This window comes from Miscanthus floridulus, chromosome 9 (genome assembly GCF_019320115.1).
Source record: "Miscanthus floridulus cultivar M001 chromosome 9, ASM1932011v1, whole genome shotgun sequence".
NCBI lineage: Eukaryota > Viridiplantae > Streptophyta > Magnoliopsida > Poales > Poaceae > Miscanthus > Miscanthus floridulus.
This window is the reverse complement of record NC_089588.1, coordinates 29,384,583-29,456,314: the sequence shown is the minus strand read 5'-3', so window position 1 is coordinate 29,456,314 and position 71,732 is coordinate 29,384,583. Positions and strand designations below refer to the sequence as shown.

General features: G+C 47.0%; 2 protein-coding genes and 1 pseudogene across 2 annotated transcripts; 2 read left to right on the top strand and 1 right to left on the bottom strand.

Moving 5' to 3' along the window:
* Positions 1-15,278: 15,278 nt before the first annotated feature.
* Positions 15,279-20,202, bottom strand: LOC136481633 (aldehyde dehydrogenase family 3 member H1-like). The gene is made up of 10 exons (XM_066478966.1): positions 19,717-20,202; positions 18,661-18,729; positions 18,445-18,541; positions 17,750-17,956; positions 17,039-17,154; positions 16,853-16,957; positions 16,578-16,750; positions 16,397-16,487; positions 15,904-16,053; positions 15,279-15,789 (listed from the first exon to the last, which is right to left on the bottom strand). Exons 1-10 carry the CDS (start codon positions 19,897-19,899, stop codon positions 15,544-15,546), a joined length of 1,437 nt encoding a protein of 478 aa, XP_066335063.1. The 5' UTR covers positions 19,900-20,202; the 3' UTR covers positions 15,279-15,543.
* A 3,878-nt stretch (positions 20,203-24,080) lies between these two features.
* On the top strand, positions 24,081-42,009 carry LOC136479559 (patatin-like protein 1). Its single transcript, XM_066477387.1, has 3 exons — positions 24,081-24,423; positions 41,145-41,683; positions 41,773-42,009. The coding sequence occupies exons 1-3, from the start codon at positions 24,081-24,083 to the stop codon at positions 42,007-42,009; spliced, it is 1,119 nt and encodes a 372-aa protein (XP_066333484.1).
* Positions 42,010-43,436: 1,427 nt separating this feature from the next.
* On the top strand, positions 43,437-47,315 carry LOC136479558 (probable clathrin assembly protein At4g32285; annotated as a pseudogene).
* Positions 47,316-71,732: the final 24,417 nt, after the last annotated feature.

The following is a 71,732-nucleotide window of genomic DNA, read 5'->3' as shown; positions in this document are numbered from 1 at the left end:
GTCCTCGCAGTGTCCCGAAGAGGGGGCGAATGGACGGGTCTTCCTCTGGCTTGCCTGTCTCCAAGAAGCCTCGCAAACCAAGTACTCCCTCAGGTACTCCAGTTGTTGCTAGCATGCTCTTAGGTGAGCACATTTAATACTCTTTGTTCTTTTATTTTCATGTTTCTCTCTTGAACCGAGTACTTTTCATCTCCTTTTCAGCGGGTGCTCTGGTTTCGTTGGCTGAAGAAGAAGAGGATGATGAAGTCCCCCTCGTCATGCGGCGGTGAGTTGTTTTTCATATTCTTGTTGCATTGAATTTCTCCTCTTTGTTTTGAATTTTAGTCTTGGACTTTTTGAAGTAATCGGAGGTCGGGTGTGAGTTCTTTCGAGGTTCCCGCGTCGACTTCTTCTGAAGCTCCGGTGTCGAGTTCTTTGGTTGCCTCTGTCCCGAGCTGTACCGCTCCTCTGGTGCGGAGTTCTTCTTCGGCCCCAGCCCCAGCTTCTTCTTCAGCCCCGGCTTCTTCCTTGGCTCCAGCCCCGGTTTCTTCCGCGGCTCCGTTGTCTGCTGTCCCGCTCCCGTCGCCGGGTTGCGGGGACGTCTTTGCCATCGTGGTTCCCCCTGCGAGGCCTTCTCTTGGTTTCGCGAAGAAAAAAGTAGTCGGGTGAGTAAATTCTAGCTTTATCTCTTTGGCTTTTATCTTCCTTCTTCTGGTTCTTATTGGTGCTTCCTTTTATCACTTTTCAGTGTTTCGTCTTCTCTAATTTCTTCATCGACTTCTTCTCTGCCTCCTGCCGCGCCAATGAGTTCTGAGCCTCGGGACTCACAACATTGTGTTGATGAAGTCGCCGCGGGGGCTTCAGAACTACCTGGCGGGGTTGCGGACTTGGTCGCTCCGGAGGTAACTGTGGCCGTCGCGCCGGGTTCTTCTGAGGGTTTGGCTCCGGCTTCCCTGGAGGTCGCTTTGGTCGTTCCTCCTTCGCCCCAGCCGGCCTCTCCTTCCCCTTCTCTTGTCTCTGGCGGCCCCTCCTTTTCCGGTGACGTGGTGCAACAGTTCGATGCCACTCATCGGTTATCGGAGCTGACCGCAGCCTGGGGGAGCTTGTTGACCCTCGCGACTTCTTTTGGTGAAAAGCTCCAGGTAGGTTTTACTGTCGTTCCTCTTTTGTATGCTTGTTTTTTCTTCTATTCTTACGCTTTGTTTCTCTTTGCTTCTTTTTGCCCAGTCTTTTTCTCGTGATCATTCTGGCTTCTTTTTCTCATCTAAAAATGAGAGGAAGTTGTCTTTGGAGGTGGACGCTCTGAAAGCCGATCTTGACCTTCTCCGGGTTGAGTTGGAGACGGAGCGTCAATTGCACCAAAAGGAGGAGAAAACCCTTCGCGCCCGGGTAGTGGAGACGGAGAAACAGAGAGATGCTGCGGTGGAGTCTGCGAAGAATGAATGCAAAGGTGCCGCGGGTTCTGCCTGTTTCTTCTTGTATTTTGACTTCTTTTTCCGCTGACTTGTTCTTTGGTGTTCTGTCTAGCTCTCCGAGTTGAGAAGCAGAAGCTCTCGGAGAGTATTGATGAAATGAAGGCCCTTGTCCGTTCTAGTCATAATAGAGCTGAGGAGGTAAATACTCATGCTGAGGAAGAACTCGCCCTTGCTAGGCTGATTAGGCGTGGAGCTGACAGAGATCTTGTGCAGGCCCAAAAAACCATTGAAGGCTTGTCCGGGAAGCTGGCGACGGCTACCAAGAATTGGAATGCCTTGTGGAAATCTTTTCGTTCGGTGGCCGATGTCCTTCGGACTCCAGCGGATGACGGGCAACCTTGGGCGCAATTCATTCCCCGGATTCCGACTCGTTTCCAAGAGTTCGCGAAGAGGTGTGCCCAAGTATGTACCAAGAATGTGCTGGCCCAGGTCCGGGTCCTTGCTCCAGAAGCGCCTCTCTCCAAGATAGCAGAAGAAGCTGAAAGCCAAGAATATCTTGACGCCATTGAAAGGATGGAGCCCGAGGTTGAAGATCTAGCCAGTAGGGTTGTAGATAGTCTAAATATTGATATTTCCCTTTCTGATGACAATGCCTGACTCGGCTGAGCGTCCTCTTGTAATATTACACTTCTTTTAAATGAAGATTCTTTATCTTTGTCGATGTATTCTTTGCCTGGGTGCGGTTGAAGTTACTTGACTTGCTGAGTACCTTGTCTTGTTCCCGTCTTTGCTCCGTAAGACAACTCTGTGCGTTATTCTGACGAGGCCCCTCGATTTGTCGAGTACTTTTCTTTTCTTCTTTCCTTTGTGACCCGTCGAGTGCTTTGTCCGTGCTATGACTCGGCATCCGAGTGCTTTCTTGAGTGGCGCTTGTGCTTTCCTGAAGAAAAAATGCATCCGAGTGCTTTCTTGAGTGGCGCTTGTGCTTTCCTGAAGAAAAAGTGCATCCATCTGGTTGTAGCCCCCGAGCCTCTTGCTTTTCGGAACGAAGTGCTGGAGGGTCTTTTGAAGTTGAAATTTCGGTCGACTCAGCCAATTTGCTTTTTGTTAGCTTTTAGCTACCCTCATTGGCAAGTTCAAGCGTTTTTTCAGCTATTTTGCTCTTGGCCGGGATGCTCAGGCATGTTTTCAGCCATTTTGCTTTTTGTTTCGGGTGTTAGCTTTTAGCTACCCTCATCGGCGGGCTCAAGCATTTTTTCAGCTATTTTGCTCTCGGCCGAAATGCTCAGGCATGTTTTCAGCCATTTTGCTATTTGTTTCGGGTGTTAGCTTTTAGCTACCCTCATCGGCGGGCTCAAGCGCTTTTTCAGCTATTTTGCTCTCGGCCGGAATGCTCAGGCATGTTTTCAGCCATTTTGCTTTTTGTTTCGGGTGTTAGCTTTTAGCTACCCTCATCGGCGGGCTCAAGCATTTTTTTCAGCTATTTTGCTCTCGGTCGGAATGCTCAGGCATGTTTTCAGCCATTTTGCTTTTTGTTTCGGGTGTTAGCTTTTAGCTACCCTCATCGGTGGGCTCAAGCGTTTTTTCAGCTATTTTGCTCTCGGCCGGAATGCTCAGGCATGTTTTCAGCCATTTTGCTTTTTGTTTCGGGTGTTAGCTTTTAGCTACCCTCATCGGCGAGTTCAAGCGTTTTTTCAGCTATTTTGCTCTCGGCCGGAATGCTCAGGCATGTTTTCAGCCATTTTGCTTTTTTGTTTCGTAAAAACAACTCGTTGGAAGTCATGACAAGACATGCTGTAGATGAATATCATCTTTTATTGATCATGAGTATAAACTAATACATATGTTGTTGAAGAGTATTGTCTTTCGTTGATTGTGAAAGTAGGTCCCTTGTGGCTTGCATATCTGTTTCTTCTTGAGTTGTTTTTACGCGTAGAATCTTCTTAGCTGGCTGATGTGCCATGTATTGCTGACTTCTTTTCCATCTTCGGTCATTAACTTGTATGTGCCTGGTCTAGTGACTTTTGTGACAATGAACGGGCCTTCCCATGGACTGAGTAGCTTATGTCGTCCATCAGTCTTTTGTATCCTTCTTAGTACTAAGTCTCCGACTTGTAGTGATCGAGGTTGGGTGCTCTTGTTGTAATGCCGTCTTAAACCTTGTAGGTATCTGGCTGATTGGAGGGTAGCGTTTATTCTGATTTCTTCTGAGCTGTCGAGTTCTAATCTTCTTGTGTGTTCCGCTTCTCCTTCATCGTATTGCTCTATTTTTGGGGATGTCCAGATCAAGTCGGCAGGTATTACGGCCTCTGACCCACAAACTAGGAAGAAAGGTGAGTAGCCTGTTGCTCTGCTTATTTGAGTTCGTAGTCCCCATACTACTTTCGGTAATTCTTCAATCCATTTGGACCCATAGTCCACTAGTTCTTCGTATAATCTTGGCTTTAATCCAGCTAGTATGAGTCCATTAGCCCTTTCTACTTGTCCGTTGGCCTCTGGATGTGCAATAGACGCATAGTCTATACTGAAACTACAGTCTTGTGCCCAGCTCTTGAATTCTGTAGCTGTGAAGGGGGAGCCTAGATCTGTGATGATTCGATTGGGCATGCCAAAGCGGTGCGTAATGTCTTGGATGAACTCGACTGCTTTGGTTGCGCTGTATTTCGCGAGTGGTTTGTATTCGATCCACTTGGTGAACTTGTCGATCGCTACAAAGATGTACTCGAAGCCGCCTTTTGCTTTTTTCAGGGGTCCTACTTGATCTAGCCCCCAGCAGGAAAAAGGCCAAGCGGGTGGGATGCAGATAAGATTGTGAGCTGGTACATGGGCTTGTCTTGCAAACATTTGGCAACTTTTGCATTTTCTGACAAGCTCTTCTGCGTCTTTCAAAGCGGTTGGCCTGTAGAATCCGGTGCGAAATGCTTTGCCAACTAGTGTCCTTGAAGCGGCATGATTTCCACAGCAACCTGAGTGTATTTCGTCTAGGATCTCTTTACCTTCTTCAAATGAGACACATTTTAGGAGTACTCCTGATGATGCTGCTCTTCTGTAAAGTTTATCTCCTACTAGAACGTAGTTTTTGCTTCTGCGAGCAACTTGGGTGGATTGTACCTTATCTGCTGGTAATTTGTTTTCTTTGATATAGTCAATGAAAACTTGGGTCCATGAAGTGTTGATTATCAAGATCTGAACGCCTTTAGCCTGAATTTCATGTGTTGTTTCACCGGGTTGTTTGATAGAGGGAACTGATAGCTCTTCTATGAATACGCCGGGTGGAACCTTTGCTCTGTCTGATCCGAGCTTGGCAAGGACATCTGCTGCAATGTTGGAATCGCATAGGACGTGTAAAATTTCTAATCCTTGGAAGTGTTTTTCAAGTTTCCGTATTTCAGCACAATAAGCACCCATGTTTTCTTTGGTGCAGTCTCAATCTTTGTTGACTTGGTTGATGACCACTGCTGAATCGCCGTATACGAGTAGTCTTTTTATTCCGAGGGTAATTACGACTCGTAGCCCGTGGATGAGGGCTTCATATTCTGCTTCGTTATTTGTAGCTTGCCATAATATCTGAAGGACGTACTTGAGTTGTTTTCCTTCTGGAGAAATGAGGAGAACGCCTGCACTGGCCCCGCCTAGTTTGAGTGATCCGTCAAAGTACATCTTCCAGTGGTCGAGGATTGTATCTGATAAGGGCTGTTGAATCTCTGTCCATTCGGCCACGAAATCGGCGAGGGCTTGAGATTTGATTGCTTTCCGTGGGGTGAAATTGATGTCAAGAGCTCCAATTTCAACTGCCCATTTGGATATGCGCCCTGTGGCGTCTTTATTGTGTAGGATGTCTCCGAGTGGGAAATCTGTCACTACGGTAATCTTGTGGCTTTCGAAATAGTGGCGAAGTTTCCGTGAGGTAATGAGTAGGGCGTAGAGTAGTTTTTGTACATGCGGGTACCAGGTTTTGGATTCTGACAGTACTTCGCTGATGTAGTATACTGGACGCTGCACTTTATACACGTGCCCTTGTTCTTCTCTTTCTATGACTATTGCTGTGCTGATTACGGTAGGAGTTGCCGCGATATATAGCATCATATCTTCATCTTTCTTTGGAGGTGTCAGGATAGGTGATGAAGTGAGGTATTCTTTAAGTTTTTTGAAAGCTTCGTTGGCCTCCATTGTCCACTCGAACTTGTCTGTTTTCTTTAGTAGTTTAAAGAAAGGTAACCCTTTTTCGCTGAGTCTTGATATGAAATGGTTGAGGGCCGCCAAGCATCCTGTTAGTTTTTGAACATCTTTGACACTCTTAGGTGGGCCCATTTCTGTTATAGCTCGAATTTGCTTGGTGCTGGCTTCGATTCCGCGTTGACTGACCAAAAATCCGAGTAGTTGTCCTGAGGGAACTCCAAATACACATTTATTTGGGTTCAATTTCCATCTCCATTTCTTCAAGTTTTCGAAGGTTTGCTTTAAATCTTCAATTAGAGTGTCCAGGTTCTTTGTTTTTACCACCACATCGTCCACGTATGCCTCCACATTTTCACCGATTTGATTCCCGAGGCAAGTCTGGATAGCTCTTTGGTACGTGGCACCAGCGTTCTTTAGTCCAAACGACATGGTCTTGTAGCAGTAGGCACCAAACGGGGTGATAAAAGATGTCTTGCTCTGGTCTTCTTCTTTTAGTGCGATCTGGTGATATCCTGAATAGCAATCGAGAAAAGATAATAACGCAGATCCTGCTGTCGAGTCAACTATCTGGTCAATGCGTGGTAGCCCGAACGGATCTTTTGGGCAATGTTTGTTGAGATCTGTGTAATCGACGCACATACGCCACTCGTCCGTGTTTTTCTTCTGTACAAGAACCAGGTTTGCTAGCCAATCTGGATGTAGGATCTCCTTGATGAATCCGGCTGCCATTAGTTTTGTTATTTCCTTTTTAATTGCTGCCTTCTTGTCGGGTGAGAATCGTCGTAGCCGTTGTTTTATAGGTTTGGAGCTTTTGTTAACATCGATTCTGTGCTCAGCCAACTCCCTTGGGACTCCTGGCATGTCGGCTGGCTTCCAAGCGAAGATATCTTTGTTGTCCCGAAGAAAGTTGGTGAGCGCGAGTTCCTATTTTGCCGAGAGGTGAGCACTGATAGTTGCTGTCTTGGAGGTATCGCCTGCGCCTAAGTCGATTTGCTTGACGTCGGCTTCTTTTGGCGGTGCGATGATGCTGGGCTTTTTAACCGGTATTTCTAATTCTTCTTGGCTTGTTTCTGCAGCGATTGCGGCTATTTCTTTTCTTCCATTGTCGGCTTGCGCTTTAGCTGCGATCTGGATCGCCTGAACGTCGCAATCAAAAACGCGCTTTGAATTGCTTCGAAGGGAAAGGATACCATTGGGTCCTGGCATCTTAAGTAGTAAGTACGGGTAATGTGGTATTGCCATGAATTTGGCTAGTGCTGGACGTCCGAGGATTGCATGATATGATGAATCGAAATCGGCGACTTCAAATTTGATAAACTCTGTTCGGTAGTTTGAAGGAGTTCCAAAGGTAACAGGTAAAGTAATTTGTCCGAGTGGCATGGCTGCTTTGCCGGGTACTATTCCGTAAAAAGGTGTGCTTGTTGGCGTAATCATCCCGGTGAGTTGTAGCCCCATTTTCCTTAGAGTTTCTGAAAAGATGATGCTAAGCCCAGCTCCTCCATCGATTAGTACTTTGGTGACGGTCATACCAGCAATAGTCGGATCCAGAACCAATGGATAATGGCCTGTGTTTCCCACGCTAGTCCATTGGTCTTCTCTGGTGAATTGGATAGGATACTGTGACCAATTGAGGTATCTTGGTGTAGCCGGTTCTGCTGTCATAATGGTCCGCAGTGCTAATTTTTCTTGATGTTTGCTTCTGCAATCCGGAGCCCCTGAGAAAATCACTGCTACCGTTCCCCTAGGTTTTTGGAATCCTTTGTCCTCGTGGTTGTCTTCTTCTCTCTTCTGATTGTCCTCTTTAGTGTCTTCCTTACTATCTTTTCTTGCGTATCGATCATTGAAAGTGTAGCAATTTCCGATAGTGTGCCTCCCACCAGGGTGCAATGGGCAACGTATGTTTTCAATGTCATCATATCTTCTTGGTTTGGGAAATTTCTTTGATTTGTCGGCCATTGCCACAGTATTGTCTGGTCTACATTTTCTTTCTTGATGTCTGCTATTTCGTTGATTTTGCCTTTCCGGGTTGTCTTGGTTGCTTCTGTCCGGGAACCTCTCTCGTGTTTTTTCTTCTGCAGTAATCATCTTTTCTACTATGCGTCTGAATTCTTCATTGTTTCTCGGATTTTCTTTGCAGAAGTCTTGAAATTGCCATCTGGCCATGATTCCGTGAGAAAAAGCTTCAATTACTTCTCGTTCGGTTATGTCATGCACTTGAGCTCGTAGTTCGCTGAATCGCCGATAATAGTTTCTGAGACTTTCACCTCCCTTTTGCTTGAGTCCTTTTAGTTCTGCATGAGTGATTGGGTGTGTAATGATTCCTGCGAAATTCTCACAAAAAGCTCTCTGCAAATCCTCCCAATTTCTGATAGATCCTGGATTTAGTTTATTGAACCATTGGAGGGGCATGGCCTCTAGTGCCATGGGGAAGAAAAGGGCTTTGATATCGTCGTCTCCTCCGGCTAGTTCAATCGATTGTGAATATATTCTGAGCCATTGCTTTGGTTCGGTCTTGCCATCATATTTGGAGTGATTAGATGGTTTGAATTTGTGAGGTAATCGCACCAATGCGAGCCTGTTCGCGAAACAGGGGAACCTGTCGTGAGCCTTGGTCTCTTTGAATTCAGATTCGGCGCCTTCCTCTGGCCAACTGTCGTTCTGATGGGAACAATTTTGTGAGGTTGTCTGGGTAGGAACCCTGCTCCTAGTCTTCCTTAGTTGTTCAAATCGGTGGCCTTGATTATGTTCCTTCCTACTTCCTCCGTCATGGCTTCCACCCGGCCCAAGTCTTTCGAAGGCGGATTTCCTTTGATTTTGATCTTCTTGCCGGTGGGTTGTTGATCTGGCGGGTAGTCTTGATCGAGCTTTCTCTTCATGTGTTCTTGGGATTGTCAATCGGAGCAAGTCCTGGAGCTGTTCATACTTCTCACCAGGATGCGAAGTTGCTCCGAGTTCTTCTAATGCTTCTCGAATCTTATCGTAAGGCGTATTCACTGTGCGTCTCCCTTCGACTTCTCGTTGTGATTTTCTTCTGTTGTACTCATCCAATTCTGACTCGTATCTGGTCCAAGCTTCCCTGCGCTGCCTAGCACGGTGTTGGCGCCCTTGCTTCAACTTGTTTTTTCTTTCTCTAGCTTGTTTCTGACTATCTGTTTCTCCGTCGTAGCCCTGGGCAAAGGGTGATATGTTGGATTCTGATTCATCTGATGATCTAACATCGGGTGCTTCCGGGGGATTTAATGGTGATCGCGGTCGTCGAACCATGAGCACTTCTCGCGCATGAGTCGTTCTGTTATTGGCGTTAGTTTTCATACTGTCGGAGTCGCTGATAACTTTAGTGGATGCCTCAGTGTCGTAGATCGAGTCTCCTTCTTGGTAAGGTAAAATAGCTGTTGTTGTCGTGCCGACTAGTTGGGTTCCGCTACCCTCAGGAACGGAATCCGGCCAGTGGATGATACAGTCCCGCGATGTTATCGTTAGCACGAGGCCCTCCTGAGCTCCTGTCAGTGGTATCCCGAATCTTGGATTGAAAAATCTTTCGACCTGTCCTTGATAGGATCTTGCCATGTTGTCGAGCCCGAATGGAGAAGAACTCGACTTCTTGAAAGAATTCTGGGGGTAATCCGAGTTGTTTTGGGTTGTGTTCCGGAATCTTGCCAAAAAAGAACTCGGTTTCTGGAAAACACTCTGATAAAACTTCGCTTTGGGGCTTGAATTCGAATCGGATACGAGTGGTCGTGAAATCTGATTTGATTCGGATACTATGAGCTGCGTGAATCTTCTGGTGAGCTGATCCGTTGTAGTCGTTGGAATAGGAACTTCTTTTAGATGATCTAAATCTTCGAGGAGATGGCTTTGAAGCTTGCCGTTATTGTCTGCCTCGCAGATCCATGAGCTGAAGATGAAGGTTGATCCCGTTGGGAAAATCATGTTGTCGAGGTCCATCGAGCTCTCGGAAGCAAAGTCGCCGAACTCCCCTACCTGGTGCGCCAGCTGTCGATGTTTCACCACCGATAGCCTGCCTCAGGGGTACCCGGGGCAGTATGTTCGGGCTTCGGCGTATGCTGAACTCGATGGTTAACGCAAGAGACAGTCGATTTATCCTGGTTTAGGTCCTCGATCGTAGATCGAGTAATAACCTTACGTCCAGTCGGCGTTAGCCTTTGCGTTGGATTGATTGTAATGTGTTGCGTTGTGTTGTACAATTGTTCTCTCCCTCTCAGGAGCCCTGCCCTCCTTTATATAGTCAGGAGGCCAGAGTCCTAATCGGTTTATAATGAGATTTCCTAGTAGGATTACCTAATAGTTCTACTACTACGATTATGTGGGAAGAATCCTAGTTGGACTAGATCTTTTTTCTACCCTGCGGGGTATCCTGTGGGTCCCGCATCGACAATGACCACAAGCATAAGAGCACAAGGTGTTGGTACTGAGAATTTCTACCTAAGTGAACGTTACAAGTATGCATATAAATATATAAGCTAATGAGAGAACTATTAATCACTGTGGTGGAATAACTCTGATTTCCCTAACCTATAATCTGCACAAGACAAGGCAGGAATATTAAATTTAATTGGAGAGCAAAGCACGAAGACAGGAAAACCAAAAATAAAAGTATACAACCAAAAAAGTGATATATGTTACAAGGATGACAACGGGGCGATTTCGGGTCGGATATCCGCTGGTTTCGGGTCTTGCGAGTTTGGGTTCGAGGATGATTTCTCACCCACAGTTTTCGGGTTCGGGGCCCCGAAACCAATCAGGTTCGGTTTTGGGTTTCGTTTTCCACCCATGGATATCCAATGGATATCCGAAATAAATTATTTGGAATTAAAACTCATGTTTTATAATATGCTAATAATAACTTGTTTACTTATATTATTAAATTTATTCTAAGTTGACTCATGAAAATATTTATTATTTGTTGCCTCTTGTTTATACATGTGAATATGTGTATATATATCATGCATATGTTTATAGAAAGTTCTTATTTCTCTTACTATGTTGCCATACAAAGCGGTTTTCGGGTATCCATTCGGGTTTCGGGTATCCGCGGGTTCGGTTTTGGGGACGGATTATCACCCGAATCGGTGTTCAGTACGGTTTTGGGTTTCGATTTCGGGTTTCGGGTGCACAGAGACTCCACCTGATCTGAATCCGCCCCGTTGCCATCCCTAATATGTTACTATATCTATATGTGTAGACATATATGGGGGCACATAAGCTGCAACTAAGAAAGTAATGAGATAACTATTAATCTTGCATTAGCACCTATAAGGAAACCAAATAAATAAATAAAAAATGTAGTACGTACATGTCTCAGGCATTGGATAGTCGAAATTGTGAAAACGATATGTGCAGCATGACTGATGCAAGATTATAAAGGGTCCAAATGATCATGGAGGTAGCACACTACTCATTATGAATTGGAAAAGGTAATAGGAAAAGGCTGGCTTACCATTGTCACCTCAAGTCACTGATTGGCCAGTGAACTTGCATGAACAGAGTAGGTAGCCCCAGATGACTTGAAGAACGAACCTATATAAGGGCATGGAACCTGCAATATAAATAAACATGGCACTGCACTGAACAAAGGCATGGAACCTAAAATGTGGAGTAGCAAAAGCAATAAGAGATATAACAAAAGGGGTTCATCTGTGCAAATTGTCTTTCCCTTACGTCCCATTGTACAGCCCCAAAAAGTGGAGTATAAATTTAAGCACTAATGGTCCTGCTCTAAAGAATGGAAAGTCAGCAAAGCTACCATGTATAGATGAGGTTATAACGAATAGACTGCACCAGAGAAGGAAAAATTGTGAACCCATAACAAACTGTATAGGTTATCATGAATTGAATCTAGGTCCTCCATAACAATGGGTGCTAAAGCACATCCTTTGGCATAAAGAACTTAACAACATGATGTACTATGCAACACTGGTTGTTGAGTGAGGACAAAGGGCACATGTAAACAGTGAAGGCACTATTAGTAGTTAGAGCCAAAAAAAAACATCTTACATAGAACACGTATTCTAAGAATAGAGAAGAAAAAACAAACCTGTCATAGAGCATCCAAAATTTTTCATTAGCCCAATAGCGCACTTATTAATTGTTCGAAGAGGATACATGATAAGAGGCAGGATCTGTGGAACGTACCACCACAACAGGTGAAAATGAAATCATGGACCTAGGAATGCTTGCTGCTACAACGGTACTCAAATTGCCAGGTGAAGACATTGGGCATCGCTGCTGCAACATTTTTTTTAGATAAGTACATTTTCTAGTGTATGGGGAACCGCCAAAAAAAAGAAAGGAATTTACCTTGGTTCCCCTGAGCATGATTTGAGCAGGGTAATCGAAGGAGGCGAGTCACCAACAACATTCAGGAGGTCGTCACCATGGTGCGCAAGCCGAGACAAGGACGTAGTGGCAATAGATGAAAGGAGCAATTGCTCAGAGCTAGCAGGGAAGAAGGTTCACGAACGCCAAGACCTGCAATGACAGAAGCGAAGCACCACGCACTGAGTAGGGCACGAGGAAATCGTTGTCGCCATCACAGAGGGAAAAAAGAGCAATTGTATAAGAACTGGCCTGGGCAAAAGCGACAGCTAGGGTTTTGTCAAACGCCACCACGCTCGATCTCCATCTATGACGTGGAGCAGCAGTATGACAACGAGACAGGGGGCGATGCAGGACGCCTGCAGGAGGCCACGTGGGGAGAGCGGGGGATGGGCCGCCGCCACAGCCACCGACAGTTGCTAGCGTGTCGTGCCGCCTGGCAGCCGTAGCCTGTACACCGGCCAGCGCACATCCATGAGGGAGAGGGGATCCGGGAGAGGAGCCATGAGAGGAAGCAGGGGAAGAAGATGGCGACGTACCGAGCTAAGCTGCCGCAGCAAGGAAGACGCAGGTAGGGTTTCGTCGAGCGTCCGTGGATCACCGGGAGGACGCAGTGTAGTGGGGAGCCACGGCGGGGGCCACTGGCGGAGCCCAGCTAAGCTGCTCGGTGACTGGGGATGGCCGCCAACGGGTTGCCGCGTGCCGAGGGTGGCGCCGCTCCACCTGTGTCGGGAGAGAGAGAGGGAAAAGGAGAGAGGAGGGGAGGAGAAGCGGCTGGAAGCTGAAGCGCATATATATTTGTCTGTTAGGATTCGGACGAGAAGCCAGAGAAGCTTGAGAAGCCTAGCAAAAGCCGATGAAGCCGCTCCATACGAGAATCTGCTCCAGACGATCACAGCCACACGATGGAAGATCCTATGGCTGGAAAGAATTGGAGCGACGTGGACCCTGCTTCTCCTACTGGAAGTAGATTTTGGACAATTCAAATTTTGAATTTTAGAAAATAACAACTTAAAACCTGATTTTCAATGACTAAATGATTTCAACTGTAAACGTGATGAATATAAAAGTTGTTGAACACATCACTATGTATAACTTTTATTTTGGCCATCTTTTCATTTGACAAAATTTAAACAATTCAAATTTTGAATTTCAATAAATGGCAACTTCAAACAAGATTTGGAAACCTTAAATGGTTTCGACTACAAAAGTCGTGAACATAAAAGTTGTTGAACTCATCACTATCTACAACTTTTATTTTGGTCACTTCTTTATGTAACAAAGTGTTAGTAAACATTGTTCACAAATTCATGCATCACTCACAGTTTCATGAGCTACATGAGAGACATGTTGATTTGTGAACAATGTTTACTATCACTTTGTCATATAAAGAAATAACCAAAATAAAAGATGTAGATCTTAATGAGTTATACATCTTTGGTATGCATCACTTTTTCAGCTGAAATCATTTGGTATTCATCACTTTCACTAAGCACCATATTGAGACGGGGTCTCAAGTGTGGGGGCTTTGTGTCCAAGTTTGAACGGAGACCTAGATTCTGTGACAGGAGTGGAATAGGTTGGTCTTGTTTGTGCTTAGGGTACAAATAGGGCGTGTGTTTTTGGGTACCCAGCTAGGATACATTGGTTCGCAAATCGCCGTTTTCGTGAGACGGTACGACTTGGCTATGGTCTAGCACCGTAGTAAGAACTGGAAGATGAAATATGGTAAATTGGTTCTGACTGCTCAACCCTTGCTTAAAAGTATAACAGGTGCTTACTTAGAATGGTTAGCTAATGAAGTAATCATGACTGCTAATAAAACTTAATCTTAAGAACATACTTTTAGTAATGCTTTTCGCAAACAAAAAGAAAACAGCAAACCCATATTGCCTATCATACTCCTTGGAGTCGAAAAACTATTCCCACTAGTCGGGTAAGTCTTGCGAGTATATTGTGTACTCCGGGTTTATTTTACCCTGTTGTAGGTGCAGCTTGAGGAGTAGCACTTGTGTGGAGGATTCTTCTGGTGGGCACATACGGATCATTGTATCATTTCCGCTAGATGTTTATTTGTATTCCGCTGTTTAATTATCGCACTCTAAACACTGGTATTGTAATAAATAATTTTCAAGAACTCTTGTTGTATAAAATAGACTAAGTATTGTAAGCTCATACTTATTATTGGATTCTGGAGGTAAACCGTGGATTGATTGGAGATCTTCCGTGGGGTGTGCTCGACGGAACTGTCTGATGTAGTTAACTTTCAGGGTGCTTAGTGTCTAGTGAAAGACAAGCGCCTCCAAAAGCGTGTTATTTCGGGTGGTTCTACCATAGGGAGGAGATAGGGCGCGCAACTCAGTGCAATGGAATGGGTAGCCGTGGGTCGCCGCGCGGGCGCGCGTCTCGAACAAGTGCGAGCCATGGGGAAAGACAGTTGTGAGGTGGGGTGCATGGGTGTGCGACGTTCGGATAAGGACCGCTGGCAGGAGCAAACCGCGGAGAAGCGAGGCGGGTGTGTGGGCGCACGTCGTGCGGATAAGGATGGATGCCCGTGTCAGAGTATTATCGTGTTCGGCTCAACTAGTAATTAGTTCTAGCTCATCTACGCAGGCCCTTATTTTGCTGCTGCTGCCTCCCGCCAAGAAAAATAATGTTTCAGATATGAACCTACAGCCTAGTCATCGGGCACTACTGGAAACCTGAAATTCCCTGACGGTTTTGAATTTTTTTAACGGTTATTACATAAACCGTCGGGGAAAATACATTATCTTGACGGCTTCAGGAAAACACACAGAGAAAATAACATTACCTTGACGGTTCCTAAAAAACACACAAAGAAATTAAATCACCGTCAGGGAAATTCATAATTAACTTATGAGTACACATTACCGATAGGAAAATTCATAATTCCATGATAGGTTGGATTTTTTTTTACGGTTATTGCATAACCCGTCAGGATAATTAACATTATCTCGATGGTTTCTAGGAAAATTCCTAATTAACCTGGAAAACGCAGACATTTTGCAATTTCTCTGTCGAGCTAGCCCTGATGGTTATTCCCTGATGGTACACCGTCAGGAAAATTCATTTTTAATTTCCTTGTTGGTATTTTACATTTTCCTGTCGGTAATCGCACCGTCAGGGAATTTCGCGTTTCCAGCACTGGGGTAGGGTACACGGGTTATCTTTACTCTTTCCATCCACCAAGAAACCTGACCGCCTGAATGCCTGATCACCATGTGCTCTTGCATTTGGTTTTGTGCTGTCCACTCTATTGATTCCGATCACATCGGCTTCATCGACCAGTTAACAGCAGTACATACACGTACTATGCGCCACCGCCATCAGAGGACAGAGATTCAGAGATACCACAACCACGCATCATATCCAAGTATCCATTCTGCACACTGAATAATTGACAGACAGATCACACTTATTTATACTACTCCCTGACGTACATGTCAATGTGACAATATATATGCATTATACAACCGTGTAACACAAGCACACGGCACAGTCGTTGTTGCCTCTAGGAGTATTTGAGAGCATATGATGGTGTATTAATACTATGCACCTGACGACGAACAGGGACAAAAGGCTGTACCGAACCGAGAAGAGGAGGCCGGATCATCTAACGCTTCTCCCAGGGGAAGCCCAGGAGGGCAAGGATGAGGGCGATGAAGCTGCCGTTGATGAGGCCCCTTAGGATCTTCTGCTTCTCCGTCGTGTAGGGCGGGTACCTGGCGTTCGCCTCGCCGCCAAAGCCACGGATCAGGACCCCCTTCTTGTGGCTGAAGCAGTCGAAGCCGAACTTGCCGTGGTAGCACCCCATCCCGCTGTCGCCCACGCCGCCGAAGGGCATGTACGGGTTGGCGAGCTGGGTTGCAGGATCAGGACGGGAGCAAAGTTAGACCATCACTGCAAACACTATGTTTTGCTTTTGCAGCTGTTCATTTTCATTTGGGAGAGTTTGCAGGGAAGCAGAGCTTACATGTAGCGCGGTGTCGTTCACAAGCATCCCTCCTGCAGGGACGTTCGCCACAAACTCCTCTTGCAGTTTCTTGTTCTTGGTGAAGAGGTAGGCGGCAAGTGGCTTAGGCTTGGAGTTGATCAAGTCGAAGCTTTCCTCAATCTTTTCGACCTGGAAACACAATCCCGAAACAGATTCAGATAAAAGTTTTACGAGTTTATTCAACTACAAAACGAAAACATCACAGAATTTTTTTGCCCCTCAAACTAACATTCAAAACCAAACTTTCGAATTAAGATAACGTTTCAGTGTTGTACTCCTTTTAATAGTAAGTGCTGAACTTGAACTGCATTCCTATTGTGTTTATGTACACGTGGTTTTTAGTTATAAGCCCTTCAGAAGTAGGTTTCTGAGTACTAATGGTGATAGCAACATTATCAGTCAGACTAACACAGGTGCCCCAGACTACTGCAGATTTACAGTTGTTCTATGAAGGGAGAGAAATATTACTGACCGTCACAATCGGAAGCAAGGGCCCGAATATTTCCCCCGTCATAATTGCTGAATCTTGGGGAACATCTAACAATAGTGTAGGAGCAATTTTTCTGTGACCCAAGAAAAAAAAATGTTAACATAAATCAAAGAGTTTGCACTACTGTATCTGTACCTGCAAAAGTGTGATTAACAATCCTTACAATTGCTCCTCATCAGCCTCGCCGCCATACACAATCTTGTCAGCAACTCTTTTTTCTTCTATCAAATCTTGCAATCTCTTGAATTGCTTCGAATTCACAATACGAGACAAGTCTGCTGATTGCAGAGGATCCTCCCCATAGAACCTTACCAAAACTCTTTTCAAAGAGGCCACCTGCCAACGATTTACATTTACTTCATGGATCAGATATTGGAAGTTTAGTTTCATGCTTTGTGCAAGAGATTCTGTGTCTGTAATGCTCATGGTTATCTATACCAGCTCTGGCGCGAATGATTTCGTCGTTATTATGTAATCTGGAGCAATGCACGCTTGGCCATTGTTGCATCCCCATTTGCCAACAACAATCCTCTTAACGGCAACCTACAGTGAAAATACCGGTTCTGTGATAACTAAATGATACTTTTTTTAACAACATGATAGTTCACAGAGAGATGCATTTACATGAAGATCAACATTCGAATCCACAACAACAGGGGATTTCCCACCAAGCTCCAGAGCCACCGGGGTTAGATGCTTTGAGGCTGCTGCCATCACTATGCGTGCTACAGTTCCATTACCTGGAAAAGATCATCAAAACATATACAAGTCAGAATATCAAGAATAACGTACAGTTCTCTATAAGGACTTTCGGATTATATTAGAAGAATCTCGTAATAACTGTGTGATGGCTAATGCCTGTACAAATGAAAAGTGCATGTGTCATAGCATTCAGAGTCCGCGATGATCTTTATTCAGTAAATTGTCTAAGTGGGTGTTTGGTTCTTTAGTCGCTCCTAAAATTTATGTCATATCAAATGTTTATATACTAATAAGGAGTATTAAATATAGATTAATTACAAAACCAATTACATAGATGAAGGCTAATTTGCGAGATGAATTTTTAAGCCTAATTAATCCGTCATTAGCACATGTTTACTGTAGCACCACGCTGTCACATCATGGACTAATTAGGCTTAAAAGATTTGTCTCGCAAATTAGTCGCAAGTTGTACAATTAGTTTCGTAATTAGTCTATATTTAATACTTCATACATGTGTCCAAACATTCGATGTGACAGGAATTTTAGGAGCTCCTGTAGAAACCAAACAGGCCCTAAAAAACTAAAAGAATCACTGAGCCATGAAATTCATTAGTATTGTATTAAGAACTTGACCTGTGTAGAAGATCTTATCCCATCTCTGTTCCAAGAGTGCGGTTGTTTCTGGAACGCCTCCCTCCACAACTTTAATACAGGAGTTATCAACATACTCGGGTAGCAGCTTTGCTAATAATGACGAGGTAGCTGGCGCTATTTCTGATGGCTTCAGAACAACAGCATTTCCAGCAGCGATTGCTCCAATGACTGGGTCAATAGAGAGTACTACAATGGAGAAGTACAAATAATTAGTACTATTTCTTTTTTTTCCCTTCTTTTGAATTATCAAGGAAAAGTCTATCAGGCCAAAGATATTTTCTTCACAGCATGCATATAGGAAATAATAAAAGGTCCATGCATCGGTTCTTCTAGTGGAGTTTGCGTTGAAAACGAGCTCTAAATGAATGTTCAGATGTTGACTAGAGGCCAATTATGACTAGTGACGTGCCTGAAAGAAACTAGTGCGTTTGCGTACAGCTTGCTTTGTGGAAAAGGAAAGATACGAAATATCACATAATACAGCACACCCTCAAGCATGGGGCACTGAAGCATAAGAAATTCATGGCAGGATCTTCTAGCAGGCTCCAACTCCATCACGCAACAACGAACTGTTTAATAACTACCTTATCAAGTGTTTTTTTTTAACGAAGTAGCAGGAGACCCATCTATTTCTATTTGAAAAAAGCTTTTGCAGATTAGAATCATCAACTTACTGAAGGGGTAGTTCCAGGCTGAGATGATGAGCACGACACCGAGGGGCTCTGGCACGATTTGAGCGGAGGACGGGAATGTAGTTATGGACGCAGGTATCTGAGCAACGAATGAATTCCAAAAGGTTAGCGCCAGACCAGCAGCGAAACAGTGACAGCAGCAGGAGGAGAAATAAACATGTCTGCAAGCTGGAGTTCCGTGGCACAGCAAATAAATACCTTCTCGGGCTTCATCCAGTTCTTGAGCCCGTTAAGCGCAAACTTGCACGACGACTTTGTCAGTGAGATCTGAGGAGGCACAAACAAACACAGGTGAAGCAACATGCGGTTCTCAGTTAGTACAGTACTCCTACTAGGTTAGGATGAAATTAATCTTGATGTGACTACTACTGAGAATTAGTAAACAATCTCTCAGATTTAACTATTTTTTGCTGCTACCGTATGGTGCATGATTTGCTAAGTGCTGCTGCATTCGGAGACAAGTTCAGCGTGAAATCATTGTCAGAAACGACTGTTGACAAGCACGTCTCAGCTCCACCGTTTTTTTTGTTGCTGTTGTTTTTTTTTAACACCGCTACTACTAGAGCACAGTACATGATAGCTTAGTACAGCAAATGTATCAGGCAAGGTATGGTAAATTTTGCGGAACCGGAAGACCAGGCTGAGGTTGAGTGAGACGCGCGAGACCGTGGAAGCAACGGCACCAAGAACCAATTTACACGCAACGCAAAAGCCTTTGCAGAGTCAGTCGTCCCCACAGCGGTTGTGGGCATGCTTATAAGAAATTGACTGAAAAAGCACGCAGCTTTCCCAAAACACGGCGACAAGGAAGAGAGTCCGCCGAAAACAGGGAGTGGGATCATCACGAATTCGCGATTCAGAACAGGAGCCCTGCCGCCCCCTGTCAGAAGAACAGGTCCAGGGCGCACGTCAGATGGACTGGACGGAGTCCATGCCTATCCGAGAAGAGAGGGGATCACATCGGAATCCAAGGCCTCGTCACTCGAACGAAGATGAGCATCAGCGGTTTGGTTTGGATTGGATTACGAATTGGAATGAATGCCCGAGAGAGAGAGAGAGAGAGAGAGAGAGAGAGAGCGTGCAAGCCCGGCCAACAACAAACACTAAACCCAGAGGAATCGGAGGACTCCGAAAATACGAAGCAGAGTACTAGTAGCGCTAATCCTGTCCCCACGACGAACAAGAAGAATCAATCAGCAGCGACCGGGGAACAGGAGGAATCATTGGGGGAGCGAATAAATAATTTTATTTTACCTCGTGGAGGTAGGACTCCATGTGCGGCTTGGCGAGGTCCTCGTGGAGCGCGGCGCTGATCTCGGCCTCCTTCTCGTCGATCATCCGGATGAGCCCCTTGAGCTGCTCCGCGCGCCACTCCGCCGGGCGCGTCCGCCCCGCCGCGAAGCTCGCGCGCAGCTCCCGCACCGTCTCCTCCGCCATCACCGCCTCTCCTTCCTCCCTGCCTCCGGGTCCCGGCAATAGCGGAGCAGAGCAGCAACAAGGGAAGGGGAGTTCGGTGGCGGTAGGAGCGACGCCTGCTGCGGCGGCGGCCGTGTGTGTGTATATATATATACACGCGCTCACCGGATGGATGGATTGCCCGAGGGATTGGATTGGACTGTTCGTTTGGTTTGAAAAAGTTATCTCTCGCTTGCGGGGCCGCCAGCAATCCCTTGTTGAGGTTGGACTTTGCAGGGGAAGAAGATAATTGCCAGGAGGGAGAAGACAGGAGAGACGAGAAAAGGAGAGAGGTTAAATTAAAAAAAATAAAAATCTAATCTTTTTCAATCTCCTCCACTCGTCAAGATCCGTGGCGTGGTAGCCACGTCATCGATCAACGTCCTGGACACTGCCACGTCAGCAGTTCTGACGCACCGCCATGTATGGCGCGGCAGAGTGGTTTGGCCGCGCTGATGGATATAATATGGGCTTGGCCCATATAATATTTAATGAATCAAATAAAACTCTATGATGCGTAACATTAAGCGTTGTATGGTTTAATACTATACGAGGTTTTGACTGAACGTTGACTCAGCTTATATGGTTGGAAATTATTCATCTAAATTGAGAAGCTGAGAAAATGATAAAAGCGTGCCACACGCGCGCGCCGCCGGCGAGCGGGCGTTGCCAGTCTTTTGCCACTTAATCCACATAACAACGGGAGTTACTCCCTTTGATGGTGGAGGCGAACTGATTGCGACCGTTACTGTCTCTTCCGCTTCCGTCTCCTGGGATTCTCCACTGCCTCTCTTCTCCCCGTCCATATATCCGAGTCCTCCGTTAGTTCAGATTCAGTCCTTCCGCAACCACTCCAGAGAGAACCACACTTCCGCAACCTTCTGGTTTCCCCGTCCCGTACCTCTGCGCGCACGGAGTAGCGGGAGGGTAGGTGCATCCGGAACCCTCGTCCGCTAGAGAACCTTGCACGGGGTGCGCAGCGATTAGGTTTTTGGGGAGCGATCCGTGACTACTCGTCCACATATATCTTCTTCTCGGTGATTGCCTACGGAACGTCTGGGCTTCTTCCTGGTGATCTGTTCGTGGGACTGCACTGCGAACATCTTCCTGCATCGACTGTGGTCCGCGACTTCGAGCAACGCACTATGTCAACTAGTACGAATGGAGCCTCCGATGCCCTCGGCATGGGACCCTCCATGGGGTACAGTCTAATCTCTGTGATTTCTGTACTTTGTGTTTTTACTGTATTCACCAATATGTCATCTCTACATGCTGTAGTGTTCATAAGAAATATACACATGCACATATGTATCGTCACAAACCTGCTGATGTTATTTTTCTGGATTAAACTGATAATAAAATTGTCTAAATTCCTAACAATCCAAAAACCTAATGTTAGGCAATTTTCTGTCAGTGGTTTTGCTGCTGCTTTGAAGCTAAATAATTTTGATGGCAAGAATTTCATGATATGGCGTGCCAAGATGGTATTGTGGTTGACTGCGATGAACTGCTATCACACCGCATAGGGGAAGCCTGAACAGTTTACTCCTGAGGAGGAGCGAAAGTTCTTGGCTTCCGATAACCTGTTTTAAGGCGCCGTGATTAGTGCACTTCATCCCAAAAATGAGAAAAACTACATATCTTGCACATCAGGCAAAGAGTTATGGGATGCTCTTGAGGCAAAGTTTGGGGTTTCTGATGTTGACAGTGAGATGTATCTTATGGAGTAGCTGTATGACTACAAAATGGTTGAAAACCGTTCTATGGTCGAACAGGCTCATGAGATACAGGCGCTAACGAAGGAACTAGAACATTTCCCATGTCTGTTACCCGACAAGTTTGTGGCTGGTGGTATAATCGCTAAGCTACCACCTTATTGGGGGGATTTTACTACTTCTCTAAAATACAAGAGACAAGAGTTTAGCGTGGCTGAGCTTATTGGATCTCTTGATGTTGAGGAGAGGATGAGAGCAAAAGACAACCGTGAAAAAGAAGTTGAGTCTTCCGCAGCCAATATGGTGCAGAAGAAAAACTCATTTGCATCTCGTAATAAAAAGAAGAAGAACATGCAAGAGAACAACAATGCAAAGCCTAAGCAGACTGTAGAGTTTAAGAAGAAAAACAACAAGAAAGGTGGAGGATGCTTTGTTTGCGGGAGTGATGAGCATTGGGCAAGTGCGTGCCCAGACCGCAAATATAAGCAAGAAAAGAAATCAGTAAACATGGTAATTAACGAGACTAGAGGAGGAACATCTGGGTTTGGTAATTCTTTATCTTTTGTTATTTCAGTTTGTCTTTCACCAAAGCGGTGGATGGACAGTGGTGCTAATATTCATGTGTGTGCTGATGTTTCTTTGTTTATTTCCTATCAGGCTAGCAAGAGTGGAGCCTTGCTGATGGAAAACGGTTCGCATGCGCGTGTTCTTGGTGCTGGTACGGTCGTTCTGAAGTTTACTTCGGGAAAGACGGTGCTATTAAAGAACGTGCAGCATGTCCTCTCCATCAAGAAAAATCTTGTTAACGCTTCTCAGATGTGTCGCGATGGCTTTAAAATTATGCTTGAGTCCAATAAATATGTTGTGTCGAGACATGGAACTTTTGTTGGAAAAAGGTTATGATTGCGGAAGCTTGTTCCGCTTATCTTTGCTTGATGATGTGTGTAATAAAGTGGTGAACAATGTTAATGTTTCGGATGAGTCGAATATATGGCATTCACGACTTTGTCACAATAATTTTGGCTATCTCACGCGGCTTGCAAATCTGAATTTAATCCGGAAATTTAACTTATTCAAAGATTCTAAGTGCCAGGTGTGTGTGCAATCGAAGTAACCGCGCAAGCCTCACAAGGCTGCTGAGGCGAGGAACTTGGCACCATTAGAACTCGTTCATTCTAATTTATGCGAAATGAATGGCGAATTGACTAAAGGCGTTAGACGATACTTCATGATATTTATAGATGATTGCACTAGATTTTACTACGTGTGTTTATTAAAAACAAAAGATGAAGCGTTGCATTATTTTAAAGTCTATAAAGCTGAGGTAGAAAATCAACTTGAGAAGAAAATCAAGCGTTTGCGGTCCGATTGCGGGGAGAATATTTCTAAAATGAATTTTCTGAGTTTTGCGCGGTGCATGGAATTATTCATGAGAGGACGCCACCATACTCACCACAGTCCAATGGGATTGCAGAGAGAAAGAACCGTACTCTAACTGATTTGGTTAATGTCATGTTAGAGACTGCGGGACTATCTAAGGAATGGTGGGGTGAGGCTATATTGACAGCATGTCATGTCCTAAATAGAGTGCCCACAAAGAACAAAGAAATTACACCATTCGAGGAATGGGAGAAGAAGAGATTAAATCTCTCTTACCTGCGAACTTGGGGTTATTTGGCAAAGGTGAATGTGCCAATAAACAAAAAGCGAAAGCTTGGACCAAAGACTGTTGATGGTGTCTTTCTTGGTTATGCTATTCACAGCATGGGTTATAGATTTTTAATTATAAACTCTAGTGTTCCTGATATGGCTGTTGATACAATCATGGAATCTAGAGACGCTATATTTTTTGAGAATGAGTTTCCCATGAAGAATGCACCTAGCTCAACTGGTCATGAATTTATAATTCCCTATGAGAATGAAAATTTTACTCCGATAGAACAAATTGAGGAACCTTATGTGCAAAATCCTAAGGAGGATGACACTATAGTCACCAAGAAAAACAAGAGACAGAGGACTGCAAAGTCTTTTGGTGATGACTATATTGTGTACCTTGTGGATGACACACCAACGACCATTGAAGAGGCATATTCCTCTCCTTATGCTGACTTATGGAAGGAAGCAGTACGGAGTGAGATGGATTCTGTTATGTCTAATGGAACTTGGGAAATAGTTGATCGTCCCTATGGGTGCAAGCCTATAGGTTGCAAATAGGTGTTCAAAAAAAAGCTTAGGCCAGATGGTACTATTGAGAGATACAAGGCAAGGCTTGTGGCCAAGGGTTATACTTAAAAGGAAGGTGAGGATTTCTTTGATACTTATTCACCAGTTGCCCGATTGACCACAATTCGAGTTTTGCTTTCCCTGGCAGCCTCTTATGGTCTTATCGTTCATCAAATGGACGTTAAGATAGCTTTCCTAAACGGAGAGTTGGAGGAGGAGATCTATATGGATCAGCCTGATGGGTTTGTAGCAAATGGTCAAGAAGGCAAGGTGTGTAAATTATTAAAGTCATTATACGGCTTAAAACAAGCTACTAAGCAATGGCATGAGAAGTTTGACAGAACTTTAACATCTACTGGCTTTGTTGTGAATGAAGCTGATAAATGTGTGTACTATCAGCATGGTGGGGGTAAAGGAGTCATTTTGTGCATATATGTTGATGACATACTGATCTTTGGATCTAGCCTCAAAGTGATCGTGGAGGTGAAGAAATTTCTATCTAAAAGTTTTGAGATGAAAGATTTGGGAGAGGCTGATGTTATTCTTAATATCAAGCTTCTAAGAGAAGGTGATGGTGGGGTAACTCTGTTACAAACCCATTATGTGGAAAAGGTGCTGAGTCGCTTTGGGTTCAGTGACTGTGCACCTGCTCCTACACCTTATGACCCTAGCGTGCTATTGAGGAAAAATTGGAGAATAGCAAGGGATCAGTTAAGATATTCCTAGAGCATTGGTTGGCTCATGTATCTTGCTAGTGCAACAAGGCCTAGCATCTCATTTGCTATGCGCAAGCTGAGCCGGTTTGTGTCAAACCCGAAAGATGATCACTAGCATGCTCTTGAGAGAGTAATGCGCTACCTAAAAGAGACCATGAGCTATGGTATTTGTTATACTAGACATCAAAAAGTGTTGGAAGGCTATTGTGATGCTAACTAGATTTTTGATGCTGATGAGCTTTATACCACAAGTGGATATATGTTTTCGCTTGGAGGTGGTGCTATTTCTTGGAAGTCTTGCAAGCAGACTATCTTAACGAAGTCTACAACGGAAGCAGAACTCACAGCATTAGACACTGCTAGATCTGAGGCTGAGTGGCTTCGTGATCTCCTTATGGATTTACCGGTTGTTGAGAAACCCATACCGGCTATTTCTATGAACTGCGATAACCAGACTATTATTACAAAGGCTAACAGTTCCAAGGATAACATGAAGTCCACAAGGCATGTTAAGAGACAACTAAAATCTGTTAAAAAATTGAAAAACTCTAGAGTAATAGCGTTGGACTATGTCCACACGTCTAACAATCTGGCAGATCAGTTCACTAAGGGTCTATCACGCAATGTGATAGAAAGTGCATCGAGAGAGATGTGTTTGAGACCCACTTGAAATTTACTATAGTGGTAACCTATTCTATGTGATCGGAGATCCTGTGAAGAAGAACGGTTGAAAGGACCTAGGATGCCGCCTAGAGGGGGGGTGAATAGGCGTTTCTAAAAATTAACACCTTTAAATGCGGAAACAATTAGTAAAGGGAGTTTCTAAAATGGAAACTCCAAATAAGAGTAATATCACCCCTCACAAGTTAGCCACAGAGTATGTAAGAGATACTAAATAAATCTAGGAGCCACAATCCTACAACACAACGATTAGCGCAAGGATCAAATAAAATCAGCACTAAGCTCTAATACTGGACGTGACCGGTATACACGATTTCTACAGAATAGCCCCAAACTTGCTCCCTTCGATTTCTATCTTCAAACCAAACAGCAGGTATCTACTGGAGATGACAGTAAACACAAAGAACTTGCATAAGAGCTAGAGCAACACAAATATCGAATGAAATGTAAATTGAGACACGATATTTATTTTACCGAAGTTCGGACTCGTTCGAGTCCTACTCTCCGTTGAGGGGGCTATGGGTGACCCAGCAAAGGTCAACCCTAGAGGGTACCACGAAGGTCACTCTATCCGGAGTCTTTTCCAACTCATTTTCCTCCTTCTACTAGATGATTCCGAGGCAGCAGAATCGACCGTTACAAACCTTCCGTGGCACACCACAATCTCTCGGGTGCTCTCCGGCGACACCTAACCGTCTAGGACCGAAGAGTCCAAGAGTAACAAATGTGAATCACGAGATTGACAATATGCACAAGTGCTCAAGTGGTGGCTTGCTCTCTTTTTCAAATTCTCTCTTAACCCACAAATGGATTTTGCAATTTGTATCACACATCACTAAGAGAGGGTTTAGGAGAGTTGGCAAGGCTCAAAACGTGTGTATGTCAGCAGAATTAGCAGCCTCCAAAGGTGGAGGCTTGGGGGTATTTATAACCCCCTTTGGAAAATTAGTCATTTTATAGCCGTTGTGTTGATGCAAAAGTGATCTGCAAACACAAAGGGCTAATACCCGAATCGATATCCAAAGCGTGCCAGTCGATTTGACCTGTTAATCGACAAGGATGAAGAAACGAACACTTTGGTCCTGACAACAGCGATACGCCCGGAAGCCACGGCCAAGAGGTGCTCACGCGGAACTCGAGAATCGCCGAAGATCGCACTGAAGCGATGCAGCTCGCCGAGTCAATGAGAACTCGTAAAAAGAAAAATATGCAAATTGACGAAGTCGCCGAAAAGTAGATGCAAATAGGAGTAAAAGTTGGTTTTGATATTGATTGATGTTCTCTATTACATTGCCCTTTACTCCATATTTATACCCTGATCTAAAGAGACACAACCAAACACAACTAGGACACCAATCCCGTATCTAAGGAAACACGTGACTCTTACACGAATCATAACCTAACAAATATAGAAAAGGAAACCAATTCCCATCTATTTCCCTGTCCGCCTTAATTACGATGGAAATCTCACTGTCCTCCTCCTCATCGGCATACTCCCTATTTCATCGGCAGCAGGCTTCAAGTCTTCCTTCATCGGCATACTCCCTGCTTCATCGGCAGTAGTCTTCAAGTCTTCCTTCATCGGCATACTCCCTGCTTCATCGGCAGTAGTCTTCAAGTCTTCCTTCATCGGCATCCTTCATCGGCATCGACAACAACTCCTCCAACCTCATCGGCAACGCCCGAGTCCAAATCAACCTTTCCATCGATCATCACCAACTATCGGCAACCATTTTTACAAACTGGCTTTCATTGGCTATCAAAGTATTCAATAACTTTCCCCTTGCCGATTGGTCCACTCCGATTATTCTGACATGTGCAAAAAACGGTGTCAACACATGCCCCCCAATTTCGGAGTATAAAACCATTAATGCTCCGAAATTTACTCCAGATAACGCTTGCCTTTGCCCAATTACCGTAACTCGTTCTCCAAGCCAAAACTTGATTTGTTATCAAATCCAATCAAATCTAATCTTGATTCACGCACTTCAGTAAATATCGCACAATCGCCAACCACTCTTGCCTTGATTGAGATACCAAAATAACAACCCATCGGCAAGATCTTATCTGTACAATCCCCTGATTATCGCGCGAATAGTTACCATATCCCCCTGCACCGCCTTGACCTATATGCGCGCGTCATAGAGATAAGTCCAAAATACCCTTATCCTGGCCGGCTTATAAATAGATTTCTCCAGAACCCTCATTTTCTATCTTCAGCCTCCAATCCTTGGCATTCTCTCTCTCCGGCGGCGACTCCGACGAACAACCGCGCGACCTCAACCAACAAGAACCCTTCTCCGGCGCTAACTTCAAGTCCCCGGCTCGTATCTCCACCTTCCTCAAGACAATGGCCATCAACTTCGACGTCCCCGCGGTTTGCTCCACTTCCATTACCTTTTACTTTGATCTTTTTGCAAATTTATTCAGTTGGTGATTTTTCCTTTCTTCTGTCTTCTGGATTCCATAACCTTAGGAACTGCGCAACAAATTAGTTATCCCAACCGATCAGCCACACGTCCAATGCCTTGGACCAATGGGCAACCCAGATCCAACCGATCTGATCAACGCAGAGGTTAACAGAATCCCCTTTAGAGCCCAAAATTTCTCTCTGAACTTGTGGAAAGACACATTCCGATCTTGGCCCAAAACCACCAAAGGGTGGAAAGATTGGTATTTGAGGATCAATAGATCGATGCAAGTATACTGGGCAGAGCGAAAGTTAGACCAATGTATCAGGCTCTCTATTGCCGATATGCAGAAAAATGAATCAATGATAATTGCAGCTGCTTATTTCTGGTCAGATACGACCAACACTTTTATGTTTGGACATGGCCCAGCTACCCCTACCCTTGCCGATGTCCACATGCTTACTGGCTTGGACATCTCAACTGCCGATGAAGGCTCCATCTATGGTAGAAAGCCTGAATATAGAGTGAATACCCATAACATCGGCGGTTGGACAGGATATATTCAAGAATACCAGAAAACCGGGACACCTAGCCAGAGGGAACATGCCACATTCCTAAATATGTGGTTAGAAAAATTTATCTTCTGTGGTCGATCAGTAGGACCAACCAACGCCTTCCTCCCTGCAGCTGAACTTCTGGCTAATGGCGTAAGGTTTCCTCTTGGCCGATACCTTCTGAGCTCTACTTATCATCTTCTTCACCAAGTGTCTCAGAAACTCCTGCTTGGCGAATCCATCGGCAACCTGGGAGGCCCGTGGTGGTTTATCAACATGTGGCTGAATGCCCATATGCACAAACGTCTGCAATGGGACTTTTTTGCTCAACAATTCCCACGAGAAATTGCTGAAGATTATGTGCTCGGGGATGATGAATCGGCAACACGCTCACCCCTCAATTTTGGTGAAGCCATAATTGTCCTTCCTGGAACAGAAGCCAACGAAGACCAAATCGGCAGATTCTTTCAAAGCTTCTATAATGGCCTTTCTCGTGATCATAGGGCCTGGGTGCCTTATATCGACGAAGAAAACAGATTCCCCCTTCTTTTCAACTTTGCCGATGACACTCTGAATCAAGATAATGAGCTCATGATGGCTATCATCACTCCCAGGGCAATTCCAGTAAACACATTCGGCAGCGGGAAAAACACCAACATCACATATGAATTTTACAACCCATCGGCAGTATCCCGCCAATTGGCTTTTGGGCAACTGCCAATCAAACTCTGCTTTGCCGATGTGATCAAACCCAGGGAAACAATCACCTGCGGAACAGACTGGAACAAGGTAGTACAACTTTCTCCTGATGCCGATACCACAGATGTTGATTTATCCACCTGGACACCAATATCTTTCATCACCGAGTCATACAAGCAATGGTGGCGAGAGTGGAAAGAGCAACTGTTCGCGACTTCTGTTCACACATATCGGCACATGATCGATTCTGAATATGCCATCCCTGACGACGCGGTAAGTTTCCTTGAACTCCCTTCTACTTTTCTTTTCATTTATCAGTAACTGATTCCCTTGTAACAGGTTAACCACCCAGCACCATCGGTGAGCAAAAGTGGGAAACCCTTCAACCTCCGGCCTATTTCCCCAACATCGCCGATCGGTTACAACGCTCCCACCTTAGCCGCTTTGACCCACCAGAAGATTCGTACCAAGACCATCACTTTTAAGTCCAAATTGGCTACATCCAGGGCTACTCCATCGGCTGCTGCTACAACCTTGGTCAAAGCCTTTAAGGTAACAACCTTGCTTATTTTCACTTATGCCGATCACAAACTATATTAACCTTAATCATCAGGGGGTAAGAGCTGCTACTGGATCATCATCGGCAATTCCGCCGATATCAAGCACCACTCCTTCAGAGGTAGCTTCTTGACTTTACATTTTATCTGTTAAATATCATATCTTACACTTGTTTTGCAGCAACAATTGGGCACATCGGCAAACGTACCAGATGCCCAAGCTTCACAACCAACAAGTGTTGATACCCCCCAGCCAATCATTGCCGATGTCCAAGCAAAGCGCAAAGCTTCAACAGATACTGAAGCACAGCCAAAACGACAAAGGTCTATGCCGATCCCTACATCTGCCCCAACATCATCGGTCATCATACCTCAAGAGCCCACCACCGATGAAGTCACAGAGAATATCCCATCGGCAAGCTCAGCCGATCCACACGACATACTCCAGGTTGCTTCCTCCAGTCAAGCACAGGAAATTGCCTTGAAACAGGTAAACCGATCAACCTATCTGATTTTACAATACTCATACTTACCCCTGATTGATCTCCTTGTCTTTCTTTCAGGAACAAGATTCCCCGAACAGCCTATTTTCCTTTGCCATTGACATTTCTGACGACGATGGAGAGGAAACAAGTTCTTCCCTTGCACTGGGAACAATATCGGCAGAGACTAAATCCAAGTTGGAAACCCTCCTGAACTTGCTACAGCAAAGTACTGCCCAACTGGTAGATGACTCGGACCCCGCAAAGGCAATTTTCAAAACAATTCGTGGCCAGGTCCCTGCCGATGTTGAAGAAATACTCTTCCCAGCAGCTCACTTAGAAAGCCGTCAACTGCAATATCAACGGGCTGCCCAGCGCATTGCCGATAGAGCAGCTCAAGCTCAACTTAAAGAAGAGATGCTACAACTGAAACAAATTGCTGATGAGAAGCACAAGGGCATCGTCAACTTGCAGACTTCGGGTGCTGCACTTAAGCAGAAAATCTTGGATCTATCGGCAAGGAAGGCAGCCCTATTGGCCGAATTGAAAGACATCGATGCAGCCTTAACTCATGCTCAACAAGAAGAAAGCCAGCTACCCAATGCCGTCAAAGCCCTTCAGCAAGAAAGAGATATCCAAGCTCGCAAAGCTTTAGCCATGAAGAAGAAACTCAAACCTGTGGAGGGTGCTGCCGATGACGATATCAAAGAAATGGAAGAAGCCGACCAGATTCGCCTGCGTGCGATATTAGCTATCCAATCCTTGCTGAACGTGTAATCTTATTTATTGTATCGGCACTTTATGAGACATTGATACCCTTGCATAATTCTAGCCGATAGTATTGTTATCGGCATTTATACTTTTATGCATCTGTCCAGATACTAGGGTAATATTTCTTTAGATATTTTCCATTTAACGCTCTGGGAAACACAACCCCTTCGAGGGTTTCTAAAATATATGCATTACCAGGAATAGACTGATTTATCCGATATGGACCTTCCCAATTAGGAGACCACTTTCCAAACTTTGAACTTTTAGTCCCAATCGGTAAAATCAATTTCCAGACCAGATCTCCATCGGCAAACTCTTTTACTTTCACCTTCTTGTCATACCATCTAGCTACTCTTTTCTTATTTTCTTCAATACTAACTAAAGCCCTTAACCGATGACCTGCCACATCTTCCAACTCATCTTTCATAAGAGTATTATACTCATCGGCTGTCAGCTGATTTTGAGAACGTATTCGTCTAGAGCCAACCTTAATTTCCCAAGGCAACACTGCATCGTGTCCATATACTAACTGATAAGGCGTTACTTTGGTTGCACCATGGCATGACATCCGATATGACCACAAGGCTTCATTTAATACTGTATGCCACCTCCTAGGATTTTCTTCAATTTTGCGCTTAATAAGTTTGATGATCCCTTTGTTAGAAGCCTCAGCTTGACCATTAGCTTGAGCATAATATGGAGAAGAATTTAAAATTTTAATTCCCATACCTACAGCAAACTCATCAAATTCTCCCGATGTAAACATAGTACCCTGATCGGTAGTGATAGTCTGAGGAATACCAAATCGGTAAACAATATGCTCTTTCACAAAATCAATCATATTGACCGATGTAACCTTTTTTAGAGGAATTGCCTCAACCCACTTTGTGAAATAATCGGTAGCAACCAGAATAAATTTATGTCCTTTACTCGATGGCGGATAAATCTGACCAATGAGATCAATAGCCCATCCCCGGAACGGCCATGGTTTGATTATAGGATTCATAGCCGATGCAGGCGCCCTTTGAATATTACCAAACTTTTGACACCCCTGGCATCCCTTAAAATATTTAAAACAATCTTCAAGAATAGTCGGCCAATAGTACCCATTCCTTCTGATCATCCATTTCATCTTGAAAGCCGATTGATGTGCCCCACATACTCCTTCATGAATTTCACCCATCAAGCTTTTCGATTCATCATTGCTAACACATCTGAGTAAAACTCCATCTATAGTTCGATAATATAATTCATCATCGAGGAGCACATATTTGGTAGCTTGGAACCTTATACGTCTCTCGACCTTCCTACATGGATCCTTCAAATAATCAACAATCTCTTTCCTCCAGTCATCGGTATCAACTGCCGATGTTAGCACTTCCTGAATGGTCTGATACCCTGAAGCATGCTGAGCTAGTCGATTAGCTTCCTCATTATGCAATCGAGAGATATGCTCAAGACGAAAATCTCTAAATCCTTTCAATAATTGCAAACACCTTTCATAATACGAAATCAAGGCTTCACTTCGGCATTCATAAATTCCAGCCAATTGATTTATAACTAGCATAGAGTCACCAAAGATTTCAACAACATCGGCACGTATCTCCTTCAGCAATTCTAACCCCTTTATCAAGGCTTGGTATTCAGCTTGATTATTTGTCGCTGTAGCAACAATCGGCAATGAAAACTCATACTTCTTTCCTTGAGGTGAAATTAACACAATGCCGATACCTGCTCCTTCACCACATGTGGACCCATCGAAGAAAAGTGTCCAGGGAGCAATCCCCAGAGAATCCACCGTGTTACAATGCTGAGTGACAAAATCAGCCATCACTTGCCCTTTAACTGCCTTAGCTGATTTGTAGCGTAGCTCAAATTCTGATAATGCTAAAATCCACTTGCCGATTCTACCACTTAATATCGGCATTGACAACATATACTTGACCACATCGTCTTTGCATATGACCGTACATTCGGCAGATAACAAATAATGCCTTAATTTGATACAAGAAAAGTATAAGCACAGACACAATTTCTCGATAGCCGAATACCTCGTCTCAGCATCCACTAATCTTCTGCTCAAATAATAAATAACACGTTCTTTCCCTTCAAATTCTTGAATAAGAGCTGAACCGATAACTGCATCATCAGCTGACAAATATAACCTGAAAGGCTTCCCATGTTGAGGTGGAACTAGCACTGGAGGATTTGATAAATATTTCTTAATTTCATCAAGGGCTAATTGCTGTTCAACTCCCCATACAAATTCCTGATCAGCTTTTAATTTAAGTAGTGGGCTGAAAGCCTTGATCTTACCCGATAGATTAGATATGAATCTTCTAATGAAATTAATCTTACCGATCAAAGATTGCAATTCAGTCTTATTGGCAGGAGCAATCACCTTGTTAATTGCATCAATAGCCTTCCTACTGATTTCAATGCCCCGTTGATGCACCATAAAACCCAAGAATTGTCCTGCCGATACACCAAATGCACATTTATTAGGATTCATCTTCAATCCATGCCTCCTTGTGCACTCCAGTATTTTTCGCAGATCGGCTAAATGTGCTGTGATATCTCCAGACTTAATCACCACATCATCAATGTAGATCTCCACTAATGTGCCGATGTACTCATGAAAAATAAAGTTCATAGCCCTTTGATAAGTAGCACCGGCATTTTTCAAACCAAACGTCATGACTATCCACTCGAACAACCCCACATGTCCTGGACATCTGAAAGCAGTCTTGGGAATATCCTCCTCAGCCATGAATATTTGATTGTAGCCTGCATTACCATCCATGAAACTAATAATTTGATGTCCAGCCGCAGCATCAATCAACAAATCAGCAATCGGCATTGGATAGCCATCCATCGGTGTGGCTTTGTTGAGATTCCTGAAATCAATACAAACACGAAGTTTTCCATTTTTCTTATAAACAGGAACCACATTAGAGATCCACTCTGCGTATCGACATTGCCGAATAAACTTTGCTTCAATTAATTTAGTTATTTCGGCCTTAATGTCAGGAAGTACATTAGGGTTGCATCGGCGCGCTGGCTGCTGATGTGGCCGAAATCCAGATTTGATAGGTAACCGATGTTCAACTATCGATCGGTCTAACCCAGGCATCTCAGTATAATCCCAAGCAAAACAATCTTTATATTCTTTTAACAAATCTGTTATTCGCTGCTTACACTTAGAATCTAACTTAGCACTAATAAAAGTAGGCCTCGACCTATCACCATCACCGATATCTACTTCTACTAAATCATCTGCCGATGTGAACCCTTGACCTAATTTTCCATCATCGGCAAACCTATCCATTAAAACTCCTCTTCAGAACCGACTGCCTGGATCGGTGGAATTTCATAATCAGCATCTCTAAGGAACTCTTTTTCCCAAGCTTCTCCTGATATGCATTTAGTTCGCTCATAAGTATCTGATTCTGCCGATGCGATGATATAAGAAGAATCACCAGGGACGACTTCAATCTTATCTCCAATCCATTGTACGAGGCATTGATGCATTGTAGAAGGAACACAACAATTAGCATGAATCCAATCCCTCCCTAGAAGCAGATTATATGCACCCTTGCCGTTGATAACAAAGAACGTCGTCGGCAAGGTTTTGCTGCCGATGGTCAATTCAACGCATACTGCCCCTTTAGCCGGTGACACATTGCCTTCGAAATCTTTCAACATCATATCGGTTTTGGTCAAGTCTTGATCCCCCTTACCAAGTTTCCGATACATCACATAAGGCATAATATTAATCGCAGCCCCTACATCAATAAGTACCTTAGACACAGGCTGCCCATCAACTCTGCCCTTCACAAATAAAGCCTTAAGATGCTGTCTCTCGTCATCGGTAGGTTTCTCAAAAACAGCCATCATTGGATCTAGCGTCAGCTGAGCTACTTGATCAGAGAAAACAACTTCTTCCTCATTATCAGATAGTGCCAGAAACTCCATCGGCAACATGAATACCATATTAACATCTGCCGATGGACCCTTATTTTTGTGTTTTACCTGCCACTGCTGATGACCAGGCCTTTCATTGGAGGAATTTTCCTCCTGGTATAAATCCTCCTGACGCTCACGTTGCATCCTCCTTCTCTGCGTCTTTGTCAGACCCTCTGGGCACCATCGAGGAAACTTGGTTTTCCAAACCGGCTGATAACAAGTCCTAGTTAGTTCTACGCGACGTATATTAGGGTCCCTGTAGAATATCTCCTCATCGGGAACTCTTGCGTTTGCCATTTCCTCAAGCTCCTCTTGATTCCTTGGAAAATATCCAGCGCGTTTACCAAGCCTCTCATGTACACTAAGTCTGCCCCCCAGCCGATCATGCACTGATGCTCTGCCTTTGATCGGCTCGTTGATAGACAGACCCTGATTACCACGTTGAAACCTCCTTTCTGAACGATTGACTCTGTAATAACCATTACACTCAGGGCAATTTTCAACAGTTGGCAATTTAATACCTTCTTCCCAGCAATGGATGAAGAACGGACATCTCCAATGATCTTTATGTCGATTCCACTCTTCCTGACGTCTCATTTCTTGCTGTTGCCGATATCGGTCATTACGTTGACGCCAACCCTCCTGCTGCCTTCGATGAGTAATCACAATGCCAGGTCGAGGAGGTTTTTTGGAACTACTGCTTTCCCCTAGCAAACCCTTACTCTTTGCATCATCGGTAGTTATCCGATGTTGGGGGTCTACTGACGCGTTTTTCTCAGCAGCCTCTGACGTCAATACCTTGGTCTTTCCTTTGGCATCCAACATATTTGCCGGAAAAGGGTGTTGATCAATCTTCATCGGCTTCTGGGTCTTGGAAGTACCAAACTTAATTCTCCCAGATTCAATAGCCGATTGTAACTGTTGCCTGAATACCTTGCACTCATTTGTACTGTGTGAAGTTGCATTGTGCCATTTGCAGTACAAAATCTTCTTCAACTCTTCTGCCGATGGGATCACATGATTAGGTGACAGCTTAATTTGGCCCTCTTGAAGCAGAAGATCAAATATTTTATCGGCCTTGGTGATATCAAAAGTAAACTTTTCTGGCTCCTTTTGACCAAAGGGACATGATATCGGCTTTTTATTCTTAACCCACTCAGCTAAGCCGATAACTGGTTCTTCATCAGAGTCAGAATCTCCTACTTCTTCAACAAATGATACCTTTTTACTCCAGTTCTTTTTAGGTTCAAAAACCCTAGTATCTTGATCAGAGATCCTTTGCACAAGATGACTGAGGCTTTCAAACTCCTGAGAAGCATATCTATCCTTAAGATGTGGCAATAATCCTTGGAAAGCCAAATCGGCAAGCTGCCGATCATCCAGCACCAGGCTGTAGCACTTATTTTTTACATCTCGTAGCCTTTGTACAAAGCTCTCTACCGATTCATCATTACGCTGTCTCAATTTTACTAAATCGGTAAGCTTCTTTTCATGGATTCCAGCAAAGAAATACTTGTGGAATTGTTTTTCTAGATCAACCCAAGTAATAATAGAATTTGGTGGCAATGAAATGAACCATGTAAATGCTGATCCAGACAAAGATGATGAGAATAATCGAACTCTTAATTCATCTCTGTTAGCTGCCTCTCCACATTGAATAATGAAGCGATTGACATGTTCCATTGTTGATGTATCATCTTGCCCAGAGAATTTAGTGAAATCCGGTACCTTGTACCGATTTGGGAGAGGAATTAAATCGTATGCAGGAGGGTATGGAGTTCGATAAGAATAAGTATTGACCTTGGGCTTTATCCCAAACTGATCCTTCATAATCTCTGCTATCTTATCGGCCCAAAAAGCATCAGCCTCCTGCTGACGAACTGGTTGAATTTCTACAGGAGGTGCCTGCTGACATCCTTCCACATATCTTTGTGGCCCACGATCTCCAGCAATCGGCATATTTGCCGCTACTTGTGGTCCATTAACCTGTTGGAAAGGATTCATCGGCTGGGCTGCCGATGCTTGATTTTGGAAACCAGCTTGCACATGACCTTGTTGAATCCCTGCAACCTGCTGATTTCGCTGAACTGTATGTTGAACAGGTAACTGTCCTGACCAATCATTATTAGAACTCATCGGCACAAAACTTACCGATGGCTGGTAATTCGCTGATATTGTTGGATAATTATAACTGGTTTGAGGCATGAACTGAACCCCAGTTTGACTCATAGCAGGGGCTTTCTGTTGCATCGGCAGTACGCTCGCCGATGGACTTGAATTGAATGTTTGAATCATAGGCATCTGGAAACCTCCTGGAGTTGGTTGTACAGAAGTAGTTGCGGCATATTGAGGCACTTGAGCCATCGGCGAAACAGCCGATGATATAGGCGCTCTTCCTGCTGCATCAAATACTTGAGGTAATCTAGGATTGAAAGCAGATGACTCTGGAGGCATGCCATATCCCCACCAATTAGTAGGAATCTGGTTATTCTGAGACACAGGGCCTGACATAGCTGATGCCGATAGATCTGTATTAAGCTGAACTCGCCCTCCTGGTAACACCTGATCTGATTGTATCGGTGTAGATTGTATATTAGGTGAACCTGCCAATACTGGAGGGGAAGTAACTTCTGTACCCACAACGGCCGAAGGAGCCGATGGAGTTTTGACAGATGCCGGCTCTGGTTGATGATAGGCAGGCCCAACGTAATGTGGTGCCGCTTGTCCTTCTTTGAGAGTTCGAACCACAGCATTATGAACAGTATTGGACAGCACATTGGAATGATTAATCAAAGCATGATTTACTGCAGAATTAACCATCTCTTGAAGTTTACCAGGATTGGAGTCAAAGGTAACCTGCCGAGGCAACGGCAAATCTTGCTTCTGGATGACTTGTCCACTCTTGTTCAAGCTAAACGATCTCAGACAAAGCTGCTTGTATTCTTCTACAGCCTTTTCCATAGCCTGCCTCTGTTCTTCCTTGAGATCTTCTTCTGATACTGCGATAATGTTCCCTGGATCGATCTCGGAGTTGAACATATTGGTTGAAGGGTCCCACCGGGCGTGCCAAAAGATGTGTTGATGCAAAAGTGATCTGCAAACACAAAGGGCTAATACCCGAATCGATATCCAAAGCGTGCTAGTCGATTTGACCTGTTAATCGACAAGGATGAAGAAACGAACACTTTGGTCCTGACAACAGCGATACGCCCGGAAGCCACGGCCAAGAGGTGCTCACGCGGAACTCGAGAATCGCCGAAGATCGCACTGAAGCGATGTAGCTCGCCGAGTCAATGAGAACTCGTAAAAAGAAAAATATGCAAATTGACGAAGTCGCCGAAAAGTAGATGCAAATAGGAGTAAAAGTTGGTTTTGATATTGATTGATGTTCTCTATTACATTGCCCTTTACTCCATATTTATACCCTGATCTAAAGAGACACAACCAAACACAACTAGGACACCAATCCCGTATCTAAGGAAACACGTGACTCTTACACGAATCATAACCTAACAAATATAGAAAAGGAAACCAATTCCCATCTATTTCCCTGTCCGCCTTAATTACGATGGAAATCTCACTGTCCTCCTCCTCATCGGCATACTCCCTATTTCATCGGCAGCAGGCTTCAAGTCTTCCTTCATCGGCATACTCCCTGCTTCATCGGCAGTAGTCTTCAAGTCTTCCTTCATCGGCATACTCCCTGCTTCATCGGCAGTAGTCTTCAAGTCTTCCTTCATCGGCATCCTTCATCGGCATCGACAACAACTCCTCCAACCTCATCGGCAACGCCCGAGTCCAAATCAACCTTTCCATCGATCATCACCAACTATCGGCAACCATTTTTACAAACTGGCTTTCATTGGCTATCAAAGTATTCAATAACTTTCCCCTTGCCGATTGGTCCACTCCGATTATTCTGACATGTGCAAAAAACGGTGTCAACACATTGCAATACCGGACACGTCCGATATGACTTACACTGTGCCAATGGTAACTAAGTTACAGTTAAGTTATGAGTCATCGGAACTCCCAATGAATGCCAGAACTCCCGACCGTCGGAACTCCTGACTCACGTCGGAACTTTTGACCCTCAGCAATTTTGAAAACCATGTAACTAAGTTGGGTGTCGGAACTCCCAACGCATGCCGGAACTCCCGACCATTGGAACTTCCGACCCTCAAGACTTTTGAAAACTAGCCGTTGGCCTCTAGTCATCCATACCGGACATGTCCGGTATGACCAGGACAGTGAACCCTCCAAGTTAGTTGAAGTGCGAGACATTGGAACTCCTGACCCATGTCAGGACTTCCGACCGTCGGAACTCCCGATGAACCAACCCGAGAACAACAATTTTAGTACTGCTGGGTAAATACCGGACACGTCCGGTATAGCCAGACCAGCAAAGATAAAGTTAGCTCTTTTGTCACTCAAATACTCAAAACTCACATGGGTTGGCTTGAGCACTTATGAAACATTATCTATCAACATGATGCATCCCTCTTAATAGTACGGCATACCTATTAAACTCAAGATAAAAGGAAAAATGAATTTATACCACTTGAGTTGATCTCTTTTGAATTGATGCCGTCCCTTTCAATCTTCATCAAGTAAGGGTGCTAACATGTTGATATTGATCTTTTCACTTGAGCATAGCCATCTTGAGCATGTGACTTGATTCCATTCATCAAATTTGAATAATCCCAAATGTATCAAGTCACTTCCATCAAACACTCCATTAGTGATTTGATCCTCCACATAAACATGAACATCATAGCTTGATTAGTACCTCAACTAAATGCAAGTACTTCCTTCTTCACCCTAGCTAGGTTCTTCGGCCACCAAGCCATCGCTTGCCCTTCACCCTTGCTTAGTACCTCGAAGCCTTTCCTTGCTATCTTCACCATCTCAAGCCATCAAGTCACATCTTGTGTTGAATCATCCATTCATGTATTGTTTGTCTTTATTATTTCAATTTAGCAAGCTTCAAATATGAGACCATTCCATATGCAATCCCTTATGTCTCATTAATTAATTCTTATAAGCTTGCTTTCACATAGTGCACGGAAATCCCACAATAAATAAGCCTTTGCATGAATTCCATTTGTATTGTTGTCTTATGCTTGAACTAGATTGTTTACACAACAACATATCATTTTGGCTTTCATTAAGTACCTGTGAGATAACCTATTAGCTGTCCACACTTAGCAAACGGGTTAGTCCTTTAATCACGTTGTCATTCAATCATCCAAAACCCACTTAAGAGCTAGATGCACTTTCAATGGTGAAATAAGCTAGTAGTAAATTGTGAGGAAAGATCCTTAGTAAGACTCATTTCTGATGCATATCTTTCCTTTCTGTAAGGTAGGTTAGCTTTTGCCTTAATGTGTTCCAAGTGGCTTATCAAAGCAAAGATATTGTCCTACAGAACATCTTTTGAGGAACACACCTATATGAGTCAGACTGCTGGTCACAGTCTATGAGATTTGGGTGATATCTAAATACTCATTAAAGGCACTGAAGTATGACTTATATGCTTCAAATAGAGGGGATGCCTTTTGCTGCCTAGTATCCGCCAAGGACTTTAGTGACATTCATCTTACACAAAATTGTCAATTCAAGGCTTAGTCCATTGTTCAGATGTGAGTGAGTGAAACTATTGCTCTAGATGGATGTTCAACTTAACGGTCTCCATCGAAACACTGGTATATAAAAGAATGTGGTTCTGAGACTACTTTGTTATAAACCCTAGAGTTTGGTGGGGATTGTTGGATATAATATGGGCTTGGCCCATATAATATTTAATGAATCAAATAAAACTATATGGTGCGTAACATTAAGCGTTGTATGGTTTAATACAATATGGGGTTTTGACTGAATGTTGACTCAGCTTATATGGTTGGAAATTATTTATCTAAATAGAGAAGCTGAGAAAAGGATAAAGGCGTGTCACACGCGTGCGCGCCGCCACCGCCGGCGGCTAGGCTGGGCCGTGGACGTGGCGTGGAGAGCGGGCGGGCGAGCGTGGCCAGTCTTTTGCCACTTAATTCACATAACAACGGGAGTTACTCCCCTTGATGGTGGAGGCGAACTTATTGCGGCCGTTACTGTCTCTTCCGCTTTCGTCTCCGTCTCCTGGGATTCTCCGCTGCCTCTCTTCTCCTCGTCCATATATTTGAGTCATCCGTCAGTTCAGATTCAGTCCTTCCGCAACCACTTCTGAGAGAACCACACTTCCGCAGTCTTCTAGTTTTCCCGTTTGAGAAAATTTCCTATTTAGCCTCGAAAATAATGCTACTTTCCTATTTAACACCGAAACTGAAAATCTTTCCTATATGTCCTCAACTCAAGTTTTTATTTCCTATTTGACATTCCCGTCAGTTCCGTGAGCAACTACCGTTAGCTGTTGAAGTGAGGTGATGGGAAAAGACCAAAATGCCCTTTGAGGGTAGGAAAAGAACCCGGTGGCCTAGAGTCGCGGCTGTTCATCTTCTCCACGTATGAGGCCAAGAATGACACGCTCAAGAACGCGCACGACACACTCAAGAACGCACACCTCTCCGACATCTGCATCAGCACGTCGGCGGCGCTGACCTACTTCCCGGCGCACTTCTTCAAGACCGAGGCCGCCGACGGCAGGTCCCGGGAGTACCACCTCGTCGACGGTGGCGTCGCGGCCAACAACCCCACCATGGTCGCCATATCCATGCTCACCAAGGAGGTGCATCGTCGGAACCTAGACTTCAACATCGGTAGGCCGACCGAGTACACGAACTACCTCGTCATCTCCGTCGGCACTGGGTCGGTGAAGCAGGCGGAGAAGTACACCGCTGAGCAGTGCACGAAATGGGGCCTCATTCAGTGGCTGTACAACGGTGGCTTCATGCCGATCATCGACATCTTCTCACATGCCAGTTCCGACATGGTTGACATCCATGCACCCGTGCTCTTTCAGGCCCTCCACTGTGAGAAGAACTACCTTCGCATTCAGGTATGATACGTTTATAGGATATACTAAAGCATATATATTCTGTTCTTGGTATAAAATCGACGATGATCGATGCTATTGTATTTATGTAGGATGATACTTTGACTGGGGACGCATCGTCAGTGGACATCGCGACCAAGGAGAACATGGAGTCTCTGATCGGGATCGGCCAGGAGCTGCTCAAGAAGCCAGTGGCGAGAGTGAACATCGACACTGGGGTGTACGAGTCCTGTTCCGGTGAGGGCACAAATGCAGAGGCGCTTGCTCACTTCACCAAACAACTCTCTGACGAGCGCAAGCTACGCAAGAGCAATATCAACTCCAACTAGCTCTCAAGTATCAATTACAGACTGGTAGTGGAATTTCGCACAAGGATCTTCAGATTGCAGAGTGGTCATTATATACACAGACTAGCAGTATGCCTCAGATAGATGCATTGCATGGTAGCTAGTCGTTTGTTATTTTTAGAGTTAAATGCACCTCGGCGAGGCAGAAGTAGCAGTGGACAGCGCTCGCGGAGACTGATGACCTCGGCGGCAAAGTGGAGCCTGGGCGAGGTGGTGATGACTGGCGAGCTCGAGCACGGCGAGGCAGGAGCTGATGGCGGGGTGAAGGATGGTGGGCACGAGCGCCGCCTAGATGTCGTAGATGAGCGCGTCAAAACTGTCACGTACGTACGTACGTCCATCACTCTCGCGGACGGGCAAGTGCAACATGCACGCTAGCTAGCTGAGCCACAGCCCCCTGCCAATTAATCAAGCAGTTTCGCCAGGCGCGCGCTTTGCGCAGACCCAGATGAAACGCTGCTTGCTGCCCTTCAGGGCCGCGGCGACCTCCTCCATCTCGTACGACCTCGGGTGGCTGGACCCCAGGCACCGGCTCATCAGTGACTACGGCCTCAAGTTCCTGCCCCCCGACGCCTGCATGTCCAAGGAGTTCGTGGATTTCGTCTTCCAGATGGAGGAGGCCGCGCCCGTCGCCGGCCCGGTCATGAACACGTGCCGCGCGCTGGAGGGCGAGTTCATCGACGTGGTCGCCGCGCAGCCGCCGTTCCAGGACTAGAGATTCTTCGCGGTCGGGCCGTTGAACCCGCTGCTGCTCGACGCGGACGCCCGGACGACGCCAGGACAGGCCCACGCCACGCCCACGAGACGTACCAGGAGCGCATCGACCCAGCTCCTCCCCCTGCGCATGCACGCGACGCGTACGGGCGCGCGCGCGCACGCCTGCTCCGGCAGTCCGGCCCCTTTCCCTGCCCGTGCCTGCCTGGCTCTAGCGCTGGCGCTGGCGCGCGCATGCATGTGGCGTACCCGCCCGGTGGTGGCCGTGCATGCCCGCATGCATGCTGCCACATGCCACGGCATCGTGCCACGTCAGCAGCTAACGGTAGTTGCTCACGGAACTGACGGCAATGTCAAATAGGAAATAAAAACTCGAGTTGAGGACATATAGGAAAGATTTTCAATTTCAGTGTCAAATAGGAAAGTAGCATTATTTTCGAGGCTAAATAGAAAATTTTCTCTTCCCGTTTCGTACCTCTGCACGCACGGAGTAGCGGGAGAGTAGGTGCATCCGGAACCCTCGTCCGCCAGAGAACCTTGCACGGGGTGCGCGGCGATTAGGTTTTTGGGGAGCGATCCGCGACTGCTCATCCACGTACATCTTCTTCTCGGTGATTGCCTATGGAACGTCTGGGCTTCTTCTTCCTGGTGATCCGTTCGTGGGACTGCACTGCGAACATCTTTCTGCATCGACTATGGTCCGCGACTTCGAGCAACGCATTATGTCAACCAGTGTGAATGGAGCCTCTGATGCCCTCGGCATGGGACCCTCCGCTGGATACAGTCCAATCTCTGTGATTTCTGTACTTTATGTTTTTACTGTATTCACCAGTATATCATCTTTGCATGCTGTAGTGTTCATAAGAAATATACACATGCACATATATGTCGTTACAAACCTACTGATATTATTTTTCTGGATTAAACTGATAATGAAATTGTCTAAATTTCTAACACGCGCCATGGTAAAAGGCGTGGCCAAAAGTGTTAAATTGAAAAATAAAAAATAAACAGTGTCAAATTTAAAAATAGTTTAAAAATGTTAAAAATAAAAAAAAATCCACGACGCATCTGTTTGGACTTTGGGAGATGGCGGTTGATATTTTCGTCCCCCTCTCCATAGTCTTTTGTGTAGTACTCTCTCCATCCCACACGAAAACCAATACACTGTATGAAATTACAAAATGTTTCCTTTTCTTTTTTTATGACTTTTTTTTTTATTTTTCTTGGCCCCACTCGCTGGCAGCAGGGACGTGCTACTGCTGTTACGTACAGTACGTCTACGGATGGATACCTATAAGTGAACTTTAATTTGAGAAAAAATTTAAATCATATATAAAATTTTATTTAGAGACGGAAAGAGTACCGGACAATTCACAGTGAAAGGGACGGACACCTCTCGTGTCTCGTCGGAAGGCAAACGAAGGAGACATGGGCCTCTAAAAACAATCGTTACCTGTCACCTCTCTCTCGGTTTTCTGGTTTACATCTTGTCTCGGTAGTCCTAATTATATTCTCTCTGTTGACAAAATAATATAATTCTAGGACAGTATCATGGTTTAGTATCCTACGTTCAATCAATTATACAAAAAATATTAATTTTAGGATATCAAATAAATATCACTAGATTAATTACGAAATATATTTTCATAATATATTATTTTGGAGCCATAGATTTGAAAAACATTCATTAAAAATAGGAGTAATAAACAAAATAGTAGATTTGAAGAGGGAGAGAGTGTGTGGATGTGGATTAAACAAGCCCTATTCACTTGACCGATAAGACATAGCTGAAAGTACTATTGACTGATTTGTTGTGAGAGAAAAATACTATTCGTTAGTTAAAAAAAAATCTTATAAACGAATTGAACAAGGCGTAGTTATGGGGCCGGCGTAATCGCGACAGGCTCTGTTCCTGATATGGCGGAGGCCCCATCCAATCCCATCCAACTGTCCGCCAGCGACAGCACGGTTTCGTGTGGTCTGCGCATGATAAGAGATGTAGTTATATATATACGAGTAGTCTCTGATTGGTTACGCTTGCTGTCCGTTGAGGCCGTGCTGCCAGTAATGCGCGTCTCAACGACGTGGCGCAGCACGAGCCGCGCTGTTTTGCATCCACCCGTGTGGCGTGCGTGAGCTGACCTGAGCGGCCTGGCCCCCACTCTCCCGCAACGGCCGGAAGACCCACCCACCCACGTGTGGTGTGGACCGGAATCTCGCGTCCGCTTTACCTCTGCCGCCGCCTGGGGACAGTTCGTTAACGGTGGGCTCGACGTGGAATCACGGTCACGGGTGGGGTGCTGGGAGCCTGGGACCGGCGGAGCCAACGGCGACGGCTTCGCGCCAGGCCAGGCGAGGCGGACCCCACAGAGAGAGAGGCCTGCGCCTGAGGCCCAAACAGGTTCCGAGCCCCCATCGCAGCACACGTCACGCGGCGCCGGCCTAAACAGACCCGCCGTCTGCTCACGCGAGATAGACGGGGCTGGTGCTGATTTATTACGAGAGAAAAATGTTGTTGACGAGTTGATTTGGGCTGGCTAAAACCAATAAGCGAATAGACTGAAAGTAATTAATTCAGCCTGCTAGCTGCAGCTGTTTGACTGTTTCTAGTGTTAATTCCAAGTATTTCGCTACAGTAAACCGTTGGCTCTTCTCCTCCGGCCACAGCATACAGTTGCAGCTGAAAGAGTGAGTCGATCGCTAAACAAACGGATCTTCTATAAAAAAAAAAAGAGTAGTAACAGACTGAAGTAGTGAACTGTAAGGCCCCCTTTGGACCATAGAAAATTTTCTTGTTTCCTACGCCCTTGTTTAGTTCTGTGGCGTAAAGTTTTGGGTGTCAAATTAGGTGTCGCATATGGTGTTTAGATACTAATAAAAAAAACAAATTACAGAATCCGTCAGTAAACCGTGAGATGAATTTATTAAGTCTAATTAATCCGTCATTAGCACATGTGCTACTGTAGCACTTTATTGCCAAATCATGGACTAATTAGGCTTAAAAGATTCATCTTGCAAATTAGTCGCAATATGTACAATTAGTTATTTTTTAGTCTATATTTAATACTCCATGCATGTGTCAAACATTCGATGTGACCGGATGTAAAGTTTTGAGGTGTGAACTAAACAAGGGCTACGTTTTTCCTGTAGAAATGAACTTAACTCTTGTGAAAATCCTTGTACAAAATCATGTGAAATTCCTGCCTTCCAAAAGGCCTCTCAGGAGAGTGGGGCTCTCAAGAGGGTACTAGCCCTGCACCTATACAGGTGCATATATTCATATAGGAATATTGTGTTCTCGCTCCTATTTTGATGTCCACTTATGATTTTACCCTCGTTTTTATCATCGTTGTGAATTTACCTCTGCTTTGTAACTACTAAGGCTCAGTTTACCCTTACTTTTAACTTTGTTAGTTATATCTAAAATAAAAAAATAAAAAAAACAACAAAACCCTTCTCAGTAAGATCAAAGAACAACAATAGCCCTTATCCACTCATACCCTCTCCAATCCTCCACCGTATCCTCTCTATCTCTCTCGTTCCCCATCCCCAAGACCCCAACAAGAGGAGCACCGGAAGCAACAGGAGGCCAGCGCCCGGCCCGGCCGCTGCCATATCCATCCGTAAGGCACTGGGCGCAGTCAAAGACCAGGCGACCATCGGCATTGTGCGGGTGACGGGCGCCGTGGCGCCAGACCTCGACGTGGCCTTCGTGCACGCCACCTCCCACGACGACGCGACCCCGGACAACCACCACGCGTGGGAGGTGCTCCGCCTCGTGTCCGCCATGGGCACGGCGCCCGCCTACGTCGCCTCCATTGCCTACCGCCTCTTCAGGAACCGCGACTACGTCATCGCCGCCAAGTGCCTCACGCTCCTACACCGCCTCGCCGCCCCCGCCACCAACCTTGACCCTACCGAGGACGCCGACGGAGAGGGCCGCACGCGGTTCCTCCACGAGCTGCTCCACCCCACCCTCACTGGCCGCTGCGTGGGGGAGCCTGTGCTCGCGCTACTCCTCTACTTCAGCGACGAGGCGCACACGGCGTCGTGGGACCACTCCGCCTTCGTCCGCGCCTACACCACCTACCTCCTTGATCGCGTCCACTTCCTCGTCCTGCTCCTCCTCGCACCGCGCTTCGCCGACGATCGTGTCAGGGGACCACCGCACACGCGCGACGGCGGCGGCGGCCGACATGGACACGGAGGCGCTCCTAGGCCGCACACACCACCTACAGCACCTACTGGACCACCTCCTCACATGCCGCCTTGCGGGCTCTGTCGGGGCCAGCCACGTAGTGCGCGCCGTGCTCCACCCACTGCTCAGGGACAACTTTAGAGTCTACGAGGACATCACGCTCGTCCCCGCGCTCCTCCTCGACCGCTTCTTCGACATGGACTACCCTGAATACGCCAAGGCCTTCGAGACCTACGTCAGCACCGCCAAGCAGATCGACGCGCTCCGCGCCTTCTACGCCTGGTGCGACGATGTTGGTGTCGCGCGCTCGTCCGACATCCCCGACGTCAGGTGCGTTGACAACAAGCTCCTCAAGACCAAGAGCCGACAGTGATTGGGCACTATCATTGTCGGTTCTAGCCAAGAATCGATGGTGATAAGCTTACAACACAAAAAGGCTACAGCCGTCCTCTCCTTCCTCCTCTCTTCCATCCCGAGAATAGAGGCGCGCGTTTGAACCCTTCCCTCCATTGTTGTGGCTACTCTTCACCATGAAGCTAGTGCTTGGATTTTGAAGAATGGCTTGATTTTTTTTGCTTTAAGGTTAGTAACAAACATCCACTCCTTTGATTTTATTGCTTAATTAGCTTCGTTTTGATGGCTACATTGCTTGATTCTCATTCTAGTTCTTTCTCCATTCTAGAGAGTACTTTTTCAATTGGACATTTGTGCAAGGCTCAAATTATGATGAATTCATCATCCAAAAGGTTGGTGTCTATGAACACATTTAAATTCCTAGCTAATTATTCCATGGTGGTCAAGATCATCATTGTTAGTATGTGATGCTATAATAAGTTCTTAGAAGTAGAGTAGAATAGTTGTTCTTTAATATTATGCAATAATTGTTTTTTACTATGATTTTCAATTTACAGGGTCGGCGCTACCAATTTCAATTTTTTGATAATTAGTGTACAATAATGTTTTCCAAAAATGGTACTTTCGAGCTACAATTATTGTTCATGAAGCTTGATTTCTTATTAATTCTTTGTAATTACTGTCTCAGTATTTTTTTTGTAGAGATGGATCGAGAGTGGATGCATCTATCCCGAACGGACAAGCGGTACATGCATGGCGTCAGCCAGTTTATCACTAATGCCAAAGCCCATGCTGGAAATGAGAACCCTGTCTTCTGCCCATGCAAAGATTGTAAGAATCATAGGAACTTTCGTCAAATTGAGTCTATACGATCGCACTTGATTACCAGGGGGTTAATGCCAAACTATACGATATGGACTATGCATGGCGAGGTTGGTGTGAATGTTCTGTAGGGAAACGATGATGATGTGGACATGCTTGACGTAGCCATCCACGATGCTAATGAGGAACCCGGTGTTAACACAGAACCTATGGCCACAATTAATAATATGTTTAGGAACACGCTAGCTGACTGAAAGCATCTAGGCCCCTTGTTGGGTTTCAGTGATTAATGACAATACGTGATTACTGTGACTAACGTGTGTTTTGTAGAAACAATTGAGTTAGGTCACGGTAATGGAGATCGATTGGGCAATCATGGTTGTCATGCCCCTACGATGGAAATCATTTCGGTTTTCAAAGGATGGACAACAAGGTTAAGGATGGACTAGTTCTAAGTGTCGATTGGAGTTGGAGAGACACTTAGAGTAGTTTAGGACTTTGTTTTTCCTTTGGCCGTACTATTAAGGGGGGTATGAACGGATAGCTTGACCTAGGTGAGTCTAGTGAGTTAGGTGTGGTGCACACTTGTTAAAACTAGCACTAGGTAGCTCCACAACAGCCCTATGATCAAATGGAGCAAACTTCATTCACATATATTTGAGAGTTGGAAGTGAATGGAGGGTCAAATACTGACCGGACGCTGGCTCCGGTGTGACCGGACGCTGGCTTAGGGTCTGGTCAGTTTATTTGACCAAGGTGATTGCGTCTGGTTTGACCGGACGCTGAGAGGTCAAGTGACCGGAAGCGTCCGGTCAGTGCTGACCGGACACTGGCCAGCGTCTGGTCACACTGTAATCACTAGAGTTTGGGGTATACTGACCGGAGCGTCCGGTCAACATGACCAGAGCATCTGGTCACCCCGCAGAGGCACATAATGGTTCATTTTTCAGCCGGTGTTATAAATACCACCTCCACTCGTGTGTGGGGGTACTTTTGCTCATTCCAACAGCTGAGAAACACCTTAGAGAGTGCCAAGAAGCGCAGGGTCCTAGTGAGGCGATTGAGATTTGAGAATCCAAAGAAAGACCTCATTAGTGAGGATCAAGAGTAGCAAAGTGTGCATCCACGTTCTCATTAGGCTTGTCGTGGTCAAGTGAGAGTTCATGCTTGTTACTCTTGGTGATCGCCATCACCTAGACAACTTGGTGGTGATTGGGAGTTTGGTGATCACCCGATGGAGCTTGTGGGTGACCCAACTCAAGTTGTGAGCGGTTGTGGGTGATTCACTGCGATGGAGTGTTGAAGAATCAACCCATAGAGAGCACTTGATCCTTGCGTGGATCAAGGGGGAGCTACACCTTTGCGTGGGTGCTCTAACGAGGACTAGTGGGGAGTGGCGACTCTCCGATACCTCAGCAAAACATCGCTGCGTTCCTTCCTCTCTATTTACTTTGAGTGTTTACTTTGTGCAATTCAATTCATGTCTTTATATTCTTAGAATTGCCATGCTAGAGTAGGATTGGAACTTAGGTTGCAAGTCTTTTGTGCGATAGAACAATTAGAAACACTTTTTAGGCATAAGGAGTTAATTGGGCTAACCATAGGACTTAATTATTGCAAAGAAATTTAGAATTAGACCAATTCACCCCCCTCTTGGGCATCTTGATCCTTTCAATTGGTATCAGAGCCTCGTGCTCACATATTTAGGCTTAACCGTCTAGAGCAAGATGTCTCATAGGGATGGACCTCCTCCTACCTTTGAGGGAGATGACTTTGCTTATTGGAAAATTCACATGGAGGCATATCTAGAGGCTCTAGATGTTGGTATACTTAGAGCCACCTCACAAGGCTTCCCAAAACCTTGGGATGCTACTAACCTACAAGGCGATGAGGTTAATTATGAGAAGTGGAATGCAAAGGCTCGAAACACCATCTTTAGAGGCCTTTGCAAAGATGTGTTAATCCGGTGAGGAACCACAAAGATACCCATGCACTATGGTTGGACGTTTATGCGCTCCATGAGGGAACCAAGAGTGAGCATGAGGAACGCTATTATCTTGTCATGAAAAAGCTCAACTCTTTTGAAATGCTTCCAAAAGAATATGCTAACGAAATGTATTCACGCTTGAATGTTCTTGTAGAGGAAGTCAATGGGCTTGGACTCACTCAAATGCAACCATTCAATGTTGTAAGAAAGATCTTGAGTGTTCTCTCCATTGATAAATATGGGCATATTGTGATCGTGCTATATCAAGGTGATCTTTCCACCGCTACACCGACACAAATCATGGGAAAGATCAATGCTCATGAGATGTACATGCACATCATACCTCAAGATGGCTCATCCTCCACAAAGAAGAAAGAAAAAGATTTAGCATTCAAAGCTAGCCAAGAAAGGGCAAAGCAAGGCTTGAGTATGAGAGCTCAAGTGATGATGAATTTGATGATGCAAGCCTTGCTCTCATGGTGAAGAAAACCGCCAAGATGCTAAAGAAGCTCAACAAGAGTGGCATCAAGTTCGATGGCAAGAAGAAGTTCTTCACAAGCTCTAGAAGGAAGCTAATCTCCAAGATGGATTGCTACAATTGTGGAGAACTTGGTCATCTAGCACACCAATGCACCAAGCCCAAGAAAGACAAGTTTAAGAACAAGAACAAGGGCAAGAAAGATGACTCAAGCAATGAAGATGAAGATGAGAAGAAAAAGAACAAGCCATACAAGAAGAGAGATGGCAAGAAGAAGGACTTCCACAAGAAGAAGAAGAATGGAAAGGCTTACATCGTCGGTGATTGGCTCACGGACATTGATTCATCTAGTGGATCATCTGATGATGATAGTGACGATGAGAAGGTGGCTGCTATTGTTATTGACTCTTCATCATCTTCACCACCACCACCACCATCATCGTCTACACACCTATGCCTTATGGCTAAGGGTGAACGCAAGGTAACAAATGATGATGATAGTAGTGATGATGAACATGCTAGTAATGATGATAGCGATAGCGATGATGATGAATATGAGTCACCTTCTTATGATGATCTTGCTAGATTGCTCAAACAATACGCTAACATCATTATAAAGACTAGAGCTAAGAATGAAAAGCTAGAGGCCAAAAATGATTCACTTTTAGCAAAATGTGATATAGCGGAAAAGGCTAGTGTTGAGCTTAGAGAAGCAAATGATGCTATGTCATTCAAACTCAAGGAGCTCAAATCTTCTAAGAAAGAGCTTAAAGACAAACATGATAAACTTGAGTGGGTGCACAAAGAGCTCATCACTAGCCACAACAAGCTAAAAGAAGAATATACTACACTTAAGATTAATCATGATAATCTTGTTATTGCTTAAGAATATTTATCCAATGAGCCACATGATGCTACTAACAATGTTGTTAAGATTGATATAGCCACATCATGTGATGATTTGATCATTGAAAGCATTGAGCAAAGTTCTAGTAGCAAGGGCAAGCAAGTGGTTGAGGCTGATGATTATGATGAGTTTGTCAAGCTCAAGAATGACAATGCAAAGCTCAAGAAAGATCTTGAAGAAATCAAAAGCCATAGCACCATTGTGCTAGAAACTCTTGATCATGATGGTGATTTGATTCTTGAAAATGAGAAGCTCAAAAAAGAAAACAAGAAGCTCAAGGAAGAGAAGAACAATGATGCTCTCATGGAAGAAAACAAGAAGCTCAAGTTGGAGAAAGAGCATCTCAAGATTGGATTGAGCAAGTTCACTAGAGGCAAGCATCTTCAAAGTGAGCTACTTATGAACACCATCATGAAGATGGATAGAAATGGCATTGGGTACATGGCAAACAAAGAGAAGAAGGCTCAAGCTCAACAACAACAAAAGCCAAAGCCAAAGAGATGTTTTGAGTGTGGACAAGAAGGCCACTTTGCTCATGAGTGCCAAACTCCACCACCACAACCCTTGCCCAAGCATGCTAGACCTTTTGCCTTCAATGCTTACTACATGCTTAGAAAGGATTCTAGTGGGAAAATGAAAGTCATGTTCTTAGGACCTCCCAACAAGAATAGGCCTAAGAAAATTTGGGTTGCAAAGTCACTTGTTGAGAAGGTGAAGTGCCCTCAACAAGTTTGGGTTCCTAAAGCTTGATCTCTTGTGTAGGTGAACTACAAGACCGGTGGAAGTCATTGGGTTATTGATAGTGGTTGCACACAACATATGACTGGTGATCCTCGTATGTTCACCTCACTAGATGAAGAAGTAGATGGGCAAGAAAGAATCACATTTGGAGATAACTCAAAGGGCAAGGTCAAAGGATTGGGCAAAGTGGCAATATCAAATGATCATTCCATCTCCAATGTGCTATATGTTGCTTCACTGAGTTTTAACTTGCTATCCATTGGACAATTATGTGATCTTGGCTTCCAATGCTTGTTTACCGAGAAGGAGGTTGTTGTATCCAAGAAGGATGATGATCATGTGATATTAAAAGGATTTAGATACAACAACCTATATCTAGTGGACTTTACCTCCGAAGATGCAAACTTGAAGACATGCATATTCACCAAAACAACACTTGGGTGGCTATGGCATAGAAGACTTGCTCATGTTGGGATGAGCTCACTCAAGAAGCTTATGAAGAATGATTTGGTGAGAGGGTTGAAGGATGTGAAGTTTGAGAAGGACAAGCTTTGTAGTGCATGTTAAGCCGGCAAGCAAGTTGCAAATACCCATCCAACAAAAGCTTTTATGTCATCCACAAGAGTGCTAGAACTCCTTCATATGAATTTATTTGGACCAACATCATACAAGAGTTTGGGAGGAAATCTTTATTGTCTTGTGATTGTTGATGATTATTCAAGGTATACATGGGTATTCTTCCTTCATGACAAATCTGAAGTTGCATCTTGCTTCAAGAAATTTGCCAAGAGAGCACAAAATGAATTTGAAGTGAAGCTCAAGAAGATAAGAAGTGACAATGGGAAAGAGTTTGACAACACAAACATAGAAGCTTATTGTGATGAAGTTGGAATCAAACATGAAGTCTCCGCAACATATACTCCTCAACAAAATGGTGTAGTTGAGAGGAAGAACCGGACATTGATCACTCTTACAAGAACAATGCTTGATGAGTACAACACCCCCGAAGCTCTATGGGCGGAAGCAATCAACACCACATGCTATGCATCCAACCGCCTATTCCTTCAAAAGTTCCTTGGCAAGACACCTTATTAGTTGCTTAATGGGAAGAAGCCGGATGTCTCCTTTAGGGTGTTTGGTTGCAAATGCTACATCTACAAGAAGCGGCAACACCTAGGGAAGTTTCAAAGACATTGTGATATTAGTTTTCTTGTTGGTTACTCATCAAAGTCCAAAGTATATAGAGTATTTAATCATGCCACCGGCTTGGTTGAAGAAACATATGATGTGGAATTTGATGAATCTAGCGGCTCCCAAGGAGCACATGAGAATCTTGATGATGTAGGTGATGAACCATTGAGGGAGGCTATGAAGAACATTCCGGTTGGAGACATCAAGTCTAAAGATGATGAAGATGATGTACAAGTGATTGACCTTCTTCATCAAATGTGCCACAAGATGATGAAAAAGATGGGAGAGTAGAAAATGAAGATACTCATGTCTCCCATGAACAAATGGTGGTACAAGCACAAGATGTTGATGCTCTACAACCCCCCCTCTAGTGGTCAATAGAAGAAATACACCCCTACTTCAAGATTATCCACAAGATCTCATCATAGGGAGTCAATCAAAGGGTGTAATGACTCGATCTCAAAAACTTACTTCATTTATTGCTCATCACTCTTTTGTCTCTTGCTTTAAGCCTACTAAGGTAGAAGAAGCTCTTCAACATCCGAATTGGATAAATGCCATGCATGAAGACTTGAACAACTTCACTCGCAATAAAGTTTGGACTCTTGAAGAGCGGCCAAAAGGTGCAAGAGTCATTGGAACAAAGTCGGTGTTCCAAAACAAGCAAGATGATTAAGGTGTTGTTGTGAGGAACAAGGCAAGACTAGTTACCAAGGGGTTCTCTCAAGTTGAAGGGTTGGATTTTGGAGAGACCTTTGCCCTGGTTGCAAGATTAGAAGCCATCCATATCCTCCTTGCATATGCATCACATCATGAAATAAAACTTTATCAAATGGATATGAAAAGTGCATTTTTAAATGGCTTTATAAATGAACTAGTCTATATTGATCAACCTCCTGGGTTTGAAGACCCTAGATATCCTAATCATGTTTATAGGTTGTCCAAGGCACTTTATGGTCTTAAGCAAGCCCCAAGAGCTTGGTATGAGCGCCTTCGGGACTTCCTCATTGAGAAGGGCTTCATCATTGGGAAGGTCGACACCACACTATTCACCAAGAAGCTTGATGGGCATATCTTCATTTGTCAAGTGTATGTTGATGATATTATCTTTGGATCATCAAATGAAGATTCATGCAAAGAATTTGGTGAATTGATGTTGAAGGAGTTCGAGATGTCAATGATTGGAGAGCTTACATTCTTTCTTGGTTTTCAAGTCAAGCAAATGAGAGAAGGGATTTTCATCTCTCAAGAGAAATATACTAATGATCTTCTTAAGAGATTCAAGATGGATGAATGTAAGCCAATCAAGACTCCAATGCCAACCAATAGACATCTCGACCTAGATGAGGGAGGTAACCCGGTTGATCAAACTCTCTACCGCTCTATGATTGGTAGCTTGTTATATTTGACCGCATCTAGGCCCGACATCATGTTTAGTGTGTGTATATGTGCTAGGTTTCAAGCTAATCCTAAGGAAACTCATTTAAATGCTGTAAAAAGAATCCTTAGGTATCTTAAGCACACACCAAGCATTGGCCTTTGGTATCCCAAAGGAGCTAGATTTGAATTAATTGGCTATTCCGATTTGGATTATGCCGGGTGCAAAGTTGGTAGAAAAAGCACATCCGGAGGGTGCCATTTGCTTGGTAGATCACTTGTATCTTGGTCCTCCAAGAAATAAAATAGTGTGGCTTTGTCCACCGCCGAAGCGGAATACATTGCTGCGGGTGCTTGTTGTGCACAAATACTTTACATGAAATAAACTTTGCTAGACTATGGTGTAGTTCTAGATAAAGTACCTCTTTTGTACGACAATGAAAGTGCGGTAAAACTTGCAAACAATCTGGTTCAACACTCTCGTACCAAGCACATAGATATCCGTCATCACTTTCTTAGAGATCATGTTGCTAAAAATGATATATCACTAGAAGGTGTAAGAACCAAGGATCAATTGGTGGATATCTTCACTAAACCGCTAGATGAGGCAATATTTTGTAGATTGCGGAATGAACTCAATGTGCTTGATTTTAGCAACTTCACTAAAAATTGAGCTTGTGTTGTCCCTTGCATTGCATTGTACTATACAACATATTTAATGCTTTATAATGCATATAGGGCTTGTCTAACATGGTTAAGATAACCGCCGAAAAGCGTGTGAAGAAGCTTAACCTTGGATCAAACTTGACAAACAACTAGATTTACTTTCAAGTATTGCATTGCATATGCATGATTGTTGTTTGTCGTTTGTTTTAAAATTGCCCTCTTATTGCCTATTTTCTTAAAAAGAATTATAGCCTAAGGAAAAATATTTTGAAAAATTTGAGGGTTTGAGAGAGGTCACTCACATCAGTCCCAATTGGTGTTTATTTGGATCTTATTGGAATTGGGACTTGATTGGGAACAGGCAGTGTGAAGGAATTTGAAGATTTGCTGAAGAAGGAGTGACCGGACGCTGCACCGGTCTCTGGTGTCCAGCGTCCGGTCAGTTCATAGGAGGTGAACCTACTACCGAAGGAGTGACCGGACACTAAAACAATGTTTTTCTAGCGTCCGATCAGAAGGTGCTTCAGCGTTCGGTCGATCATGAAGATATCAAGGCTAGGTGACTAGACTCTGGTTGCGTCCGGTCGGTGTCCACCAGACGCATCCGATCGTGATTCCAGAGGATTTGGACCTCTCTGGAATCGACCGGACGCTGGGTGGTAGCGTCTGGTCACTACCGCCGGAGCGTCCGGTCAGTAGTTTTCGTGTGGCTTCAGAACTCTTTCTTCGTTTCCTCTTCTGATCTGTTGGGGGCCACCTTATTTAATCAATGTGTCGGGGCTTTGACCTAATCTGCCCGCCATATTCTCCACCGAAGCTCCACCGTGCCTGCCCTAGCTCCATGCCACCGCACCGTGAGCCCTCCCGTGCTCCAGCGCCGCACCACGAGCCCTCCCGTGCTCCTACACCACCGCAAGCCCTACTACAGCGCCGCCATCATGCCCTACCTACACCTACCACCGGAGCCACCATAGCAAGCGCCTGCACGCCACCGGGCTCCCACCGGCAGCAGCGCCGCCACTGAGCCAGCCATGCTCCCATGCTACCAAGATGCACTGCAGTGTCTTCACCCCATGCTCTGTGCCGGTAAGGCCATGCCCTAGCACCCACATTGTTTTGCCCGTGACCTAGATTAGTTTCAAAGCACTGTTTTCAATTGCATTTAGGGCCTTCAACTCACTGCGCACCGCTGATCCTAATTTCGTTGCCAACTCGGTGGTTCCCCGCGTGTCGCTTCTCTTTTCTCCTTGAGTCGCTGGTTTGTCAGGTAGAAATCCCATCATTTCAATTTCGTATCTAAATTGCTTGCTTCCTAGGGTTTCACATCTATTAGGTATATCGTATTTATCTGTATATCCTTCTATTCCATCGTGCAGCGAGACAGTGCCATTGAGATCGTGTGGCTGTTGTCTGTTAACTTGGGGCCAAGCTCGCGAGTATGGACCGAGGCCAAGCCTCTAAAGTGTTAGAGGTAGTTGTTTCTTGTCAGTGGCAGCTGATTCTCTTCACATTCATCAGATGGCTCACACAAAGAATGTCGGAGGTGGTCTAGGAGATGAGGATCCGAGGCTTCCACCTTGCTTGCCTACAGATCCTAAAGGCAAGGCAACGAAGAAGGTTGCATCAAAGAAGCGGAAGTACCCTGATGCAGAGACAACTAGAGCAGCTACAGTTGCAGAGGCCATAGAGCGTGTCTAGAGAGGAGGTACTTGCAGTGGAGTTGTTATTGTAGATCATTTGTCACCAGAAGCATAGGGTAGACTTGAGCATATTGAGCGTCTTCATGGTGGTCCACCTGGGACTGTCATGATGCAAGGATGACGTCTTGCCATTGAGGAGCCTTAGCCACAGGGGGAGTCACAGCAGGAGCCACAACTATAGCCCCCACCAGCAGAGCCGACAGAGCAGACTCAGGAGGGCCAGTAGGCCAAGGAGACAGAGCAGGCACCTCAGCCACAGCTTCGCCGCTCTGGTCGTACCCATGCCCTAGTCACACCGAGGGTTGACACATAGCGGAGGGTTCTCATCCACTGCCCAGACCATAGGGTCCGCCTCCAGTGACCCATCTTGACTTGAGGGCCGCCATGGCTAAGTAGGTTCAGCAGCTGAGATTTGTTGATTTTGAGGTATGGTTTCCGTCGAGGAGGGATGAGAGAGCTTCCGAGGGCTTCTACACTCCCTCTGGATTTCTACAATGCCTATCTCAACAGTAGGGCAATTTTTAGATCTTAGAGGGTGTGCCACATTGACTCTATAGTTGTAGCAGCTAGAGAGCACATTCACCCCTACCTTACATATCTACCGGGGCAATCAAGTTTGATTGGATGGACCAGACTATATGTTCCATCTTGGGTTCGGCAGTTCTATGCTTCCCTCTGGATTGACCCACAGCATAGATATATTCACTTCGCATTCGGCGGAAGAGACTACCGCCTGACAAGCCAGAGGGTTAGGGAGATACTGAGGCTTCAAGAGCAGCCAGTCAGACTTCATGAGGTGTGCTATGGCCAGACAGCACCCCCAGATGCCCTCATGGTGACAATGTGCCCCCTACGGACTTGGTTCGCCACTGCTTCACTGAGCCCTTTGGAGAGGGATCATGCAGGAACCCTAGTGACCTAAATCCCACTGCTTGCATACTTGAGGCTATTATGAGGAGGACACTGCTTCCCAGGATGGGATACAGAGAGGGTTTGACACGTATACAGTTGTAGCTGATCAACTCTCTGATGCAGCAGACAGTCTTTGATATCTGGGATCTTATTCTGTCAGAGATAGAGGACACTATAGCTGAGGGCTTTAGAGGACACATGCAACTTCCTTATGCTCACTGGATCATATGGCTTATCCACAAGGCAGTCACAGTGAGGCCGCCAGAGATGCTTGTTGAGTACAGTGGTGCCACCATAGAGTTTCCTGCCTATAACATGACATAGATGATCAGGCACAGTACACCTACAACACCTAGTCTGCCGCATCGACGTCCTAAGGTGCCAGAGTCTGTAGCCTAGTAGGATGATATTATCAGGGGCATTGTAGCTACTGAGGAGGAGGAGCTTGCTCAGTAGGAGGGTGTAGTCGTGAGCGACCCTAGTGATAGTTCTGATGATGACTACCAGCCCGTTCCTCGGATGCCTCCACAATGACATGATCATGAGGCCGACAGTTCTAGCTCAGCGCCACCTGCCCCACAGACAGACCCCGCTCTCCTTGCTATACTTGAGTGGATGAGGCAGGACCAGGCATGATAAGCTCAGGAGATAGCTGCTACGTTTGCATAGTTCCAGACTCGGCAGGATGAGTTCTAGTAGCAGCAACAGGTGATCCAGTAGCAGCAGCTTGCTATTCAACAGTAGACTTAGGCTCTACAGTAGTAGCAACAAGCCATGCATCAGTAGCAGATACTCATGCAGTAGCAACTCCTTGGCTTTATGCAGTATGTAGTGACAGCCATTGGGGCTCCACCGACACAACCTTCGCCCTAGCTTGGTCAGGCCGCCACTACTTCGATGACTCCTGCATTACAGCCCAGTGGGCTTCAGAGTTAGGGACAGCCACTAGTGCCATTTACTTCTCCTACAGAGCAGGTGTCCCAGTACTTTGCTTCACCAGCACTGCCCCACAATTCACACCTTTTCAGACGGGCTTTACACCGGCTGGGACGTCTTCGCTGCTTGTACCAGAGACCACCATGTCTAGGAGCCTTGGTGCTTCATTCAGTGAGTTGACAGGGATGCCCACTCCTCCATATCTACATATCTTAGGTCCTTCTATAGTTGTACCTATTATCGAGACTATAGAGACGCTCCCTTCCTCAGTGGCATCTTCAGAGCCTACTATAGTCATACTAGCTCAGTCTACAGCAACTCCAGTTCCTGATCTAACCCAGACTGCTATAGCATCACTTCCAGCTATAGAGGGTCAGACTGCTCAGGGTCAGATGATGATGACACTCAGTTTCAGCTTGCTCCTTGTACTTCAGCGCCTGGCTCGTCCGCTGCAGCCCCGCCTACCGACCCTTAGGTTTTGGTGTTTGACGCCAAAGGGGGAGAGGGTTCGAGTATGATAGTCTTAGGGGGAGCTTAGTTATTATATTAGCTTATATATTACATTTGAAGTTTTTATGTGTGATACACTATTATACATTCATCGAGTGTTTACTTTCATGCATTGAACTATATATATGTGATAGTGATATCTATGTGATCATGATATATGACATGTGTGCTCTCTACTTTGAATTATTTATATGTCATATCACTTGTGCAATGCTTATTTGCTTTTGCTTCCACGTTTACTCTGATGCAAATGAGATTTATTACTTGTACTCATGCTTAATTCATATCTTTTGAGTATATCATGTTGGCTTGGTTCATATAAGCTCGCCTAACCTTTTTGTTCTTATTGCCTAAAGCTTATATGAACCAAGCATGTTAAAAACCTCATCTCTTTCACATACTCGAGGTAGTATTGTCATCAATCACCAAAAAGGTGGAGATTGAAAGCATCTAGGCCCCTTGTTGGGTTTCGGTGATTAATGACAATACATGATTACTGTGACTAACATGTGTTTTGCAGAAACAATTGAGTTAGGTCACGGTAATGGAGATTGATTGGGCAATCATGGTTGTCATGCCCCTACGATGGAAATCGTTTTGGTTTTCAAAGGATGGACGACAAGGTTAAGGATGGACTAGTTCTAAGTGTCGATTGGAGTTAGAGAGACACTTAGGGTAGTTTAGAACTTTGTTTTTCCTTTGGCCGTACTATTAAGGGGTGTATGAACGGGTAGCTTGACCTAGGTGAGTCTAGTGAGTTAGGTGTGGTGCACACTTGTTAAAACTAGCACTAGGTAGTTCCACAACAGCCCTATGATCCAATGGAGCAAACTTCATTCACATATGTTTGAGAGTTGGAAGTGAATGGAGGGTCAAATACTGACCGGACACTGGCTCTGGTGTGACCGGACACTGACTCAGGGTCTGGTTAGTTCATTTGACCAAGGTGATTGCGTCTGGTTTGATCGGACGCTGAGAGGTCAAGTGACCGAACGCTAAGAGGTAGCGTCCGGTCGACTCCAGTAAGGGTCTAGAGAGGGAAAATCATGACCGGACGCATCCGGTCAGTGTTGACCGGACGCTGGCCAACGTCCGGTCACACTGTAATCACTGGAGTTTGGGGTATACTGACTGGAGCATCCGGTCACCCCGTAGAGGCACATAACGATTCGTTTTTCAGCCGGTGTTATAAATACCACCTCCACTCATGTGTGGGGGTACTTTTGCTCATTCCAACAGCTGAGAAACACCTTAGAGAGTGCCAAGAAGAGCAAGGTCCTAGTGAGGTGATTGAGATTTGAGAATCCAAAGAGAGACCTCATTAGTGAAGATCAAGAGTAGCAAAGTGTGCAACCACCTTCTCATTAGGCTTGTTGTGGTTAAGTAAGAGTTCGTGCTTATTACACTTGGTGATCGCCATCACCTAGACGGCTTGGTGGTGATTGGGAGTTCGGTGATCACCCGGCGGAGCTTGTGGGTGACCCAACTCAAGTTGTGAGCGGTTGTGGGTGATTCACCGCGACGGAGTGTCGAAGAATCAACCAGTAGAGAGCACTTGATCCTTGCACGGATCAAGGGGGAGCTACACCCTTGCGCGGGTGCTCCAACAAGGACTAGTGGGGAGTGGCGACTCTCCGATACCTCGGCAAAATATCACCGCGTTCCTTCCTCTCTATTTACTTTGAGCATTTACTTTGAGCGTTTACTTTGTGCAATTCAATTCATGTCTTTACATTCTTAGAATTGCCATGCTAGAGTAGTGTCGGTGTTTCGGACCGGGGGGTCCTCAACCGACTAGTGAATTTGAACTGCGTGCCCCTAATCCCGGATGATGATGCAAAGAGACACAAGGTTTATACTAGTTCAAGCAATCGATGCCCTACGTCTAGTCAGAGAGATCGATCTTGTATTCCTTGCACCGAAGTGCTAGTAGTACGGGGTTACAAGCACAGTGAGAGAGGGAGCTGATCCCAGGTCTCGGTGAGGGGTCATGTGGGCTGCTTGAGACGTTGCTCTCAAGTGGCGGGGATGTGTATGTGTGTGTTACAAGGTGTTCTTCCCTGTCCGTCCTCCTCTAAGTGGCCCAAGTCCTCTCCTTTTATAGTTGAAGGGAGGACAAGGATAGTACATGTGCTAACTATATGGCGTCATGCCAACAGGGGCGGTGTGTCCGAGCCCTGTGGCCTATTCCTGTGGCGGCGTGGTCATCAGAGTGGTCCGTCCTTGGAGCACTGGGGCGATGTGCTGGTCACGTCTGACCCTGTGCGTCATGGGAGCCCCTGGGCTGCCTCGGAGCAAGCGCGGTGGCTAGGGCGCGGATCGCTGTGGATTGGTGGCGTGTGAGGCCGAGGCTCGGTCGGTGCCGAGGCTACACCGCAGTGGGGGTCTCGATAGACACAAATCCTAAGGTAGCCGAGACCCTGGTGCATAGTGCTGAGGCCCAGAGAAAGCGGTTGATCTAGGGTGCTAGCTTGGAGACGGTGATGAACCGGGCCAGGCCATCCATGTCGTGTTGTTTTTGAGGCAGGGATCGCGGGGCATAGTGCAGTGTGGGCGCTGATCGTAGGCACAGCGTCAGGATACAGTGACCGGTAATCCCCGCCGTGCCCTGTCTCAGCCGGTATGGGGCTGATGCGACCTCATGTCCCGTTGGCCATTCTGCGGTGTCGAGCCATCGTTCGGCTGAGATTGCAAGAGTGGTTGACATATTAATGGGACATGACGTGCTGTCGGGAAGACCGGCCGAGGCGGGGCGACGGACTATGGATAAGCTGGCCTCGCGCGATACGGAAAATGAGGCCTCGCGCGAGACAGAGGATGAGGCCTTGCGCGAGGCAAAGATTATACTCCCTACCGAAGCCTTCCATGAAGAGCCTCGCGCGAGGCGGAGATTGTGTTCCCTGCCGAGGCCTTGCGTGAAGAGCCTCGCGCGAGGCGGAGATTGCATTAGGACGCCGAGACCTCTTGCGCGAGGCGGAGAGCCTGGTGGGCTTGGACGTGGTGGGTGGGGGGCCCACGGCTTACCTTCTAGCTTTGTTTTTTGATGGGACTTAAGTGACCCCTTTGATGTTCGCTCGGGGTACCCCGTTCTACGGTACCCGACAGTAGCCTCCGGGGGAGTGCGTGCACTCTCCCTGAGGGTTTGCCGAGGTTTGGTTTATACCCGCTCCCGTAGGAATTGGGTTTTGTTTCTTGAGGTTCCGATGGGTGCGCGCGAGCACACCCACCGAGTGTAGCCCCTGAGGCTCTGGAGGAGTGGAGTTACTCCTCCAGGGGCTTTTTTTGTTTTCGCGTTTGAGCGAGGAGTTTTTGTCGCATTTGCCAAGCCCATAAGCGCAAGTTCCGGTTGCGAGGGTCTCGGCGAGGCTGCAGGAAAAGCCCTCTAGCCTCCGCATGGAGTGAGAGGTCCGTCAGGGGTCCCCCTGACTTTGGGTATGGCCCTCATGCTTCCTTTTCGCTCGGAAGGAGGGGTGGAATGTGCCAGACTACCCTTGATGGGCATGAGCGTGGGCACTTCCGGTGAGCTGTTATCGGGTGAGTCCGAGTGGAGGCCCGTACCCTGTTCGCTAGGGGACAGCTAGCGGTCCAGAGACACACTCCAAGAGTACCAGAGGGTTTCTCCAGTGGGTGCCGAGGCCGTTCACCGGGCCTCGGTGGCTCGGTGCCTCCCTACGGTGGGATCCCATTTGGAGACTTCCCTGCCGATCTCGAACATGACTTAGGATGCCCCGAGCGATTGTTCGCTCGGGCCTCGGCCATTCGTAGGCTCGCCCCAAGGTCTTCCCTGACTCTGTTGCCCTAGGGCGGCTATCAAAACCTCTGGAGGCCCAACCTTCGAAGCCCTGGACCGTAACAGGCTCAGTGCCCTTTATCGCATTTGTAACAAAACTTCTAGCGTGGACTTCGACCGTTTGTCTTTGTCTTGGGTGCAGGAGGAGCCCCAAGCCTCCGCCAGGAGCAGGAGGGCGGTCAGGGGTCCCCTGGCTTTTTCATCCAACCCTCACATATCCTTTTCGTTTGGATAGAGGGTTTGTTTGCCGAGCCCATTCTGGTGCGAGCCAGAGTCGTAGGTCTCAGCAAGGTTGCAGGAAGAGCCCCTAGCCTCTGCGCGGAGCGAGAGGGCCATCGGGAGTTCCCCTAGCTTTTTATACGCCCCTCGCGCGTGAGGGTTTGTTTGCTGAGGCCCCTTTGGGCGCGAGCCCAGGTCGTGGGGTCTCGACGTATCTGCAGGAAGAGCCCCCTAGCCTCTGCACAGGGCGAGAGGGCCGTCGGGAGCTCCCCTATCTTTTTGTACGACCCTCACGCTTCCTTTTTGCTCGGAAGGAGGGTTTGTTTTGCCGAGCCCCTTCGAGTGCGAGCCGGGGTCGCTGGGTCTCGGCAAGGTTGCAGGAAGAGCCCTTTAGCCTCTGCATAGAGCGAGAAGGCCGTTGGGGGTTCCCCTGACTTTTTGTATGACCCTTATGCTTCCTTTTCGCTCGGAAGGAGGGGTGGAATGTGCCTCGCCACCCTCAGTGGGCACGAGCGGTGGCACTTCCGGTGAGCTATTATCGGATAAGTCCGAGTGGAGGCCCGTGCCCCGTTCACTAGGGGACGGCTAGCGGTCTAGAGACACACTCCAAGAGTACCAGAGAATTTCTCTAGTGGGTGCCGAGGCCGTTCACTGGGCCTCGGTGGCTCGGTGCCTCCCTACGGTGGGATCCCATTCAGAGACCTTCCTACCGGTCTCGGACACGACTTTGGGCATCCCAAGCGTTTTGCTTGCTTGGGTCTTGGCCCCGTATAGGCTCGCCCATGGTCGTCCCTGACTCTGTTATCCTGGGGCAGCTGTCGAAACCCCTTGGGGCCCAGCCTTTGAACCCCTAGACCGTAATAGGCTCAGAGCCTGGTTCCTTCATATGAAAGGAATAGGCCGGGGGGAATATCTTCCCCATTGGCTCGGCAATGGGTGGCACGCCTTTTGAGGCAGTTTTCTGGGGAGGCGAAACGACGCCTGCTGCCGTGGTGGCTGGGCATGACGTGGTGGATGGGACATAACTGTTCTCGCATTTAATGAGGAAGACGTGGGCGCGTGGGCCGGTAAAATCGGCTCGTGGTTAACTGCGCCGGATCGGGGGGGGGGGGGGGAAACTTCCCCGATTTCATCGCCCGTTCGTTTCGCCTCCTCCCTGCATAAATACCCAAAGAGTCTCGCCCCTCCTCGTCTTACCTTGCCTGCATTAGCACTGCCTCCGTCGAGCCATCGCTAGAGCAGTGGGTGCCGGGAAGAAGAGGGGAGAAGAGCGAGCCTAGGGAGAAAGCGAGAGCATGGGAGAGAGAGAAAAACTCACCGCCGCATCCGATTCCTCCATCGCACTCATGGCCAGCGACATCGTCGTTGTCGAGGCAGACCCCTGGGATTCATCGGATGTCACCGAGGAGATGCTTCAGTCGCTTGTCGACAGTGGACTCCTTCGCCCGATGACAGACCCCACCAGGCCGGAGTGGATTGCTCCGTACGGCGAGCCAGAGCTGAGGCCTCGCGATGGCTATGTCGTGAGCTTCGTCTCCTTTCATGAGCATGGCCTCGATGTCCTGGTGGATTGGTTCATGCGGGCGCTCCCGCACTACTACGGTGTGGAGCTCCACAACTTCAATCCCAACTCCATCGCTCAGGTGGCTATCTTTGTTGCCGTCTGCGAGGGGTATTTGGGGATTGCTCCCCATTGGGAGTTGTGGCTCCACCTATTCTGGGCAGGGCACACTACCAAGCCGATGGGCATGTCAGGTACGAGGAAGGCGATGAGGGCCGGTGGCTGCACTCTCCAAGTGTGCCAGGACCGCCTGCACCTCTACATCCCGGCCCAACTCGCGTCATCCAATCGCTTGTGGTACACGAGTTGGTTCTACCTTCGCAATGACGACGGAGGACTTCCCCCCCACACTGGGCGGATTGTGGGGAGTTGCCTAGAGAGATGGAAGTATGACGTCCCGAAGGACGACTAGCCCAAGCTACAGCCGCTTCTGGAGGGGCTGGCGAGGCTACGGGGCCACAGTCTCACCGTGGCTGTGGTCATGGCCGCCTTCCACTGCCGGAGGGTGCTGCCGCTGATGGCTCGGTAGCGGCGGCTGTTCGAGATGAAGCCGGGTGAGCCCATTGAGGGCATCCGGATGCCCTCCTCTGCCCTTTCCGACGAGGAAATTCTTCGTCGGGTGGGGGAGATGGTAGAGGCGAAGCTGAGGGGCGACAACTTGACCCCTATCGCGATGCGGTCGTCGCGGGGGTTCCTCTCGCTGGTAAGTCATGTGCCGCTGTAGCCTTAGAGCCTCCTCAGTCTCCCCTTACCCCTTGTTCCCTTATGTGTGTCCGTTGTTCCTGCAGGGGATGAGGGACGTGCGCTCTTCTCCGCCGCCCATTCCCAAGGACGCGAGGCGGCGGGCGATCAATCAGGAGCATGCCGACGCGTAGAAGAAGCGAAAAGACGCCAAGGCGGCGAAGCGCACGAAGCAAATCCTCGCGTGCGAAGAGCTGGATAAGCGCCGCCGTCAACAATGGAAGGATGGTCTTCCATTGGAGGAATCCCCGTCGTCATCGCTGTCGACGGAGGCCTCGGACGGGGATGACAGGGGCGAGGTGGGGCGAGGTCCCCTGGACCACCTTCCTGACGTAGTGGAGGTGGTGCCCGGGGCATTGGCAAGTAGCCCGGCACTCCCGGGAGGAGGAGGAGAAGTGGACCCGGGGTCAGCGGTTGCCCGCTCCGGGGCCGAGGCCGACATGCCCGAGGCACGGGCGTTGGGCAAACGCACCGTCAGCCCGGTGGGCTCGATGGCGATGGTGGAACAAGCGGCGGTGGAGGCGATGCTACCGCCCCCGTAGAGGACCGACGGGGCGCCGGGGTCCTTTGAGGACCGGCCGGCGCTGATGGACACGGAGGCGATGCCTCTGCCGCTGCCTCCGCCTTTGCGGACAAGGTTTGCCGTGGTGAAGCGGTTGCCGCCCCATTCAAGGTAGGTGTATTTTTGGCAGGGTCATAGTGCCTTCCGTTCGCCTTTTGGTCTCGCGCTGACCCTGTAGGTTATTTTTCCATAGTCGGAAGCGGCCTGCGGACAAGCTTCCCTTGGCGCCCCTTAAGGCGCTCAAGGCGAGCCCCGGCTCCTCCGCCCACTGGGTGGCGGAGGCACAAGCCGCTATCCAACGTGGCGCGGTGTTGGCGAGGGCCGACCCAAAGGAGCCGGCCACCCAAGGAGGGGCTGCCGAGGCGACCCCTACATAGATGAGGGAGGGAGTGCTTCCGCCTCGTGAGGGCGAGGCTCATGAGTCGGATGGGGCCGGCGTGCCCTTGGTTGCCGAGGCCCCCGTGGTCTCCGAGGCTAAGGCGACGGAGGCCAGGGCACCCAAGACCGCCAAGACCATAGTGGTCGCGGTCGGTGTTTCTACGTCCACCGAGGCCACGATGGCGGAGGCTAGAGCCCCGAGATCACCAAGGCCGTCGTGATGGTGGCGAGGCCATCTGTCCAGGAGGCGCAGATGAAGGTGGCGGAGGCCTCAGTGGCACCCTTGGTTCAGGGGCCGCCATTGTTGCGAGAGAGCGCCCGACAGGCAGAGGTCTATCCGATCTCCTCTGACGATACTTCCTGGGCGCGGGAGGTGGTCTATGCCGAGGAGGCCGGTGCCGTGGAGCAGCCAGTGCCGATCTTGGATGAGGGAAGCTCAGCCCTCGTGCGGGCGCGACCCGAGCCTCACGGGTGGGATCACCCGCGGGTACTGTGGCAGAGCCGGGACGACCCTAAGGGGGAGCCTCTGTTCGCCCTCGAGGACACAACCGAGGGTGGGCGCTGGGGCACCTTTAAGCAATACCGCCAGCTGGTAGAGCGGTCGCTACAGACGACCCTGTCTGTGGTGGCCGACGAACTGCCCAGAGTCGCCAAGGTTCGCGTTTTCCTTTCTCGCGCGACATTGTCCTTTTCTGGTTTTGTTGCAATCAATGACCCCTATTCTACTTCCCCAGGAGCTCGAGACCCAGTCCCTTGGGAAGTCGATCTTTCTCCGATGGGAGAGGGGCATCTGGGACCAGCTTCAATGGCAGAAGGGCCTTCTTGCCGGCGCCAACGAGCTCCTATCGGCGCGGAGCACGGAGGTAGAGGACCTCTGCCTTTGTTGTGCTGATGCAAAGGTCGAGGTGGCCACGGCCCAGACGCAGCTCGCCCCTCTGGCGGCGTGGGTCAAGGAGTTGGAGGAGGAGCTCACCCACGCGGTCAGCGATCGGGATGCCTTCAGGGGCCGAGCTGTTGAAGCTACGGCCTCGGCCATGACTCTCGCAGGGCAGCTGGGGGTGGAACAGAGGGTGCACCAACTGACGAAAGGTGCCTTGGATGAGGCCCTTGCTGCAGCTAAGGCCTCGCGAACTGAGGCTATGGTTTGGAGGGGGATGGTTGAGGGTGAGTTTTAGCCCCCTCATTTTGTTTTCTTTTCCTTATGTTCGCTCCCTAACTCCCTTGTGTGATGCAGAGCTGGGGAGTGAAGCTTCTAGGGCGGCCGAGGCTTCTTGGGTCGAGGCCTAGCGCTTGAAGGAGGAGGCCGAGGCTTCCCAAGCTGAGGCCTTGCACTGGAAGGAGAAAGCCGAGGCCTGTCAGGTCGAGACCCGACGCTGGGAGCAGAAGGCCAAGGGTGAGTTCCGTGGGCTTCCACCCCTAACTTAGGTTGTTTTTTCCCTCGCTCGACCTCATTCTATTTTCCGTGGTGCAGAGTTAGAGGCGGAGGTTACTCGGGCAGCCGAGGCTTCCAGCGCAGTGCAGACGGTGCTCGAGACCAAGATCAGGGAGCACGAGGCGCTGAAACATGCCGCCCTTTCTGCCTGCGAGGCCTTGGAGGTCGAAGGTGTTCAGTCAGGCAGCTCCCTTGGGAGCCGTTTGATTGCGCTGAGCAGCCAGATGCGCGAGCGGCTTCGAGGAGTGCTGCACACGGGTGTCAAGCGGGCGTTGGCCGTCATCTCCTCTCACTACATTGGCATTGACCTTCTGGCCATCAGTGATGGGTATGTCCTGCCTGATGATGACGAGGAGGCCGACGCGGTGGTCATGAAGCTGATGGAGGCGGCGGAAGGCCCTGACACAGCGCTGGCGATGCTCTTCGAAGAGGAGGTGGTTCCTCCCCTACCATCTACCGGTGCTGAAGGCCCTGAGCCTTGATCTGGGCCCTAGGGGCTATGTAAAAATAGAGTAGGAGTTATTTTTGTATTGTAACACTTGTGGCCGTCGAGGCCTTTATTTTTGAAGTATTTGTGTTTCTTAGTTGTTTTTCTCATGTTTTCGAGCCTCTGCCCTCTGTTGCTCCTGATCAGATTTTATTTGCAAAACACCCCCTTGGGGCCTAAGCCGTCCCTTGGGCGAGAGGTAGTGAGGGAGTGCCATAGCCTGGAGGCGTAGGTCATCTCGCGACTCTACCGGACTCTTGCTTAGGAAACAGACCTTGGTCCGAGGGGTTTTTACAACCGATTTGTCAGAGCATGCTAGAGTCTTGGCGTAGAAATTTTTGCGAAAAACAATTGAAGAATGGTGCGTGGGACCTAGGGGGAGTCCCCCATCTAGCCCCCGAGGGAGGCTTGGTTCTACCGAGGCAGAGCCGAGCCTCCCTTGCCGTGTTATTGTATTGCTGAGACCCACGATGGGCTCGGGGGGTTTCTCGAAAAATTAGACCAACTAAAAGAACGCTTTTTAATTGTATTCTGAGAAACAACATATACAATGCTTTGGAAATTTAGGGATAAAAGCAACGTAGCTGTTCTATGTTCCAAGCGTTGGTGAGGATTTCGCCCTTCTCGTTGGCCAACTTGTAGGTCCTGGGCTTTAGTACTTGGGCAATGATGTACGGCCCTTCCCATGGCGGGGTCAGCTTGTGGCGGCCCTTGTTGCTCTATGCTAGCCTCAATACCAGGTCGCCTACCTTCATGCTTTGCCTTCGGACGCGTCGGGCCTGATAGCACCATAGGCTCTGCTGGTATTTGGCCGAGTGTAGTAGCGCGACGTCTCGGGCTTCCTCCAGTTGATCAAGGGCGTCCTCTCGGGTGGTGCGGTTACTTTGTTCGTTATAGGCTTGTAGCCTCGGGGAACCATATTCCAAGTTAGTGGGGAGGATGGCCTCGGCCCCATAGACCAGGAAGAAAGGCGTGAACCCCGTGGCTCGGCTTGGAGTGTTCCTCAGGCTCCAGATGACCGATGGGAGTTCGGCGAGCCATTTCTTGCCAAACTTTTTCAACTGGTTGTGAATCCTTGGCTTGAGGCCTTGTAGGATCATGCCATTGGCATGCTCTACTTGGCCATTGGTCCTTGGGTGTCCTACGGCCGACCAGGCCACACGGATATGGTGGTCATCGCAAAATGTCAGGAACTTTTTGCCGGTGAACTGTGTCCCATTGTCGGTGATGATGGTGTTGGGGACCCCAAATCTGTGGATAATGTCAGTGAAGAACATCACTGCCTGCTCAGATTTGATTCGATTGATCGGACGAGCCTCGATCCATTTGGAGAACTTGTCGATTGATACCAGTAGATGGGTGTAGCCCCCGGGGGCCTTTTGCAGAGGCTCGACCATGTCGAGCCCCCACACGGTGAACGGCCACGTGATGGGGATGGTTTGCAGGGCCAGGGTCGGGAGATGTGTCTGCCGAGCATATTACTGGCATCCTTCGTAGGAGCATACTAGCTTGGTAGCGTTGGCGACCGCCGTCGGCCAGTAGAACCCTTGGTGGAAAGCGTTCCCCACAAGCGTCCGAGGCGACGCATGGTGCCTGCAAGCGCCTACGTGCAAGTCCCAAAGCAGGGCTCAGCCCATCTCGGTAGTGATACATCGTTGGAGGACACCTGAGGGACTTTGCCTGTACAATTTGTCATTGTAGAGGACGTAGGTCTTGGCTCGGCGCACAAGCCATCGTGCTTCGGTCCTGTCGCCAGGAAGCTCCCCCCGATCAAGCCAATCGAGGAACGGGATTCGCCAATCCGCGTCTTGATCAGTCCGCGGAAGCTCGGTGTTGACTTCCATGACCTCGGGCTCGGTCGAGGGGGTCTCGGTAGCAGAGGGGGCATCGAGCTTTGCCATGGGTCCCATAGGTGGGCCCTCCTCCGTCATCGAGGTGTAGTCAACGGAAGGTTTGTGGAGGTCTCTGGCGAAGATGTTCGGGGGGACTGGGGCCTGTGCCGAGGCCATCTTTGCCAGCTCGTCGGCGGCCTCGTTGTACTTCCACACGACGTGGTTTAGTTCGAGGCCATCAAACTTGTCTTCTAGGCGACGTACCAATTTGCAGTAAGCCTCCATTTTGGGGTCGAGGCAATTTGACTCCTTCATCACTTGATCCACGACGAGCTGCGAGTTGCCTCAGACGTCGAGACGCCATGCCCCAAGTTCGATGGTGACTTGCAAGCCGTTGATGAGGGCCTCGTACTCGGCCATGTTGTTGGAAGCGGCAAAGTAGAGCCGCACCATGTAGCGCATGTGTACTCCGAGGGGCGAGATTAGGAGCAGACCCGCACCTGCCCCGGTCTTCATCAGGGATCCATCGAAGTACAGGGTCCAGCACTCCGTCTGAATTTGAGCAGGTGGCAGTTGGGTGTCTATCCACTCAGCCACAAAATCGGCCAAGACCTGAGACTTGATCGCTTTTCGAGGCACAAAAGTCAAGGTTTTCCCCATAAGCTCGATGGCCCACTTGGCTATCCTGCCTGAGGCCTCCCAGTTATGAACTATCTCCCCAAGGGGGAAAGATGATACCACAGTCACTAGGTGAGACTCAAAGTAGTGACGCAATTTGCATCGGGCCAGGACCACGGCGTAGACTAGCTTCTGGATGTGGGGGTAGCGTGCTTTGGTCTCGGAGAGCACCTCGCTGATGAAATAAATAGGACGTTGGGTGGGTAGAGCATGCCCCTCTTCCTGCCTCTCTACCACTACGGCAGCGCTGACCACTTGGGTCATTGTGGTGACGTAGTGTAAGAGGGCCTCGTCCCTGGCTAGGGGTACCAGGACAGGAGGATTTGTGAACAGCGTTTTGAGTCTATCAAGGGCTTCTTTGGCCTCGGGGGTCCAAGAAAAATGCTCGGATTTTCTCAAGAGTCGGTACAGAGGCAAACCTTTTTCGCCGAGGCGCGAGATGAAGCGGCTCAGGGCCGCAAGGCATCCCATGACCCTCTGTACTCCCTTGAGGTCTCTGATTGGTCCCATGCTGGTTATGGCTGAGACA

Coding starts and splice junctions, on each gene's coding strand:
- LOC136479559 (XM_066477387.1), top strand. CDS start 24,081: ATGGATCAGCCTGATGGGTTTGTAGCAAATGGTCAAGAAGGCAAGGTG. Junction 24,424..41,144: donor TATCAAGCTTCTAAGAGAAG/GTGATGGTGGGG, acceptor CTTTGAGGGTAG/GAAAAGAACCCGGTGGCCTA. Junction 41,684..41,772: donor AGAACTACCTTCGCATTCAG/GTATGATACGTT, acceptor GTATTTATGTAG/GATGATACTTTGACTGGGGA.
- LOC136481633 (XM_066478966.1), bottom strand. CDS start 19,899: ATGGCGGAGGAGACGGTGCGGGAGCTGCGCGCGAGCTTCGCGGCGGGG. Junction 17,957..18,444: donor AGCCTGGAACTACCCCTTCA/GTAAGTTGATGA, acceptor TCTCCATTGTAG/TACTCTCTATTGACCCAGTC. Junction 16,751..16,852: donor AATCATTCGCGCCAGAGCTG/GTATAGATAACC, acceptor AATCGTTGGCAG/GTGGCCTCTTTGAAAAGAGT.